Source organism: Staurois parvus, unplaced genomic scaffold, assembly GCF_062004578.1.
Source record: "Staurois parvus isolate SC_StPar_1 unplaced genomic scaffold, SC_StPar_1.0 ptg000090l, whole genome shotgun sequence".
NCBI lineage: Eukaryota > Metazoa > Chordata > Amphibia > Anura > Ranidae > Staurois > Staurois parvus.
In genome coordinates, this window is record NW_028317886.1 from 8,705,987 (window position 1) to 8,778,075 (window position 72,089).

Sequence of the window (72,089 nt, forward strand, 5' to 3'; positions counted from 1 at the left end):
ATGCAATTGCCGGCTTTTTTTTTCTGCACTATAGCTCACAGAATTAGCAGTCACTTTCCCCGGAGCTAAAGGATACTATGTTTCTTTCAACTCTGGGAAATAAACAAAAAGGAAACTTTCGTTCTTTTAGCTGGGGAGATAGTGACAGCTGATTCTCTGAGCTATGGTAGTTATATTTAAAAACCGGCACTGGCCTATAGTGACAGCGACTTTTTTGACCTCCGGAACGGATTAATTGATTTTCAATGCATTCCTATGGGAAACTGCGTTTCGGTTTACAAATTTTTCACAATACCAAACATCCTGGAGAATGCATTAAATTAGTAAACTGAGGTACACCTGTATATGTATATAACTCAAAAAATCAGAATATCGTGCAAAAGTTCATGAGCTGTAAGCCATAATCATCACAATTATGACAAATCACAGCTTCAGCTATCTTACTTTGCATGTAATGAGTCTATCTCATTAATTAGTTTCACCTTTTAAGTTGCATTACTGAAATAAATGAACTTTTGCATGATATTCTAATTTTTTGAGTTTCACCTGTGTGTGTGTATACAGTATATATATATATACACACACATACATACATACATACCACACACACACTTAGACTATCTTGGTTTTTTACAAAAAATAATTTGCACTACAGAATCTCTGTTGCTGCATCTAATGAGACACATAATTTGCCTTATTCAAAAGGTACTTGAATAAAATATCAAGCAAATATGTATCACCAAAAATGCACACACAGTGCCATACAGCAGCATTTTTTAGCATAAATGTCATGTTTTATAAATAAATGCATTGTGTTATTTAAGGCAGGAAATACTTATAAACCTATAATTTGCCCCATTTCAGTTTTTCACTGACCACTGTCAGTTTTATCCACTATTAAAGAGCTCTTTATGGTCACCCGGGTGACAGTGTTGCTGGGGAGATAATGTTTGGCCAAGGGACAAGGAGTCGAGTCCTATTACACCGTTCAGTGACTGCCGTCTGATCAGGCTACAGCCTTCCTTCATTCAGGCCAAGTTACTGTCCCATGTCTTTTAGCTGCCAAGTCCCACATCATGCATCAGAAGCATCATGGCCGGCCTTCCACATCCTACTCCTGCAGACCTCATTATGAATCAGGAAAGAGGATGCTTTATACAGGTAAATTGCAACCAATTGTATAAAGGTGGGAAAAGAATGAATATTAACATCATAGGCTAAAACACAGTATGTGTCCTTTGAGATCCATGTTTACATAGGATCACCATGTTGCATAGCATTGTGAGACACATGTAAAAAACAAACAAACCTTTAAAATCATGCTGTATTTGCAAGTAGTTAGCTGTGGAAAGTCAACGAGTATGGCTGCTTTTATTTAAAAAATGAACCCACCAAATTGGATACATATTTTTGGTAGATTCCGGAACATATACTTTTAGGTGGGCTGGCCCTATAAAATTGCTATTTTGCACAGGAGAGCATATTTTTTGAATCTGCGCGGAGTCAGACTTGAATTACTCTGAACCTGAATACTGCTGTGTGCTTGCATGCTGCAGAGAATTATTCAACATGGCAGCACCCAGAGTGAATTTAATATTAGTTAACCACTTGCCCTCCAGAGGATTTACCCCCCTTCCAGACCAGGCCATTTTCTGCGATACAACACTGCGTTACTTTAACTGACAATTGCGCAGTCAAACAATGCTGCACCCAAATAAAATGTATGTCCTTTTTTTCCCTCAAATGGAGCTTTCTTTTTAGGTATTTGATCACCTCTGCATTTTTATTTTTTGCGTTATAAACAAAAAACCTCAACAATTATGAGAAAAAAAACAATGTTTTTGATTTTTTGCTATAAAATATATCCATTAAAAAATGTAAAAAATCAAATCTCGTCATAAATTTAGGCCAAAATGTATTCTGCTACATGTCTTTGCTAAAAAAAAAAATCCCAATACGTGTAAATTAATTGGTTTACATGAAAGTTATAGCGTCTACAAATGGTGGTATATATACTGGAATTTTTTTTTTTTTTTACTATATATTAAAAATATATATTAAGTCTATATTATAGACTTAGAGCAGGACTGCGGCAAGCATTCTGGCAGGGGGGGAACTGACTGTCACTGACATCCCCAGTGACAAAAAAATACAGTGATCAGTGCTAATAAAAAGCACTAACACTGTACTAATGACACTGGGCAGGAAGGGGTTAACATCTGGGGGCGATGAAAAGGTTAACTGTGTGCTGTGTGTGTTTTACTGTGTGTGCTGTGTTTTACTAGGGAGACATGCTGTTTTGTATTGCTCTGCTAGACAGAGCAATACAAAGCAGCGTGCTGGAGCTGACAGGGGAGCGATCTCTCCCCCGTCAGTAATATTCGGCGATCGCCGGGTGCCGGCGGGGAATCTCCGGTCGGGACCCGGTGATCGATAGCTGTAGCTGCCAAAATTGGTGCGGGGTAGGGTGCGTGCACCCCCTACCCAGAAATACAAAATCATGTATATACTGTATATGTGCTTTTGTACAGCCCTGCTATAGTTCTGCTATAGGGCGGTCAGGAAGCGGTTAACAGTGATCAAAACACTCATAAGTGTGTCAATAAATGTTACTTTGTTTAATTAGCAAATACATATTACTTTTTAAAATGCTACTTTGCCACATTTACCTGTAATTCTTTAGGTAAAATACAGTATGGTTTCAAGGGTTAATTCATCTTTTCAAAAAATCTGCCTATGTAGATAAGGGGTGTTTGGAGATAAAAAAAACAAACAAACAAAGCTGACTAATGTCTTTGCTATAGGAAAAGCTGACTGGAATACTCCCAGGACATTGCTAAGTGAGGCCTAGTCATTACTGTTCAATTTTTACTGTTTTTTGTGTGATTCAACCCCCTCACATGCACTCTCTCTCTCTCCTGATGCAGTAGCTCCAAGCTCAGCATTTGAGAGCTCACCCTGTGATGTTGGAGGTGAGCGATAATGATTAGGCCTCGCATATATAGCTCCTACAAATGTATATATACTGGAATTTTTATTATTATTATTTTTTTTTCATACCCACTTATAGCAAGACTGTGGGACTGTAGCGGGCATTCCGACACTGGGTGGGAACTGATTAACTGCCACTGACATCCCCAGTGACAATAATACAGTGATCAGTGCTAATAAAAAGCACTAACACTGTACTAATGACACTGGGCAGGAATGGGTTAAATCTGGAGCGATCAAAGGGTTAACTGTGTGCTATGTGTGTTTTACATTTTGTGCTGTGGCATGTTTTATTAGGGAGACATTTTGATTTGTATTTCTCTGCTGTGCAGAGAAATACAAAGCAGCATGACTTTGCTGACAGGAGAGGCGCTGGTGTTTACACACCCGCTGATTGACATGACCAGCAGCTAATAGTGGCGCTGGTAGGTCGGCGTGCACACTCCCTATGCGTTTATACAAATCATGTATATTTATGTGACTTTGTGCAGCTCTACCACCCTGTAGCAGTGCTTCTGCTATAGGGTGGCGGGAAAGTGGTTAATGTCTCAGCTGTCAATCCCGCTAACAGCTGCATGTAAAAAAAAAAAAATTGTCGTCACTGACAATTAAAAATGTTCTTAAAAAACGGCATCGGGTCCCCCCCTTCCATCCATACCAAGCCCTTCAAGTCTGGTATGGATTTTGGGGGGGACCATCATGCCAAAATTAAAAAGAAAAAAAAATTGGTGTGGGGTCTCCCCCAAAATGCATTCTAGACACTTGTCCGAGCATGCAGCCCGGCAAGTCAGGAAAGGGGGGGGGGATAAGCAAGCGCCCCCCCCCCCGAACCATACCAGGCCACATGCCCTCTCCCCCCAAAGCACTTTGTCCTCATGTTGATGGGGACAAGGGCCTCTTCTCCACAACCCTATTCACGAAACAAAAGTGTGGTATAAAAATGACAGGAGTCAGTAGATCTAACGTTAATCACGATGCCTGCTGACAGCAGTGCCAGCCTGACAGTTCTTAAATATTGTGATGACATCACAAGGGGGTGGGGTTACCCCCTACCCCCTTGTGATGTCCTCATGTGCTGTGATTGACAAAAACATTGCACCTGACCTGAAGTCAGGTGCATTGCTTTGGCCAATCTCAATGCACCATCAGGGTGCAGTGCATTGTGGGGCGTGGTGGGCAAACAGCCCACCGAACAGAAAAATGGCCAATGTTCGACTCGAACATAAAGCCCATCACTACTTAATAACAATATTTTAAAATTATTTTATGGCAGCAACTTAGACTAGGTTCATATCTACTGTATGTGTTTCCCGTGTGTGCACAGGTACAGCAGCCCATTCATTTGAATGCAAGGGAAAAGTCCCTGGCACTTTTTTAAAAACATGGCTGCAGGGAAACCACGTGGTGCAATAGCATAGTGTGCTTCCACGCACAGGACACCCACACCAGGTTTACCACTGCGTGGGAGGGTCATAAGGAATTATTAGCAACCCTGTGTGTCTGCAAAACAGCTGCGCGTTTGTGCTGCGGCTGCCTGGGGTGTAGGAACTACCCCCCAAATAACTCCTTTTTTAGAAAGTAGACATTCCAAGGTATTTAGTAAGATGCATGGTGAGTTTTTTCAACCTGGGGAGGGTTATTTAAACTCCATCCCGCACCTACAATGTGAACCTAGTCTTAAACGTGTGTTTTGTGCCATTTCTGTTTTAGAATACATTGCCTGTATTTATGTCTGAAGATATTCCATATCTTACCCTGAATGATCTTTACTTCTGCGTATATTATGTAATTGTTATGGTAAGTGTATAAAGTAAGATTGTAAGCTCTAACAAGCAGGGCTCTCTGTTCCCTACTGTATTGAATTGTATTGTAATTGTACTGTCTGCCCTCACGTTGTAAAGCGATACGCTAAATGTTGGCGCTATATAAATCCTGTATAATAATAATATCACAAATAATCATGCACAATATAACACAGATGATAAAGTCATTTTTTGTATGTTTTTTGTTTATTAATTTATTAACTAGTGAGAGTATAACTGGGGGAATCAATGGTGGAGAAGGATCTGGTAGATCACAAGCTTAATAATGGCATGCAATGCTAAGCTGCGGTTTCTAAAGTGAGCAAAATCCTCTCTTGTATTAAAAAGGTATAGACTCCAGAGAGAGAGATATCATTTTACCCCTGTACAAATCATTGGTAACACCTCATCTGGAATATGCAGTTCAGTTTTGGACACCAATTCACAAAAAGAACATTGGGGAACTGGAGAAAGTACAGAGAAGGGCAACCAAACTGATACGAGGCATGGAGGAGATCAGCTATGAGGAAAGATTAGAGGAACTGAATTTCTCTCTTGAGAAGAGGAGATTAAGGGGGAATATGATCAACATGTGTAAATACTAGGGATGCACTGAAATTTCAGTGGCCAAAACATTTCGGCCGAAAAACACCCTTTTGGCCGTCAGCCGATATGAAAAAAAAAGGCACCGATACAGGTGCCAAAAAAACCCCACCCATCGCTGCCACCCGCCTGCCGTCGCCCCTCACCGCCGCCCAATAGTTCTCAGCCTTACTTGAGAAACCATCAAACGATCCCGGCGCTGGGCATAGAGATTAGTGAAGGAAAGATGACCTCCACGCATCTCTATACCCTTGGAGGACCAGAGCGAGCACTTTCAGTTCCGGACATTTTTTTTTTTTTTTTTTAAAGCACTAGATCAATGCTTTTTTTTGATCTAATGCTTTTGCATTGCAGAGGGAAGATGTGGGGTCCTATTGACCCCATATCTCTCCATAAAGAGGACCTGTCACTAATTATTTTGATTACAAGGGATGCATGCATTCCTTGCCATAAGAATAAAAGTGATTAACATTTTTTTTTTAAAAGGGACAGTGCAAAAAAAAAAAATTTAATTTTAAAAAAGTTTAAAGTGCCCCCGTCCCCCCGTGCTCGCACGTAGTGGTGAGCGCATACGTAGGCCATGCCCACATATGTAAATGGTGTTCAAATCACACACGTGAGGTTTCGCCATGAACGTCAGAACAAGAGCAATAATTCTCGCACTAGATCTCCTCTGTAACTTTACACTGCTAACCTGTAGAAATTATTAAAGCATCACTCATGGAGAGTTTTAAGTACTGCAGTTTCTCGCCATTCCACAAGCATGCGCAATTTTAAAGCGTGACATGTTTGGTATCTACTTACTCGCCGTAACATCCTCTTTCATATTTTACAAAAAAATTAGGTATATATTGTGTTTTTTTAAATCAAAGTTTATTTTTTTCCAAAAAAATATATATTCAATTTATAAACTGAGCATTTCGGTTTTCGGCCAAGTGCATTTTGAATTTTCAGCACCAGAATTTTAATTTCAGTGCACCACTAATAAATAGATCAGTGGTTCATATAGTGAACTCGGTGTAGAGCTATTCACTCTGAGGTCATCACACAGGACAAGGGGGCACTCTATGTCTGGAGGAAAAGAGATTTAATCTCCAAACACGGAAAGGTTTCTTCACAGAATGAGCTGTGAAAATGTGGAATAGACTCCCTCGAGAGTTGGTTCTGGCCAGCTCAGAGGATTGCTTTAAACAAAGGCCTGGATTCTTTCTTAGATACACAGAATATAACTGGATACTAACATTTATAGGTAAAGTTGATCCAGGGAAGATCCGATTGCCTCTCGGGGCTGAGGAAGGATTTTTTTTCCCTGCAGGAGCAAATTGTATCATGCTTTGCTGGGTTTTTTTTGCCTTCCTCTGGATCAACTGTGGGTATAGAATTATAACTTTTTTTTTTTTTTTTTTTTTAATGGTTGAACTGGATGGACCTTTCTCTTTTTTCAGCCAGACTAACTATGTAACTAACAATGAGTAAAATGAAAAAATGATTAACAAAACTGATTTAAGCCCTGGTTCACACTAATGAACCTTATCATGCAATTTGCCACTACGAAGTTACATGACAAGTCACACCCAATGTATGTCTATGGCCCCCGTTGTAATAGCTGTGACTCAAAAAAAGGTACACTACTTTTGTGAGACTTGCATTGATCTAAATGCTTGAAGACACCTGATATGGCAGCAGGTCACACAGCATAGTTGGATGTTAAAGCCGCATTGGTGTGAACGAGGGCTAAAGGATACATTCACCTAAATATGGGTGTAATGTGTAACATGCTCAAGCACATATCCTTTTCACCCCCATCCATGACAGCAGGCTGGGGATCCTCTCCCAACACGCACTGTCACATTTTGAAACTAGTGAGACTGTGCAGGGCTCCATCCACACAGCCATGTCATTCATTCACAGTAATCTGTGAATGAGAAACCTACAAGTCCCATCTTCCACTGCAGCAAATGTCTTTTAGTTCTCAATGAACTGCGAGCACACTAATAGTTTATTCACAAGACCTGCTGTCATGATATAAGGTCAGGTTCAGAGACCAGTTGCTACAGCACTTGTAAGGCTTACCTGAAACCAGCAGGATTGGAACACCAGCGGCCCACCCTGGGAATGACGCAGGCTCACCTGAGGTGCGGGGTCTAAGCATCCACCGGTCTTCCCCAGAGCTCCTAATGGTGGAGATGGATTTGGCTGCGTGTGAATGCCAGGTCGCAGATCTCAGGATCACCCCACCAGGGAATGAGTAGGCTGGAAACCAAAAGCAGATCAAACAGTTCAGGGACCAAACAGAAGCGGAGTCAGTCACAAGCCAAGGGTCGGTCAACAATGGTAGTAGATAGGATGAGGCAGAATCATAGTCAGTAGCGAGCCAAAGGTCGGTAACGTAGATGAAGACAGCAGCAGGAACAGTAAGTGGGATATTGGCTGGTAAGGCACAATAATCTGGCAAGGTGGAAGTGCATGGACATGGCTTTTATAAGGAAGTTCATGGGAGGAGCAAGGAGTTCAAGGTTCAAGAGAAATCAAGGCACAAGGCAGGATTATCCAAGAATTGTCAAGGGAGCTGTCCAGCATTCCAGATAGCTCAGTGAGAAGAGACATTGCCTCCCACTGCAGAAGGACCAGGTTTGATCCCAGGCTCTAACACCTGCAGCTTTCAAACTGACAGCCCAAACAAAGGAGCCTGACATTACATTGCATTGCATCAGCGAATCACAGGTGCCATGCTGATACTTGCTCCTGCAGGGAAAAAAAAATAATAAATGCACATTTTGTTTCTGCAAAAATATGTGCATGTATTAATTTTTTTCCAGAAGGTGAACTTAGCTTTTGTGAGTTTCCATTGGTTCACATCACATTTTTGTAGCATATTTTTATTTAAAATTTTAGCCTTTTATGTCAAGATTGTGATTTTTTTGTGTCAAGGGCAGCTATTTATATACACTGCTCAAAAACACTTTTTAATCAGAATATAGCATCAAGTCAATTAAACTCCTGTGATATTGAGAAACACTGGTCTAAATCAGTGTTTCTCAATCTTTTCTTAGTCAAGGCAGCCTGTAAAATGATGCACAATGTTGAGGTACCCCATTCTGAAACATAAAAAAACTAAACAAATAGTTTTACATAATGCATCATTATCCACTCGTGTTGGACACCCAACGTTAGAGGGGATTTATTCCTCCAAAGCCAATACACCTTTGCATACTAGTATGACTAGTATTCCATTGTTACTCTTCCCCTCAGTTTCTCTCTCTCACTCAGCTAATGTGACCCCAGTGCTGATGGACAGGGGCAGGAGAGGGGCAAACAAGGATGCGGTGTGTCTGATGTCCTCCTTATCCACCAATGACGTCTTTGGTTGTTAGTGTGCCAGGGGCTAGAAGGTTGTAGCTGTGCAAAATGAAAACCTGTGGCTTTGTGTAACTAAAAGGTAGGCTTGTGTTCAATTTTGGGCCATTTTTAGGCACCCCTGAAGAAACCCGGAGGTACCCCAGAGGGCCTGGGCCTGGGCACCCTGGCTGAAAAAGGCTGGTTTAGATGATTCAGTCACTTGCATTATTAATCTAGTGTTATAGTTGCAGACTGAATATATGAAATACAACCTTATCTTGGTGGCACAAGGCCTTTAATATAGAGCTAAGCAAGGTAACTCCCTATTAATTAATTCGGACGACGCTCAATATTTACCTGCTTTTATGCACACACAAGAGTAAATATTACATGCAAAAGGATTAAAAGGTTTGACAATCACAGTAACCCAATATAAATAATATTGTATGTTGCTAAAAGCATTTGTGGTGAATCTGCGCAGGCTAAAGTACAGTGTAGAGCCAAGAGGAAACACACCTATTTCCTTTCAAAAGGTTTGATATTTCTGCCCTGAGACAATTATATATAATGAACTGGGAATTAATAATAGTTATATATACAGGAAAGTGACTTACATTCAAATTATATGAATACATTTCTACTTTCGCCTATTGTTGCAAGGCTCATATGCCAGTCAATAATGGTCTCCATGGCTGCCTTTTTTGGTCTCTTTTAAGCCCTTTTTTTTGTTAAACGTTTACAACCCAACTGAACTTTCAGTTTGAATCAGCTAAATATGTTCTGGATGCATAAAATATAAAGTGTAAGAAAAGTCCTACAATTTGTTTGATTTAGAAAGCAGCCACAGCCTAAGCATTCAAACCTGCTCCCTGCCAACATGCTGTAGACCTTTGCTCTCTGTGCAGAAGCTGTGGTCTCTCTGCAGATGTCCAACACACCCTCTGCTGAGTTAGCTCCTTAATGATGGAGAGTGTAAGGGAATTCCCGTGAGACAGCTGGTGAATAGATGTGCGCATGTGCACAGAAATGCACGCACAGTGAAGATTGGCACCAGACGGACTATTTAAAAGGTGCCTCTGCCTGTGCTGAGTGCTGACTGGTCTTCAGCTGTTCCCCATTTCCTGCTCGTTCCTGTGTGATTTCCTTGTTGCTGACCCGGCTTGTTCCTGACCTGACTCTGATAACTCTTCTGCTTGATACTTGTTCCTGACTTCGGCTCTGCTCCTGACTTTGGCTTGCTTATGATTTGGTACCTCGCTGTCCGCCCGTTGATGACCCCGGCTATTCCTATGACATCGCTCCTGTCTCCCATCCCAGCTTCCTGCCTTGCTCTGGTGCACACCTGGCGATCTACCATACCAGCTCTGCATATTACTACTGTGCCTGAATCGGAGGTTCATCAGTCTTCCAAAGTCTCGAACTGCAAGAGCTGCAAACAACATCTGCTGGCGCTCTTGTCCCCCTGGTCCCTAGACACCCTCTGTTCCACTTCCAGTGGGGTCAGAGCTAGTGACACAAGTGAAGCTGACCTCGTCATTTCAGTCTCCAGTCAAGTACGTGACAGAGAGTTCTAACTCTGACTCAGCAGGGGGTATGTGTGACCTCAGCATAGAAACCACTGCTTCCACACTCTCTCTGCAGCTTGCTAGAAGGGGACAGGCTTTTCTACACAGGGTGTGGCTGCACCTGGAATGTATTTAGCACATTTTAAAATAAAACATTTGTTTTGGCTTTAATATATTTGCATTTGTTTAGTCATCCTTTCTGTATCCCAAGGTGCTTGGTCCTCCAAGCTTTTCCTTTCATTTGCACTTTTTAAAAGCTGACATTCCATCTTGGAAATTCATTTGGGTGGCACTACTGTAATATAAAGCAGTTCTGACAACATGCACCCTGTTGGACAGTAAAAAGCTGAAAATGTACATATCATGGTTAGTTTTTATATGTACTGTTTGGAAGGAGTGGACAAAGTTATTAAAGTGACTGGTGTTTGCCCACTTCAGTACTTAACACGCTTTCAGGGTATCTTGGACTTTACACTATGACTGTACATTATACTGTCAGTCTAGCAATGTTCTAGAGATGTAACATTTCCAGAAAATGTTTTTTTCCTGTTTTTTTCTAGGGAAAAAAAATGAAATTTTATGAAAAAAATTTAATTTTAGAGTAGTTTTACAAACTCAAAGTCATTTTGTTAAACAGGGAATATGAAATGCAGTGTATATAAAAGTTTGAATTAAAACTACACCTTATTCGGTAAATAAAATAAATTTGCTTTTTAAAATGTGTGATGATCTAGAAGCAGCAGAAAGAGCTCCTGGAATGAGAACATGGGAAAAGCTACTTGCACTTTAATTATGGTCCTTATTATTATTATACAGGATTTACATAGCGCCAACAGCTTTTGCAATGCTTTACAAAATGAGGTAGACATTACAGTTACAATACAATTTGGTACAAGAGGAAACAGAGGGCCCTGCTCGTTGGAGCTTACAATCTAGGAGATCATTTAATTCCATGAAGTATATGTTAATGTCTTTTTTATGGCACTTCTAGCATGCAAGGATGTGTTTTATGTCTTTGTAGCATGTGGAAAAGAATATTTCTTCTCACAATATTTGCAAATTGCAACTTTGCTCTCAGCAGAAATTGCACTGTGGAAATGTTTCCAAACATTGTTGGTCCCATAATTTTGAGAGGTGAAAAGAAAAAACTATTTATTATTATTATTATTATTATTATTACTACTATTATACGGGCTTTATATAGAGCCAACAGTTTCCTCAACGCTTTACAATATACCGGGAGACAATACAGCAACAATACAGTTCAATACAAGAGGGTTAGTTCCTTGGAGCTTACAATCTAAGAGGGAGGGGCTAGTGGTACAAAAGGTAGTAACTGTGGTGGATGGACTGGTTGGAAGAGTAGAAGATTCCATTATTAGCTGAGGGCAGGATAGGCTTCCCTGAAGAGATAGGTTTTCAGAGATCGCCTAAAATTGAGCAGAGTAGGCGATAGTCTGATAAATTGGGATAGAGAGTTCCAGAGGATGGGGGAAGCTCTGGAGAAGTCCTGGAGACGAGCATGGGAGGAGGAGACAAGGGAGCTAGAGAGCAGAAGGTGGTGCAAGGAGTGGAGAGTATGGTTTGGGTGATATTTGGAGACAAGATTGGTGATGTAATTTAGGGCAGAGTTATAAATGGCTTTATATATTATTGTTAATGTTTTGAATTTTATCCGTTGGGCAATGGAAAGCCAGTGGAGGGATTGGCAGAGAGGGGTGGCAGATACAGAACGGTTAGTAAGGTGGATGAGTCTGGCAGCAGCATTCATGATAGACTGAAGAGGGGATAGCCTGAGATGAGGTAGGCCAAAGAGGAGGGAGTTACAATAGTCAAGGCGAGAGATAACAAGGGAGTGAATAAGTTGCTTAGTAGTTTCCGAGGTTAAGAACGGGCGTATCTTGGAGATGTTGTGGAGGTGAAGTCTACAAGATTTGGGCCTGAAAGGACAGATGGGAGTCTAGGATTCCACCTAGCACCCTGGCATGAGGGGAGGGACTGATGATTGTGTTATTGATCTTGATGGAGAAGTCAGGGGAGGGGGCACGGGCTGGGGGGAATACTAAGAGCTCAGTTTTTGAAAGATTTAGTTTGAGGAAGTGGAGTGACATCCATGCCGATATGTCGCTTAGTAGGTTAGTAATGCAAGAGTAGACTGAAGGGATGAGGTGAGGGGTAGAAAGATAGATTTGTGTGTCATCAGCATAGAGATGGTACTTAAAGCCATGGGAGTTTATCAAGTGACCAAGGGAGGAGGTGTAGATGGAGAAGAGTAGGGGTCCAAGGACAGAACCTTGAGGGACCCCTACAGAAAGAGGGAGTTGAGAGGAGGAGCCAGAGTTATAGGTAACACTGAAGGAGCGCTGCGATAGGTAGGAGGAGAACCAGGAGAGAGCAGAGTCTTGGAGGCCAAGAGAGTGGAGTTTTTTGAGGAGGAGGGGATGGTCAACAGTATCAAATGACCATGATAGTATTTAATGACCAGTCTATAGGTAAACATTATGCTGTGATGGTGGAAAACATTAATATCAATAGTTCATAAAGATAAAATTTATCGGACAAATTTACCCTCTTACCTGTCAATTAAGGCCTGAGAGGTGGACAAAACTTATCTATTGTATCCCAACAATCAACCAAATGTAGGAGGTACAAGATGGAGTGCACAATCAAACTAAACTGGAGCCTTTCCCCTAAAGTGCCCCCTAGTGGCAGAAATGCATAAATCTCTTGTTTGAGAAATGCATTGAAAAGTACGGTGTTACTTTAAGGCTTTGTGTAAAGTCTTAGAAATCTTTCACTAAGGTCTTCTTGTTATATAGTTTGAATACCATGTCATAGATATATTATTTATCATTGAAAAAGAACAATTCCCTACTCCTTTTTCACTTTTTCCAGATAAAAAAAGCAAAAACAGCTTTGGAAAAAAATAAATTAAAAAAACTGTTATTTTTCCACATTTTTTCCCCAAGGCCTTCCCATTTCTAATGTTGACCTGAGTACTGTAATATGTAGTTTTCCTAGTCACAAGCCCCAGGTCTTAGTACCTCTTCGGAGTTCCTAGTACCTGTTCCATCTTCCGTTTATCCCTGTGAACCCTAGATACAGACAGCCTTCCAGCACCAATGTATTCCCCATGCATTCCAGTCACCTCCAGTCTTCCTGCTCTGGCATGTTCCCTGTCTACTCTGTACACTGCTAGTACTCTTGCCTTCTTATGAGATCAGCATTGCACTTTAACGCTTGACTCCCGTGCCTCTCTGAATATGGTCAGCTGTAGCCTGCACAAGTGTGCTTGGGGGCTACAACCTGGGAGCTGTCCAAAAGTGAAATCCATGTCCCAAATCAGGAACTCTGGTGAGAACCAGATGCTCCTGAGACTCTGCACCTCGAGCACAATGCCATCTGGTATGCAGGATGCACAGAAGGTCCACAAGCCCCTAGCCCATGACAACATAGCTTAGGAAGAACTAAAATTCAAATTAATTGTGAAGGCAAATTAGTAGTAAAGGTGATGGGCACCCCCCATGTAAGTAAAAATGATAATGGGTGTATGTAGTTGTGTGACCAGTAATTTAGCAAACACAAACACTCCCCTGGCCTTGTCTAGATACATGTACACTGGTAGTGAAACACTACAACTACTACAATGCTGCCTGAGGCATGTCAACTATTATGTCTACTACAGGTCCAGACTATGTCAGAGATTACAGACCAAAGCTCCCTGATTGTACCCGATGTGTGGGGGAACGAATGCCATCCTGTGAAAGCACTAGTGAAGTGAATTACTTAAGTCGTGCTGCACCAGGCACTCCTGCACCATTGCCTAAAGCACGTTATGTAGGCGGAATAGGCTGGGGAGTGTCCGACTTCACCTACCTCAACAGGAGTCAGCTTTGTAGTAACTACCAGATAAAGGTAATGTGTGTCTTTTGAACTTTTTGAGAGCATTTGTACTGTTATTGTCAAATTTATTTTGCAATGGCTGCCTGCAAAAATGCATGTTAATGAGTAACGTGACATTTCTGCCTGTGTCCAACTGAAACTTCATACAGAGCTGTGTGTATGTCAGGGGTGGAGTGGTATAGATTGTTGAGAAAGCTGAATATCAGGGGTCCACATTAAAATCTATTCACTGTCTAGTAATAAAATGACTCTACAATAAGTGTAAAACATTGCCTTGATTACACCAACATCTTGCTATAAGTAAATGTGAGGTATCCATATGGGGGGTAGAGAGTACAGGGTCTTGAGGAGGACCAGAGGAGGCTGGTGTCAGCTGCCAGAGGCTGCTGAATGCTAAAACATGGGGAGGTGGAGATGAGAGGGTGCTGCAACTGCACAGAGGAGGGCAAGATCTGATATATACACTATATTGCCAAAATATTGGGACACCACTCCAAATAATTGGATTCAGGTGTTCCAATCACCTCCATGGGAGCAGGTGTATAAACTTAGGTACCTAGGCATGCAAACTGCTTCTACAGACATTTGTGAAAGAATGAGTTGCTCTCAGCAGCTCAGTGAATTCAAGCGTGGTACAGTGATAGGTTGCCACTTATGCAATAAGTCCATCCATAAAATTTCCTTGCTACTAAATATTCTACGGTCAATTGTTAGTGGTATTATAACAAAGTGGAAGCAACTGGGAACAACAGCAACTCAGCTTTGAAGTGGTAGGCCACATAAAATGACACGAGCGGGGTAAGCGCATGCTGAAGTGCACAGTGTGCAGATGTCACCAACTGTCTGCAGAATCAATAGCTAAAGACCTCCAAACTTCATGTGGCCTTCAGATTAGTACAACAACAGTACATAGAGAGCTTCATGGAATAGGTTTCCATGGCCGAGCAGCTGCATCCAAGCCTTATATCACTAAGGCAATGCAAAGCGTCAGATGCAATGGTGTAAAGCATGCCGCCACTGGACTCTAGAGCAATGGAGACATGTTATCTGGAGTGACTAATCATGATTCTCTGACTGGCAATTCGATGGACATGTCTGGGTTTGGCGGTTGCCAGGAGAACGGTACTTACCTGACTGCATTGTGCCAAGTGTAAAGTTTGGTGGAGGGAGGATTATGGTGTGTGGTTGTTTCTCAGGGGTTGGGCTTGGCCCCTTAGATACAGTGAAGGGAACTTTTAAGGCATCAGCATACCAAGACATTTTGGACAATTTATGCTCCCAACTTTGCGCACCAGTGCACAAAGCAAGGTCCATAAATACATAGATGAGCGAATTTGGGGTGTAGGAACTTGTCTGGCCTGCGCAGAGTCCTGAACACCTTTGGGATGAATTAGAGCAGAGACTGTAAGCCAGGCCTTCTTGTCCGATATCAGTGTCTAACCTCACAAATGTGCTTCTGGAAAAATGGTCAAACATTCCCATAGACAAACTCTAAACCTTGTGGACAGCCTTCCCAGAAGAGTTGAAGCAGTTATAGCTGCAAAGGGTGGGCCACCTATTGAACCCTATGGACTAAGAGTGGGATGCCATTAAAGTTCATGTAGGTGTAAAGGCAGTCGTTACAATACTTTTGGTAATATAGTGTAAATTAAAGATAAATGGTTTCTTAACTTGGTATACAGTATACAAAATGGGAGAAACAGGTGTATTCACGTTCTCCGGAATAGTGTTATTTCCTGGGACTTTTTTCTAGAAAATTCTATGGTTTATCAATTAAAGCCTAAATTTAGTCTAAACTAAAAACAGAAAAATTGGCACAAGCAGCATAACTTCCAACTTTTAGGAAAACATTTCATTTGTCTAAGTCCACCTCACCCCCTTGCTACAATCGTCAGGTGCAGTGAGGGTTAGTACACTATAGGGCTGTCAGGAGCTGTCATCAAGAGAGCTCAAGTATGCCCACCCTATGTTGGCAGATCAGCCATTCATGGAAGCTGTAGTACAGCTTCTATGAATGACACAGGATCTCTGAATGGAGGGGGAAGAGCTATCAACTACTTGCCCCCTATTCATAGATCCTGTGTCATTCATAGAGGCTGTAGTATGGCTTCTATGAGTGGTGAATCTTGCAGGAAAGGGCAGGCACAGTCAAGCTCTCTTGACGAGATCTCCTTACAGCCCCATAGTGTGTTAACCCCCACTGCACTGAAAGATATCAACAATGGGGGTGTGAGGGAAGACTTGATTGAAATTAAGATTTCTACCATAACAAAATAAATCACTACAAGAGACGCATCATACTAAATGTAAGTTATGTCCACAGTGCTGATTTTATGTTTTTAATTTAGGCTAAACCTGTGCTGTAGGGGCAAAGGCAATGTCTTACCTATCAATGCTTTCTCTTCCCCAGTTCCATTACAACCAACTTTTTATATCTTTTGGTCTTAAAGTATTGTTATGCTGTAGGGGCAAAGGCAATGTTTTACCTATCAATTCTTTCTCTTCCTTAGTTCCATTACAACCAACTTTTTCTGTCTTTTGGTCTTAAAGTGTTGTTAAACCCTCAGTATGAAATGGAATATATAGCATCACACTACAGGACTTACCATGTTTGCTCTCTGCTTTCTGTCTGCAGCCTGCCACTTGCTTGCATACTGCCTGAGATGTTTCTGGCTTCTCCATTTCTGTCTTGAGGGTGACTCCACTGTCTTTCAGGGTCCCTTGGAACTACCCTTATGTGAGCATTTCAGCCTGTGACAGGGTGTGCATGGGCCTTGTTATCATGGCACTAAAGATGAGGTCAGGTGACCATATTGTGATGACTAATGTGCGTGCACTTCAACCTGGTTTAGGACATGCATAGGCTCAAAGACGATGAATGATTACCAAATGACAGTATGTACAGATGACATGGGTGGGCCTGGGAAGGAGGAAGGCATTACATTGTGCTATTAGTGGATGAAGGACAAAGTAATGTGATGTCATTGGTTATGTGACCTCTATAGTGTGCGCTTACCATCCTCTCGAACCGGAAGCTCAATTTAGCAGCAGAGCAAGAAGAATCAGTAAGAAACGATCTACAAATATAAATAAATACATTAGGGATACATTTTCTAAAAACAGTTGACGTTGTAGTTTTCCTTGGTGTAAGCAAATATTATAAAAGAAAAGATAGTAAGGTTTAATGCTACTTTAATCAGGTAATACTGGTGGCACTTATTAGTATGGATGATACTTTTCACCTGGTGATCTTGCCAGTAACACCTCTCCTGTATTTGAGTGCCCCTACTCTGGATGAAGCAGCAGAGAGCAACATTGTTAATCTGGGGGGAGGAGAATGTTAGATGGACTAGCAGTTTTAGACACACTAACAAACTGAAGCCAAACTCCAGCTCACACTGCAGTTAGACAAGTAGTTACAGCAACAGTTTTTTCCTTTTGGAATAAAAGCTTTAAATGAATAAATAAAAGCTTATCAACATAAGCCCAGTCAGCAGTAAATGGTTTGTCTCAATATCTTTAATTGCTACACCTGTAGAAAAGCTTGTTCTGTTTAAAAACAACAGACTTACTGGCTGGATCACCAGGTGAAAATAAAGTAAAGAAATCATAGGTAAATGAATGCAGCCATCACATCTAAGAATTGGTAAGCTTCAATATAATACATTTTTGTTTTTGGGTTTAAAATTGCTTTAAGAAATAGACAGAAACGATAAGGAAAAGTGTGATATAACATCTTATTTTGTTTTACAACTATTTATTTGTGTTATCAATTTATCCTGAAGTAAGATGTATCACATTGAACTCTCTAATCTATTTGTGCTTTTAATTTAAACTCAAACAGCTCAGATGATTCTTGTAGCATGTTTTCTGGTTCAAGAATTCAGTAAATGGGATCACATACTTCTGCACTGGGAAATATTTTTCTGTCATAGAGTATGATGAAACCCGAATGGACACCAATTTGTCAAGCATGGCTTACTAGTTTTAATTGAGAACTAAGTTCTTTATCCTTTAGTGTTTCTAGGTCGGGTCTTGTCACTGGAATTACACATCAGCATTTGTTTCTCTTGGTTTGTTCAATATAAATGAAACGACAAAGTATCATGAGATGAAATCCTCCTCTTGCTGCTTTACGAAGTTTAAAGATCTGTTATGGATGAATTACATCTGGTGTAAATAAAACAATTAATGAATCTTGCTAAATCAATTGATGAATACTGAAGCATAAAATAAAAGGGTTGTATTGAGCTTTGTTAATTATATGTGGATAGCCGTGCACTTAACCTCCTTACTTCCTGCACTCAGAATAGAACCACAGGAATCTATTGTTAATGACTAACCTTTGTGGCATTTCCTACAATGCTATGCTCCATGGGTCACCTCTGAATTCTATAAAACATATTGAAGTCTAGAGCAATTTTTGTGTTCATTTGCTGAAATGTATACATAGTGATTATACGTTTTTCATTTTGAGCATTGGTTACAAAAGCTTACTTCCAAGAGTCCCTATTACTGATTAATAAGTATGGTATTGTGTATTTGCTTGTTTTTTCTACATCCTCAACATTGTTGTATTAATCAGCCCATTTTAGAGTACACAGAACTATTCACATTAGTCCCTGCCTTAGAGGAGCTTGCAACTCAATGTCTTTGTATAAAATATGCTGTATAAATACAGACACTCTAGGGCTATCATCTCAAAAGCCATTGTTTCTAACAAAAAATATAGGAAGCAATGGTATGATCAAATTTTACTTGTAAAAGCAAGCATTTTTTGTGTCTTTCTTAAAGCGGAGCTCCACCCAAAAGGGGAAGTTCCACTTTAAGGCTTCGCCCCCCCACTCCCCGTTAAGGATTGGCACCTTTGGGGAGCAGGTACCTGATTTTGACAGGTACCCGCTTCCACCTCTGCTGCAATTGCCTAGACCTGCGGCTCTCCAGCTGTTGCAGAACTACAAGTTCAATCATGCCTCTGCAGGTCATAGCTGTAACTGTCAGTTTTTCAATGTCTCATGGGACCTGTAGAGTCATGCTTGTAACTTCCAGTCTTTGCAATGCCTCATGGGAAATGTAGTTCCACAACAGCTGGAGAGCCGCTGGCTGCCCACCCCTGGCCTAGGCGATCAGAAGCGGAAGTTGTCCTCCCCCCATAGTTTTCTGGGACATGTGACAGGTCCCAGAAAACTATGGGACCATTCACAAGGCGCAGTGCTTCTCATGCATGCGCAGTGGGCACCCGGCTGTGAAGCCGCAAACGTTCACAGCCAGTGCCCACACTTAAGATGCTGGCACTGGAGAGAGAGGACGGTGGGTGAAACTGGCTATGGCAAGGATGCTGGATCAGGTGACAGGTGAGTGTCTGTTTTTTAAGTCAGCAGTTTTTGTAGCTGCTGACGTATTTTTTTTCGCATTTTGACTGGAGATCCACTTTAGGTGAGACTAACCTAGTCCTTTTTCGCCATCTGACCTAGCCTTTATATGATTTGTTTTTTTTTGCCATGCTAAAATTTGCTCTTGGCACATAAGTCTTATAACAGCTCTACCACAGATAAGGAGCATTAATGAAGCAATAGACATATGTGGCTTATGAGCTACTGGTAGTAGTAGTATCACTTCTCCATGGAAACAGAGATTATTATTAAGATTGATATGTTTTGCACATCGAAGAAATCACAAAACATTTGGGCAAAACCACCTAGTTACAGCAGCTGTGACTATCTACTAATATATTGCAATTTATTTTAAATGTTGTACATATTGGTAAAATCTACACTGGAAAATATTTTTTTTTTTAAAGTGATCTTTTTGCTAATTCTACAGAATAATATTAAAAGAAGCCTGCAAAAGATTCCATCTTCTTTATGGCAGGCTGTATTTTAAAATTTTGCTCCCTTGCTGTACTCTGAGCATCAATGCTATACAACACTTCTGGGTGTGTCTTATAATTTGTCCCCCACTGTGGTTTCTCTTACTGCTCCCTATATCACCACTGTTTTCTGGAGTGACGTAGGCGTCAACAGAAAAAAACACAATATGCAAGGATGGGAACACATTATTGAACACTTTTATCTGTGTCACCTGAAGCTCAACAAGAAAGTGAAGCTTCGGTATACTGCCCAATAGCGTAAGGTGAGCATTTTTCTTCTACTTTTGCTCTCAGTTTTATTCTATGGCACTAAAAGCAGGGTCACTTTAAAGGTGTACTTTAGGCAAGCAATAAACAAACAGAAGGCGCTGCCATCTAAGTGTATCAATTTAATTAAAAACAAGTAAAGGGAAGGGTTAAAATGCACTCACAAGGATGAGAGTAAATGGACATATCATCAGTCCTTATTCGCTGGCATGCCTTGGTGGACAGCAGGTGGATGGATGGATAAGATGTATCCTTAATACAGCTCTGCAGGATAGGTGAAGTAAAGCTTGACTCTGTCAGAATGCAGAATGTTTCAGAGCTCACAATCACTCCATTGTCAAACCATGAGAGCCTCTCATGGTTTGACAAAGGAGCGATTGTGGGCTCTGAAACATGTTACCACCCATCACGCTTTGACGTCAATACGTCCCGGTGTCACTTCTGATTCCGGTCCTAGCCCTGGTTTGCATTCCAGTGTGGCTATATTTGCTGCTGGAGGAAGACACAGCCTGTCATATGGACTTAATCTGCATTCTGAGTCCAGCTTTATGCAGACCATAGACGGGTTGTTTATCGGCCAAATTTTCTTCCGCACGAAAAATCGGACGATACTCACGCCGTTAGTGTGGCCAGCCCGTCGGCCGTTTTTCGCGGATCTCCACATTTATTTTAATCGGTCATGCTGGAAAATCCAATAAACGGCCCGTCTATGGCCTGCCTTATTCCACCTATCCTGCAGAGCTGTTTTAAGGATACATCTTATCCATCCATCCACCCACTGTCCACCAAGGCTTGCCAGCAAATAAGAACTGATGATATGCCCATTTACTCTCATCATTGAGAGTGCATTGTAACCCTTCCCTTTACTTGTTTTTAATTAAGTCGATCCACTTAGATGGCAGCGCCTTGTTTATTTATTGTTTTAGTGCACAGAGACATCCAATACCCTGTTAGAAGAGCTACAGCCATTCTAGAAGTAGATTAACACATCTGGATCTACCATACAGAGACTACGGCTTCTTGCTTGGGACCGAATCACTTTTTCTCTATTTGCACTTTAGAGTTTTTTATGTTTTTATACTTTAGGCCAGCAGCTACATACCTACCCTCTGCAAAACTAGAAACAGTTTTACCTGCTAAAGTACTGTATTTATAATTCTGTGAATCAAGTTTTGTGATCAATACATTCCTACTAGAAAACACAGCCAAATTCTTGAACTCCACTGCAGTAGCACAGCTTGGCCAAAACACTATCACACCCTGCTGAACAGTGATTGAGTAGAAGCACAGAGAAAAGGGTCATTGCTCTTTTCACTCTGCTCTCTTCCTTGCAGCATTTTGACTGCAGAGTCTGATTGGCTGCTGGTGCTAAGTCTCCCACTTCTGGTCTGAGTGCTGCTAAACAGGGGAATACAGAAGGCTGATATCAAGGTAGATTAAAAGGATACGTTCACATTTAAACAAAAAATAATAAATGCACATTTTTTTGCTGGTAAAAAAAAAAGTGCATTCATTATTTAAGTTGCAGGAGCCTATAAAGCATTGCACCAGTGATCAGCAGATGGCTGGTGCCATGCAGGTCTCCTGCAGACTGTCAGTATATCTGCTTGCCTGTACAAGATATATGAGCAAGCAGATATATGGGGCAGCACAGTCGCTAAATGGTTAGCACTTCCACCTGGCAGTACCAGGGTCATTGGTTCAAATCCCAACCACGGCACCACCTGCCTGTAGTTTGCATGCTCTCCCTGTGCCTGTGTGGGTTTCCTCCAGGTACTCCAGTTTCCTTCCACACTCCAAACACATGCTGGTAGGTTAATTGGATCCTGTCTAAATTGTCCCTAGTATGTGTATGTATGAATGTGAGTTAGGGACCTTAGGTTGTACACCCCTTGAGGATTAAGGAATGATGAATGTACAATATATATGTAAAGTGCTGCATAAATTGACAGCGCTATATAAGTACCTGAAATAAATAAATATACTGACAGGAAGAATCAATGAACTACCACAGTGCTCCACAGTACCATGGTAGTTCATTGAGAATTACAAGCCAACAGCCTCTAAGGCTTGTAGTTTCCCATTCACAGAATACCATGAATGAGTGACATGGCCAGGGGGAGAGAAGATCTCCCACTAGCTGTCAAAGGGGGGGAGCAGGGGCATTCATAACATGTTACACCGTAAATATGGGTGCAACATGTTATGAAAGGTGAACATATTATTTAAAGTACTTACAGTAGCTGTATGTAACATTAACATAATGTGTTTATTAAAGTTTTCACAAACTGTGAGCAGGCAGGCTGTTTATTGCAGAAGAAACATGCAATGTCTCTTTTGCAATAAAATAAACCTACCTGCCTGCTCACAGTCTGCTTTGGGGTGTACACTGAGCTGCACAAACACAGCTTAGTTTACAGTAGATTCTGGCACAGCAATTGTCTGCTGGGATGACTGCACTCCTGCATACTAAAGTGACATGATTCCCACACCGGCCACAGAAGAGGGCCACAGAAGATGGCCACAGACAGACACACTCAGAAGAAGACATGTAGAAGATGTGGCACTGACAAGGCATGTTAGACCATTAAAGGAAAGAGAAGTACAGTTTTTGGAGATACTTTTGTAACCCTTTCCAGCTTCATGCAAGTCAACAATTCTTGATTGTAGGTCTTCTGAGAGCTCTTTTCTGCCAGGCATGGTTCACATCAGACAGTGCTTCTTGAAACCAGTAAACCCAAAACAGGTGTGTGTTTTTTAAGGGCAGGACAGCTGTCAGCAACACATCCAATATCATCACACTGATTGGAGTCAAGGTTGGCTCACTCCTGGCTCCAATTAGCTCTGGGAGAAGTCATTAAGCTAGGGCCTCACATACTTTTTCCTCCCTGCACTGTGAATGTTTACATGTTACGTGCAATTAAAATGGTAGTGTGACAAGAACACCCCTACCTGGAAAAAGAAGGTTACTAAGTGATCCACGTGGAGTAATATGAATTCAAAAATATTCCAAACAATACTTTATTTGATCACATAGATCATAAGGAGGTCAAACATGAGCACGGTGTACATATGAAAAAAGTAATAAAATCATGTTAAAAAGCACTAGGCGTCTTCAGTTTCGGGTCATCTTAGCAAATAGAGTACCATAAGGCAGAGTTATATAGTGGTGATATAGTTATCCTGGGTTTCCATAGGTTTTCGTCTTGTATTCAAATGAACCATGTATTCAGCAAATGTGTTCCCAATATATGTCAGGTATCTCCTGGTATGAAAAAGCTAGAACACAGAAATACATAGTATATATATAGAAGTATGAAAACCAAAAAACCAAAACACATCCAAAATTCACAAAGCCTCCCTCTGCAGTAGTCAATGGATACTACTATTACCTTCTCAATAGTGAGATTAACAGGCCAACTTCTCAAATGTAGGGACTTCCTGGATAGCCACCCCAAGTGAAACAGGGTCCACAGTACCAAATGATTCTGAGGATATATATAGAAAAATAGTGATACATATAAAAATCATGGGCATCAGGTCACCCTGAAAACAAGACACACATAGAGTGGGTATATTACCATAAATGAAGATCAAGAAGACTTCTGTCGACTTGAAATAGGATCAGGTCCTTGATGCTTTTCCAAGATACATGTGGGGGTGGGGAGCCAGGTAGTCACAATACATGGATTCCAAACACATCAACTGTGTATATAGCATATAACAGGCCATGCAGGCCTGAGTTTTTATACCCAATAAAGGGTTTCCAAAAATTACTCAAAATGAGAAGATTATTGCTCCATATACTATGTGTATAGCATGTAACAGGCTATACAGGCCTGAATATTAATACCCAATAGAGGGTTTCCAAAAATACTCAAAATGAGAGGGTTATTGCGGTTTCATGAGGATATGGCTATGTCACAGCACAACACCAATAGTGACGTCAATACGCTCGGCGTCTTCACTGGGTGCGGCGCCCACGAGGCGGGAAGGAACGGCGGTGTCACAGCTCTCTGTTAGGAAGGCCCTTGACCCTCTGAAAACTACCATAAGGCTACTATTGCAGCGGTTCGCAAACGACAATCTTTCATGGAAATTTATCTTCCACCGGTGGCAAGTTATTTCAGCTTACGGCTGTTGAGATCTATAGAGCATTTATGGTATTAAAAGGGCATGCTATATGGGCCTAATTTACCCTGTATATTCGGGGAATTTTTTGTAAATCCTCTTTTGAGGACGATCTACATATATTTATATATATACGCTATCCTATCCAGGTGTTGTGCTGTGACATAGCCATATCCTCATGAAACCGCAATAACCCTCTCATTTTGAGTATTTTTGGAAACCCTCTATTGGGTATTAATATTCAGGCCTGTATAGCCTGTTACATGCTATACACATAGTATATGGAGCAATAATCTTCTCATTTTGAGTAATTTATGGAAACCCTTTATTGGGTATAAAAACTCAGGCCTGCATGGCCTGTTATATGCTATATACACAGTTGATGTGTTTGGAATCCATGTATTGTGACTACCTGGCTCCCCACCCCCACATGTATCTTGGAAAAGCATCAAGGACCTGATCCTATTTCAAGTCGACAGAAGTCTTCTTGATCTTCATTTATGGTAATATACCCACTCTATGTGTATCTTGTTTTCAGGGTGACCTGATGCCCATGATTTTTATATGTATCACTATTTTTCTATATATATCCTCAGAATCATTTGGTACTGTGGACCCTGTTTCACTTGGGGTGGCTATCCAGGAAGTCCCTACATTTGAGAAGTTGGCCTGTTAATCTCACTATTGAGAAGGTAATAGTAGTATCCATTGACTACTGCAGAGGGAGGCTTTGTGAATTTTGGATGTGTTTTGGTTTTTTGGTTTTCATACTTCTATATATATACTATGTATTTCTGTGTTCCAGCTTTTTCATACCAGGAGATACCTGACATATATTGGGAACACATTTGCTGAATACATGGTTCATTTGAATACAAGACGAAAACCTATGGAAACCCAGGATAACTATATCACCACTATATAACTCTGCCTTATGGTACTCTATTTGCTAAGATGACCCGAAACTGAAGACGCCTAGTGCTTTTTAACATGATTTTATTACTTTTTTCATATGTACACCGTGCTCATGTTTGACCTCCTTATGATCTATGTGATCAAATAAAGTATTGTTTGGAATATTTTTGAATTCATATTACTCCACGTGGATCACTTAGTAACCTTCTTTTTCCAGGTAGGGGTGTTCTTGTCACACTACCATTTTGCTTAGTATGTACTTTTTGGGTTTATGGATCCACACTTATACAAGTGAGTCGGAGATAAGTCAATGACACCAGCTATACGTGTCATTCTGGGTGGCCAGTTTGTGTTTTATTGTTGTGTTATGTGCAATTAAACCATGGCAACATCTAATGTTTGTGTAGTATTATGTTCAGCAGACTGTGTTCTTCTATTGTTGTGACTTAGATGACGTTCAGAGCACATTTTATGCCCAATTCATGCAAAACTCCACGTAATCCCAAGGGGTTCACACACTTTTTCTTGCAACTGTATTGTGGAGTTTAACTCTGTTTTAATGAATACTCCAGTAATGGATAATTTTTATATTTATTTGAAGTTGAATTTTCATTAGAAACTCATCAGCAGTTATTTTATAAAATAATCTTTTCCATATATGTCTATATTCCTAGCACTTTATTCTGTTCTTGTACTGTTTTTTTTTTCTTTTGTTTTTATACTGTTCTTGTATTACATTTGTTCTAAGGGAGACCTATTATTTACTGTTGACACCCTCGTATTTACCACAGCTATGTCGTGTACAAATGCCACAGTTATCAACAGCAGTATATAATTTTTAGCAGTATATGGCAGCTGTAATATGGAGCTTAGTGTGGATACTGTTGCTGTCTAGTAGCTGTTTGTAAACACAATTGGTGTTCTAAAGGAGACCAATCTTTTATACAACATGTATCACTTGCAGCAAGAGATAATACGTGCCTACACTCACAGTAATAAATGTTAATGTGATTCATTTTCTGTGCAATAGATACAATCTCTTCATACAAAAATATAATGTCCATGAAATTAGACAGCACAGTGTATTAGAATAATAATTAAACAGTTCTATCATTATAAACATTTGCTTTTACATACAGTATATAACCTTACACATCGATTCCCAGCTACTGAGTGGGTATAAGCATATCAAATACAAGAACACTCTCTGATAGGGATGGAAAGAACAACAAACCACATTGAAGTTACTTTTTTTATTGAACTTGAGTCTTATCATGACAGTTACATGAAATGCTTATACAATCAATGAACAAGGATAAAGAGGATCTGGATATCTTTACAAACATGGTCTACATTTCTAAGTCATATCCATTTGCCAGTAATAACCATAGGCACTAATTAAAGTATAGACTGAACATAGCATCTATGTGTATCCGTATTTGGTGGTTATTCATGTATATAGCTATTGACTCAGTAGAGCACCATGTGGGCATTTGCCGTGTTTTGTTGGTGTATTATGGGAATGTGGAGGGAAGACAGAAGGTGGGGGATTCATGGGCGGTTTGTACTAAGACAGAGAGAAGAAAGGTATGGTTGCAAAGAAGGAGAGGAAGGTTAGGCTATAGACAGTGTTATGGTCTATAGAAAATGATGAGAAATGTGGAGGAGGGTTCCCAGCAAAGAATAAAGCTGTCTATCCAATGAGTATCATGAGCTTAACCAAGTATGTCAGTTTGGTTAAAGAGCGAAAGGTATCTCTTGGTGAAATGGAAGGATATCCAGTAGTACCAGATTATTTATTTATTACAGGTACTTATATATCAGCATCAATTTACGCAGCACTTTACATATATGTTGTACATTCACATCAGTCCCTAACCCTCAAGCGTACAATTTAAGGTCTCTAACTCACATTCATACATATACAGTGGGGATCGAAAGTTTGGGCACCCCAGCTAAAAATTTGTATTAATGTGCATAAAGAAGCCAAGGAAAGATGGAAAAATCTCCAAAAGGCCTCAAATTACAGATTAGACATTCTTATAATATGTCAACAAAAGTTAGATTTTATTTCCATCATTTACACTTTCAAAATAACAGAAAACAAAAAAATTCCATTTTTGCATGGACACAAACAGTTGTCTTTTGCATTCCCTGGCAGAAATTGTGAAATGTTGGCATTGACATTGAAAATATGACTGATCATGATAAAAAAAAATGCTCTTTTAGGACATCTGTTTATGTCCTTTTCCATCTTTATAAAGTTCCATTACCTTGTTACGCAGGACTTTAGACAGTTCTTTTCTGACCCCCATGGCTCAGTATCTAGCCTAGTAAACGCTTCCACAGAAGAGCTAACAAACGTATTGATTATTTATACACTGACACTAATTTCAATTTAAAAAGTAACAGATGTGGGACGATCATCAACCTTCAATAAAAGAGCATTTTTTGGCATGATCAGTCTTATTTTCAATATCAATACCAAAATTTCACAATTTCTGCCAGGGTATGCAAACTTTTGAGCACAACTGTAAGCTAACGTGCAGGGGAGTTTAGAGGCAGGATAAATACATCCCCATATGCCCCTAGGAGCAGCTGTAAAAATGTCCAGTGTGCATGAGGCTATACAGGGCTGAATTGCACAGGCTACTGATGAGGGAGAAAGGAGGGTGAATCAAGGAGATAAGATAAGACACTATCCATGTAAGTTTGTGTTTTGTGTCTCCCTGGCAGCAGAGTTTGTCCTGTCACCTCCAGCTTTTCTTTTCTCCTTCCCTATCCTGTGCTCCCTTAGCACTGACAGTGTCAATCCTGTTGCTTTCTTCCTCCTTCAGCAACAGTAAATTGCAAAGCTGGCAGCTGAATGATCTCCGATTGGCTCTGATTTTAGGTACAGTGCCAAGAATAGAGAGCAATTGAACATGTGCAGTGCAGGGTGAGATAGTGCTCTGGATTTTAAAAAGTATAGGCACCTATTTTTAATTTTTACATAGCTTTATCTGCAAAAGGGGCCAGCATGAAGTGATCTATTATGCTTGTCAGCCTGTCAGTACATGGATTGGAATTCAGCTGGTCCATGCTGAACTGGCTAATTTCAATCATGTATGGCTAGCTTTATATATAGAAGTACCCAATATGTCACATTATTTCCCTGTGCTCAGCAAGCATTGTGTTGGTGTTTGATATTTAAATGACACCTGTGAAAGTCTAAAGCCAAGGTAGTCTCCATTAAAACTGCGAAATCCTGGCTTTGCAGGTAGGATCAGGTATTGTGCCCCAATTGTCAATGAATAGGATTATCCATTGAAAGGAATATTAGTGGATGGGTTTGTAAATACAATCTGTATTAGTCAAGCTTTGTAATTTTAGTGAAGCACTGTAATATCTATGTACTGATGTTTCTACATGAAGCCTTTCAACTTATAATATACTACTGCTATAAGGGCAACATTGAACGCTAAAGTAAAACATATCTAATCCAGTTTTTGAGGACAATGTATGTATTAGTAGCTGCTTACCTGTAGCTGACACTCTTTTTGTTTCTTAGGTGGGAGAATTTCGCAGAGCTTGTGAGGATAAAGTAACTCACAGATATCAAAATCCCTGGTAAGTCCTACCTGACTAAAGAGAGAAAAAAATAAAGATTATTCAGAGTATTTTGAAAATAGGTAGCCGTCTTCAGAGTACTAGCTATCCTCAGGAGCTACACTCTGCTTGTAGGAATAAAAAGAAAAAAAGAAATTCAATACCAACCTAATTTTTACTTGCAGTTCTATTTTTAGTTTCTGTTCTGTAACTTCTTATTTTCTGTGAAATACATATCTTAACCACTTGACCTCCAGAAAGTTTTACTCCCTTCATGACCAGCGCATTTGTTGTTATTCAGCACTGCACTACTTTAACTGGCAATTGCTCTGTCATACAGCACTGTACACAAATGAAATTTATATCCATTTTTTCACAGCTTTCTTTTGGTGGTATTTAATCACCACTGGGTTCTTCTGTTCTTTGCTATATAAACAAAAAAAAATGTGTTTTTCTTACTTACTAAAAGTTTGCAGACAGTCTGTGTAAGTTGTAGGTTCTACAAACTAGGGTATACAGTATGTATATAAAAATTGACCACTCCTAATGTACTGATGGCCGATTTCATTTCTTAAGGCCCTAAAATGCCAGGAGAGTAAAAATACTCTCCAAATAACCCCTTTTTGGAAAGTAGACAGTCCAAGGTATTTAATAAGAGGCATGGTGAGTTTTTTTTTGAAATTGTAATTTTTTTGTCACAATTTTTTGGAAAATGAAGAGATTAAATCATTTTTTTCCCCCACAACTTTTGTTTTTTACATACTGTCACAGTGTCATCATATGACTGGTGTGATATGGCGGTGATCATGGATACTGACTGGTGACAGTATAAAAACATTTTGAATAATCTTTACATTTTTCTAAATTTGTCTTCTTTTTTATGATTTTTTTTTTCTTTTTACATACAGTATTTTCATCAGACTAGTTTGGGGTCACCATAGTGACACTGTACTACTCTAGAGGGGGAAGGTGATCAGGGATTTTTTTTACACTGTTATTGCTTATACAGTGATGATCACTGTATAAACTATACTAAACTAATCAAATGCTGCAGGTAGCCATGTACCATGTGATTACTGTAGGCCAATTATAGACCACAACTGTAAGAAAGCTGTTCATGAATGGAAATCCATTCATGACAGTTTGTTTACATTGTTATCATGTGATCTATATGACCAATCATATAGAAAGATGTTACATGTTAAACTGGAGGCGGGGGGGGGGGACTCAGGTGAAGATGGGGGTAGTGCTTAGGAAGACGTTACATGTGAAATCTTAAATACGGGTGTAACATGTCCCTAAAAGTAAACTTAGACTTTAAGTTGAGCCAAAAAAAAAAAAAATCAGCACAAGGGATATTACTTAGATTCAGTGTGATGTGCCCTTTGTAATGCTGGCTGCGGGACTACTTAAAATCTTCCACCTGTAAACTGCCCCTTCTCCCTCCACCATAATCTTCAATTGTGATGGGGATAACAGAGCTGATGGACCTGTGAGGGACACTCTTGATGACTATGCCCACTTCCTCCATCATCAGAAGCTGTACTCTAGCATCTATAACTGAAACATGATCCATAGTGGATAAGGTATACCTTTCATTCACCTGCCCATCCTCCATACATAGATTGTGTTTAATTTAGAGAAATCCCATGGTGCTGGGCTTTCTCTCTGCTAGTCATTTATATTGCAGTAGGGATATAAAAACCTAAGTGGTTTGAAGCTTGGTTAGTTCATGTAAGAGCTAGACTGCAGGCAACAGAAATGTAACCTACTGTGAGTCATGGATTATTTCCCTGAGGACTTCTCCCTCTGTGGGAAGTAAGACTTAGTAAATGCCCTATGCTTGGGGATACCTGGGCTTTATTGCAGTAGGCAAGGTCACAGGTATCTCTAAGCGGGCCCTTTCTCTCTAAAGTCTTTCTTATGATTGTTTGTGCTACATTACTAAGCTACTGTGCCACCACCTAGGAAGTGGTTGAATGTACAGAAGTTTGTTTAACCACGTGTCACCTGCTGGCCCACACATTACTGCGGGTGGGCAGCTCACACAGGCAGAGTCACATACCTGTACATTGAGATGTGAACCTATCCTAGAGTTCCCACACTGTAAAGATGCCACACGTTGTTTCCACATTTAGACCTCAGCTGCCAAATTTCTAATATTTGCTGCAGGGTATATCCTGCCTTGGGCCTGAAAGTTTGTGGCTTGCTCTGGTACAAATATTTGTGGCTATAGTCTCTCAGAAACTACACTGCAATGATTATTAGATGATAAAACTGGCCTCATCTCTCCCTCTTATACTGTGGCCTAACTAATATATAAATATATAAATATTTGTGGCTATTGTCTCTTCAAGTGGTTCTAAAGCCTAAAGATGTTTACCTTAATGCATTCCCTGCATTAAGGTAAAAAATGTTTAGGTAGCAGTATTGCCCCTCACCTCCCCCTTATACTTACATGAGTCCTGACTTGATCCAGCACTGGCCCATCTGTAGTAGCTCTGTCCTCTCTCCCTGCTCTCACAGGCTTAGCTGAGGCAGAAGAAGTCATTGGCTTCTACTGCTGTCAGTTAAATCCTGTGACATGGGAGCGAGGGGCAGGGCAGAGTGTGCTGTCTTTGTCTATGGACGCAGGCAGCACAGCTCGGAATTTAACCCACATGAATGCCGCTATAGCAAGTGGCTTGCTATGGGGGCATTCTGAAAGGAGGAGGAGCCAGAAGTGCCAGTGGGGGACCCGAGAAGAACAGGTTCAAGGTCGACTGAGCAAGTAAGTATAACATGTTTGTTATTTAAAAAAAAAAAAAAGACTTTACAAACACTTTAAATAATACATTCTAATGTGTATGATGCTCAATTGCAGTGTATTAACAGAAGACTCCCCTATATCTTTTTGTTTGTGTCTCTCTATAAGAGAAGACTGTAAAAAAAACTGTTTGAAAAATAATATAAAAAGAAAAAAAAGCTAAATCAATGCTAGATCTAGGTTAGTGTTAGTGGCAGTGTTAGGGATAGGCTTTATATAGAAAGGTTTTATATTAAGTGTCAATGTCTGTGTGTTTTAAAGTGGTTGTAAAGGCTCAAGGTTTTTTACCTTCATGCATTCTATGCATGAAGATAAAAACCCTTCTCTGTGCAGCCCCCCACCAGCCCCCCTAATACTCAGCCTAAGTCCCCTCTAGATCCAGCGATGTGCACTGTAGTCGCAGCTATCCCGGGACACCCTCTCCTCATTGGCTGAGACAGCAGCAGGAGCCATTGGTTCCTGCTGCTATCAATCACAGTCCGTGAGCCAATAAGAAGAGAGAGGGGTTGGGGCTGGGACGAGTTGTGGTTCTGTGTGTGAATGGACACACAGAGCAGTGGCAGGGGAGTGCGCATGCTCTCTGCTTGCTGTGGGGGCACCCGACAGGAGGGAGAGGCCAGAAGCGCCAGCAGGGGGACCCAAAAAGAGGAGGATCTGGGCAGCTTTGTGCAAAACCACTGCACACAGCAGATAAATATAGGCATGTTTGTTATTTAAAAAAAACAAAAACTAAGCCTTCACTTTAAGATAAAAAGAAAAAGGTGCATTATTGTTTCTTGGCCTCACTTCAGATAAATTCATTAATGCACACATGTGGTTTCGCTATGCATGTTAGGTAGGTAATTTTATTTTGGGTTCTCTTTTGGTGGTGGATGATGGCAATGGCAAAAAATATACAGCTACCTTTTTAAAAATAGTAATTTTGTTTTTACTATTTCAAGCTAGTTTTCCCTTGATAATAAATAAACTCACACTATCAATTATTATTTAGGACCAATTTGTCCTTAAAAAACAAGGCTTATTTCATCTGCATGCACTAAGAAGATACAATAATGTACAGTTTTACTAACACAAAACTGGGTTCAGGCATCAGGTTTGTTTTACCATCACCATTAAGGGATTCAATAATATAAGATAATGTTTGCTAAATTGGTAACCCATCAATTTTGGTGGAGAGTATTGCTTCAGCAATAGCTGTTGAGAAAAGTAGCATTCATGGCATTTCTGCCTCTTACACATTACCCAGCACTGTGTTCTGTGAGCCAGCTAATGGGTCCTACAGTATAAAATATTAATACAAACAGTCATGGTTGCAAGCATTTAAAGATTTACAGTATGTGGAAGCAACACTACTCTGTCAAGGCAATATGGGGTTTGTACTGTACAATATATATATATATATACAGTTGTGTTCAAAATAATAGCAGTGTGTTGAAAAAAGTGAATAAAGCTCAAAATCCTTCTAATAGCTTTTATTTCCATACACACAAATGCATTGAGAACACTAAACATTCTATTCCAAATCAAAACATGAAGAAAAATATATCAAATTTGTGTTGTTCCTCTAAAAAAATTGAAGAAAAGTGAATATTAGACTGTTCAAAAAAATAGCAGTGTTTGTATTCTTCTTTACAAACTCAAACATTCACTATATAAACTGAAAAATGTTTGAAGATTTTGCTTTCCTTTGAATCACTTAATTAATATTTAGTTGTATAAGCACTGTTTCTGAGAACTGCTGTACATCTGTGTTGCATGGAGTCAACCAACTTCAGGCACCTGTGAACAGGTATTCCAGCCCAGGATGATTGGACTACATTCCACAGTTCTTCTCTATTTCTTGGTTTTGCCTCAGAAACTTAATTTTTTATGTCACCTCATAAGTTTTCTATTGGATTAAGATCCGGGGATTGGGCTGGCCACTCCATAACGTCAATCTTGTCGTTGTCTTGTTGGAACACCCATTTCAAGGGCAGGGGCGTATCTACCGCGAGGCAAACAAGGCGTTTGCCTAGGGCGGCAATTTTTAGGGGTCACCGCCCCCCGGAAGAAGGGACATTGAGAGCAGCGGCGGACAGAGCCATGCAGGGCCGCCAGCAGAGGGGTACCTTTGGTACTCTTGCAGTGGCCCAGAGGACAGCAGGAGGATCGATGTGGGGGAGGGCAGTTGCAGAGCAATGCTCCTGTACCTCTCCCTCCAGCAGCTGATGAGCTGGGACCAGGGGACAGCCTGGAGCAGGGAGAGGAGAGGATCCGAAGGAGGTGAGCTGTGCTGTGGTCTGTGGGATCTCCCTGTCTCCCTCTCCGCACTGACAGATCGTATGGGACTGCACACACCTCCCCCCCCCTCCTTCCTGCTGCACGGAGATCAGCAGCCCTTGGAGGAGGTGTGTGTGTGCAGCCCCATACGATGTGAGAAACGGAGAGGGAAGAGAGGGGGGGAAGAGAGGGGAGAGAGAGAGAATAAAGAGAGAGAGAGGGGGAGAGAGAAAGGGAGAGAAGAGAGAGGGGAGGGGGGAGAAGAGAGAGAGAGGGAGAGAGGGGGGAGATAAAGGGGGAGAAGAGAGAGGGAAGAGAGAGAGGGGGAGAGAGAAAGGGGGAGAAGAGAGAGGGAAGAGAGAGAGAGGGGGGGGTAGAAAGGGGTGGAAGAGAGAGAGGGGGGAAGGGGAGAGAGAGAGGGGGAGGTAGAAAAGAGAGAGGGAAGGTGAAGAGAGAGAGAAGGGGGAAGAGAGAAGAGAGAGAGACGGGATAGAAGAGAGAGGAGAGAGAGAGGGAAGCGAGAGGGAATGAAGAGAGAGAGGGAACGAAGAGAGAGAGGGAATGAAGAGAGAGAGGGGGAATGGAGAGAGAGGGAATGAAGAGAGAGCGAGTGGGAAGAGAGAGTGAGGGAGGAGAGAGAGGGGGAAGAGAGAGAGGGGGAAGAGAGAGATGGAAGAGAGAGGGGGGAGAGAGGGAGGAGAGAGAGAGGGAGAGAGAAGAGAGAGAGAGGGAAGAGAGAGGGAAAAGAGAGAGAGGGGGGAGAGAGGTAGGGAGGAGAGGGGGGGGAGAGAGAGAGAGAGAGAAGAGAGGGACAAAGAGAGAGGGAAGAGAGAGAAAATCATATATATATATATATATATATATATATATACATACATACACACTTATTGACTCTCTTGCTCTCTCATTGGAGTGGGGGGGGGCGCAAAATTTTTGTGTTGCCTAGGGCAGCACAAAGTCTAAATACATCACTGTTCAAGGGCATTTCCTCTTCAGGCAGCATGACCTCTTCAAGTATTCTGATGTATTCAAACTGATCCATGATCCCTGGTATGCGATAAATAGGCCCAACACTGTAGTATGAGAAACATCCCCATATCATGATGCTTGCGCAACCATGCTTCAATGTCTTCACAGTGTACTGTGGCTTGAATTCAGTGTTTGGGGGTCGTCTGACAAACTGTCTCCGGCCACTAGACCCAAAAAGAACAATCTTACTTTCATCAGTCCACAAAATGTTGCGCCATTTCTCTTTAGGCCAGTCAATGTGCTCTTTGGCAAATTGTAACCTCTTCAGCACGTCTTTTTTTCAACAGTGGGACTTTGCGGGGGCTTCTTGCAGATAGCTTGGCTTCACATAGGCGTCTTCTAATTGTAACAGTACTCACAGGTAACTTTAGACCTTCTTTGATCTTTCTGGAGCTGATTGTTGGCTGAGTCCTTGCCATTTTGGCTATTTTTCTATCCATTCAAATGGTAGTTTTTAGCTTTCTTCCACGTCTTTCAGGTTTTGGCTGCCATTTTAAAGCATTTGCGATCATTTTAGCTGAGCAGCCTATCATTTTCTGCACTTCTTTATATGTTTTCCCCTCTCCACTCAACTTTTTAATCAAGGTACACTGTTCTTCTGAACAATGTCTGGAACGACCCATTTTCCTCAGAATTTCAGAGAGAAATGCACTGTAACCAGCATGTACAACATTTGCTGCCTTCCCTCCTTAAATAAGGGCAATAATTGCCACCTGATTTTCAAAGAATGAATGACCTCACTAATAGAACTCCACACTGCTATTATTTTGAACATGCCCCTTTCAATTAGTGATTCAATTACACAGAATCAGCAGCATGCATGTCATGACTGTTGGGTCTGTTGGATTTCTATTACTCTACTACACCTGCTAGTAAATTATTTGCCATGTAGAAATATAATTTCTACCAAAAACAGTGATTGATCAGGTTAGTGATGTCTGACTGCTATTATTTTGAACACAACTGTGTATATATATATATATATATATATATATATATATATATATATATATATCTCACACATTTTATATACACACCAGTTCTGCTTAACAATATGCCAACACGTGAAGGGTACAAGACATGCACACTATGAACAGTGATTGCTTTAACAGAAAACGTAGTCATCCTGAAGTTACACTGAGGTTACATTATTTCTGATTTACAGGCAGAACTATACTGTAACTATTTATTAAATGAGAAGTATGGACTGTAAAAAAAACAAAAAAAAACATTTATGCTCACCAACGTGGATGCAGCATTGATCTGATGCCTAATGCTGCACCTGTCCCCTGTTGGTTCTGCAGTGAGAACTGAGCGATCAAACACAGCTAATTGCTCAGTTCTCCACCTCCGCTCTGAGCAGAGAGTCGTGACTGTCAGTGTCTGTGCCCTTGCTCTGCCCCTCCAGTGCTCACTGGAGCACTGGGCTGTGGAGGTGGTGGGAGGGACTGGCTCAGGATCGCTGAGAGGCTGAGCCAGGTGCTGGCCTAGGCTTTTGGGTGAATCCTAACCGTATGGTCAGGGTCTTTTCAGAGCCTGCACGGGCTGAGGTCACTCACCTGCTGACAGCTGAAAATGGGTCACAGGAGTGCAGAATGAACTGCACTCCTGTGACCTACAGAAGCTTAGCCAAATAACTTTGGCTAAACTTCTCATTTAAAACTTTCTGCTGACACGAGCCACTCCTTTAAGGAGTGTTTCCTGGGCTTCATGATCATATATCAGAGTGGTTAGGTGATCGGGAACCCATCCTACCAGCTCCTCAATGTAAAGAGTGAGTGGGAGCTGTTGGTAACAGTCACAGTGCTGGAGCATGATTGAGCACACTCTCAGCACAGAACAGGGACTCCATCTGTACACATATATGTAGCAGCATCACGTTAAAGTGCACCGTTGCACTGCCACATACTGTATGGCCAGTGGGAATTGTGTTAAAAGCAATTTGTTTGTTGTCAAACTCCAGCCAAAGCATGTCTAAAATATTGTTTGCCAATGTGGAAAAGGGTTTGAACCTCTGTCTGTTCTGGTGTCCCTCTGTTACCAGCAAAGGGAATGGTTGGAAATCTCCCAGTGGAGTCCCAGATAGCAGGAGAAACTTGACAGATTCTGACCCTTCACCATTCAAATGGAAAAAGTGTTATTATGGCTGTGCACCTCAGAGGCATCCCTCTTTATTTCCTATCCTGCTGACCATCTGTTGGGGACACAGAAAAGAATAGTTTTAATAAATTCTGTCCCTTCCTTACGCTTTCTAAAGAAGAAACATGTACTTCCGCCTGGCAGTACTAGGGTCGTTGGTTCGAATCCCCACCACGGCACCACCTGCCTGGAGTTTGCATGTTCTCCCTGTGCCTGTGTGGGTTTCCTCTGGGTACTCCGGTTTCCTCCCACACTCCAAAGACATGCTGGTAGGTTAATTGGCTCCTGTCTAAATTGTCCCTAGTATGTGTATGTATGAATGTGAGTTAGGGACCTTAGATTGTACGCCCCTTGAGGGTTTGGGACTGATGTCAATGTACAATATATATGTTAAGCGCTGCGTAAATTGACAGCACTATATAAGTACCTGGAATAAATAAAATTAATGTATGGCTGAATTTACACTGAAAACCCCCATTCTGGACTAAAACTATTCTTTTTACCATCTTTCCCACCTAAGTCCCCAATCCAGGTCCCTCCCATGCAGGGGCGGACTGACCATTTGGAAACTCGGGCACTGCCCAAGGGCCCAGGATCAGTAGGGGGCCCCATGAGATGCCCCTGGTACCTTTTTCATAGGCTTTTTTTAGTTTGGGCAAGGACACAGGGGCCCCATGATCCCCTATTGGCGGGGGGCCCCAAGAGTTGTCAGTCCGCCCCTGCTCCCATTTCCAGATGGGGGAGCTGTAGATCCAGAACTGCTATACTGCTATACCCCCGTGAGATTGAAGGTCTCCTAATACCCCCCCGTGATGAGGTCGTGCTCTTCTAGATAGAGAGGACCTCACCGCTGGACATCTAATAGGAAGTGTCCACGTCATGCAGATGCTGGTGTAGACACCTGAAGAAGTATCCACATAGGAAGTAAACAGAAGATGAGAAGACTTGGAACGGCAGCATCAAATGACTACGGGTTAAAGTACGGTAAGTAAAAAAGGCATTTAGATTGGGATTTCCTTTTTCTTTTAATCCAGCCATTACATAGAAGGGGTTCGAGTTGAAGATTATCCAGGAGTGGGGCTTTAATTGAAATAATCACAGCGTAGAATATGCAGCTGTAATGTCTTCTAAACTCTCATGCACAGTAACAGCTTAGCTAAAACTGAAAACCAAGAGTTACATTCTTTCCATTGACTTGGTAATGTAGAAACAGAAATTGATGACTAAGGTTCCGTAAAATTATGCAAACATATCAGGGAGATTAGTTTGCAGAATGGTTTTTGACTTCAGCCTCCCAGTGACTGGAAACTCAAGGAATGCTCTTGTGTGCAAGAAAAATATTTGTCTTTAATTTGACTTGTCTGTGTGGATGAGCAGCCAGATGGGATCTATTAGGAAAGTGCCTATGATGTCACTGAAAGAAAACCGAGCAGTCTAGGCCACGTTAGGTCTTTAGTGCCACCTGCTGCAAGAACAGGAGAGTTACATGAGGAGATGAGCCAAATAGAATTCAACAAAAGTTGTTATACTGCATAGTTAACCCATTCTGTTCTGAATTGCATAGTTGCAAAGAAATGATACACCTTACTCAAACATAAAACAAATTGGGAATTTGGTCCCTTGAATGTGCAAGGGGTGGAAAAAACTTGGTGCGGGATTTTGTTGGTGGATGTGATGATTGTCATTCGTGATCACCTTTACTAACTTTTTCTGGACATATTAACTGGAAATGTCAACTGCCTCTTGTATTGGATAAGGATATGCAATATCAATATCAATCTCTGACACAATGATACTTAACTGAGGATGGATTATTATTAAATTATTATTATACAATAATTTGTGCAGCACTTTACAGAAATGTTACAACAGAATTCAAGACAAAAGGTTCGAGGGGCCTTGCTCGCAAGAGAAGATTGTTTAGGTAGAAGATCATGATATTGCTACTCTGGGTGATAGGCAGGGGCGGACTGACCATTTGGAAACTCGGGCACTGCCCAAGGGCCTGGGGCCAGTAGGGGGCCCCATGAGATGCCCCTGGTACCTTTTTCATAGGCTTTTTTGAGTTTGGGCAAGGTTACAGGGGCCCCATGATCCCCTGTTGCCCAGGGGCCCCATGAGTTGACAGTCTGCCCCTGGTGATAGATTTGGTAATATTTATATTCACCCAGGATTGATCTAAAGACCAAGCTGTTTGTTCATTTTGTAAAGGGTCAGGTGAAAGGTCTCTCATTTTAACAGAATATTATCAAGCGTAAAGCCACCTCTTCTTTGATCCCATGCAGTTCCCTTTCCAGACAGTGGAAAGTACACATACTCAGGTGCTTTTATGATTTTACTACATTGGCTGATCTTAATGAGCGTTTAATGCATTTATCTCCTACATCTTCCTGAGAAAGTGAACCCATGGTTCATGAAACAGGTTTAGAAGTCATTGCCTCCCTATCTTTGAATTGTGCATCAATGTCTCTGATTGATGTGTTGTGAGCATTGTATGGTATAAGAAAATTATTTCAAATATGCAGTATGAGGGACAGATGGGGAGTTTCTATTGATGTATAGAAATTCTGAACCAACTTATTGTATATGTTTTATACACTTGACGACTGTTTTTTTTTTTTTCTTTTTTTTAGAGCTGCCAGTCGCCTCTCTTGTAAAAAGCAATCCTAGCAGCTAACTAGCCACTAGGTTGCTTTTACAAGCAGTGGACCCCCACCACCACCACCACCTTTCCCACCTGCAACTTTATGGGGCTGTCCCCCCAGGACACCCAGTCGACACCTTCACCTGCTGATCATAGAGGCAAACAAAGACCAGAACCGCTCCGTTCGCCTCTATATAGGGAATGGAAGCGATGACCTTACATAATTACCGGTTTCCCCGGTTGGAAGTGGTACCATTTTTTAAAATGAAAAGCATTTGGTCACACCGATCTTGGTGTGATCAAATGCTTTTAATGGCAGAAAAGGGATCTAGGGTCTTATAGACTCCACATATCTTCATAAAGAGTACCTTTCACATGCTTATTGCTGTCACAAGGGATATTAACATTCCTTGTGAAAGCAATAAAAGTGATTTAAAAAAATTAAAGCGACAATGTAAAAATAAAAATATAATTTAAAAAAAAAAAGCATTTTAAAGTGTCCCCATCCCCTCATGCTTGTGTGCAAAAGGGATTGCACGCGCTGGTCCCACACGTGAGGTATCACCGCAAATGTCAGACCATGGGCAGTAATTCTAGCACTAGACCTCCTATGTAAATCTAAAGTGGTTACCTGTAAGGGCTTTTAAAGCGTCGCCTATGGATAGTAAAATTTACATTGTTTGTCGCCGTTGCACGGGCGTGCGCAGCTTTAAAGCATGACATGTTTGGTATTGATTTACTCAGCGTAACATCATCTTTTAGATTTAGGCTGTGGTTTTTTTTGCAATAAAATTCAAAAAAGTGTATTTTTCCCAAAACAAAACTGTGTTTGAAAAACCACTATGAAAATACCATGTGACATAATAAATTGCAACACCCACCAATTTATTATCTAGGGCCTCTGCTTAAAAAATATGTAGTTTGGGGTGTCTAAGAATTTATCTGGCAAAAAATACTTTCCTGTCAGCGTGATGGGTTGGTGGCTGTGTTCAGGCTTTTCTCTGGGCTGGCTCCTTCTCTGCTGCTCAGGATGTCTTCCATAGGAGACGGTGGTACAGTGGAGATCCTCTTCTCCAGCAACTGGCCTGTAGGTAGGCTCCCCTCCATGGGACACTTTCCCAGGCTTCACACTCCAGCCTTCCTCAATCCATCTTCTACACGACACTGTACGCTTCTCCCCAGGCTCTCTGATATTTGAGGGTTGCCCTGGTCACCATGCTCAGCCTCCTGCAAGGGGATTGGCCAAGATGCCTCAAACATGCAGATCTGAGTCTCCTCCCCTTCTCCTCCCCTCTTCCAGAAAGCTCTCAGGTTTCTGGAAAGGTGGGAGAGCCCCAGAAACTGAGACCTGTTAGAGCCTCCTACCCTGTTCTGAGGTAACGTCATTACCTCAGGCTGACTCATCCCCAGGCTGCTACTCAGCCTCTGTCTAAAAAAAAAACTACCTAACTAACCTAGAGGGCGTTACACTTGGTCTTCAAGATGTTGGTCCTATGGGGAAAGCAGTAGAATCCATGCAGATTCATAAGTTATATATACTTAATATTAAAACATTTTCAAAAAAGTAAGTTATTTTGACCTGAGACCAATGAAATTTTTAAATTTCAGACACATGGCTCAAAAGAAATTTCCGTATACGTTAAATCTTTGTGGATTGAGCCTATCACATGCTTTAAATATGTAGTACTAATGTATGCTTTCTGTGTAAGTATTTGAACTGAAAGGACATTTTTTAATAATCTAAAAATATTTTGTTGCTCAATTCGTTTCTGAAACTTTCATTTTCTAATGTGTATAGGTAGCTTTAAGTAGATTTCCTAAGTATAGATAGCTGTTTGAAAGCTAGATTCTAACACACTAAAACACACAAAAATAGCACATGCGTTTTTTAGAAATGCAGTGCATGGTAGTGTGTTATCGTGTATTGTGGTAACCTGCAATGAGATAGTTGCTGTTACCCTTGGAGATCACTGTTCCAAAAGGTGGGCAGAGACTGGACGGGCTATCCCTGAGGTCCCCGGGTTTGTGTTCTCTGCTAGCTCAGGACGTTTGTAGGGTAAGTGAAGGCACCAAAGGGCTTTTTTTTGTATTGTTATTTCTCACTTACTTCTTTGTATAAAAAATGCCTTTTAACTCACTGAGTACTTGCACAGACAGGTTGCAGGTGCTCTGCAAAGTACGTTATGTCAAAGTGTTTGCTGCGTTTTTCTCATTGTACTACAAAAATGTGTATTTTGCAGGCTCTCTGGCAGTCTCAAATATGGGAGATCAATACATACCCATTTTTCTAGAGAGCTGCAGATTATTTTATAGCATGCACAATATATAATCGTATGCAGTATTATAGCATAAGGACATAACAGTGGATCCTATTAAAAAATAAAAAAAAGGTAGCTAATAAAATATTATAACTTGGATTCATTCTGTAATGCAGGCACCCTCTGCCATATATACTTGACACAGAAGGGCCAGCATCAAGAGCTACATTGGCATGGACCCAGGAAAAATATGATGATTACTGTTACACTAATGGTTATTGGTCATCACTGCGAGAGAGAAGCAAAACACCGACCCCTATTCCAGACTACTTCCAGCAGGTATGTTAAAACACATGCTCATGCAGGTAAAGATGACCACATGCTTGTGTAGACGTATTCAACCAGGTGCTTACCAGGAAACCCTCTACTTAAATCAATGTTCTGTTGGAGTTAATCCCTAGCTCTGTTTTTCACTTTGGCATTTTATATTTAAATAGCAATTTCTAGTAATTAAGGATTTTTTAATTCTCTGTAAAAATCCTTTTCTTGGGGTACAATGCAAGACACAGGCTCTATTAAATCTTTACCATGGGTTATATGCTGTCAATTTCAGGTGAAGACACTGACAAACAAAGCTGTTAGCTGGCAGCCCATATAATCCCTCTCACTCACAGCAATTCTCAGTTTTTTAAGAAGCAATAAGAGAAAAATATACTGGGACAAAGGGGAGGCTGACCTGTGTCCTGTACTGTACTCCTAGAAAAGAACTTTACAACTATAACATCCCTATTTGGTAATCATAGAATACAAGATACAGGCTTCATGAAATCTTGACCATGGGACACCCCCAAACAAATATAATTGAGGGGGAAGAATACAGCAAACAAAGCTAACAGGCCCAAGACAATGAACCGGGTTCCCAGCAAATAGAGAGGCTAAGCACCATATGGCTGAAGATGACCGTGAGCTGTACTTGGTAAACTTTTTCAAATGTGTTAACAGAAGACTAGGTTGCAGCCTTTCAAACCTAAGAAAGATGTCTGGTACTGAAAAGCCCAAGAGGTACCAGCTGAATGGAGGCAAGTGAGCCTTAACAGGGCAAGGAGGAATCCTATCCTTCAAGGCATAATCCTTAGTGATAGCCTGCTTAATCCACCTGGAGAAGGAGGAACAAGATTCAGAACAGCCCTTGTAAATGCCAGCAGGCAGGCCAAACAGAGAATCTGAGATTTGAAAGGATGCAGTGACTGAGAGATAAACTAATACTGTGTTTACTACATCTAAAACAGCATAGATGCATTTCTTTGACTTGCTTTGAACCAGGACAAAGAGAAGGAAAGATAAAGTTCTGATTAAGGTGGCAGCCCATAGGCAGTCTCTGTCGACCTGAATTCTCAGTTGCACATTGAAGACAAGCCCCTAACCCTAGCTGCAAGGCAAATAAAATCTTGCAGGGGGCCAAACTCCCTGGTCTAGGCTGAAACTTTTGCCACTGGCACCAAGTGAACACTTTCAAGTGCATTGATAAACCTACCAGTAGGTTGACTTTCTAGCTTTAAGCATTATAGGAATAAAGTCAGATAGACAGCAATCTTTCAGGACTTGGCTTTCTGCAGACAAGCTATCAAAGCCAGCAAAAATGAAGCAGTATGGTAGACCGGTCCTTGAGACAGCAGTTTTGATTAGTCTGGAAGTGCCCTAGGAGTGTCTCCTTGGAGTCAGAAAAAGCAAGAGTACCCAGTTCTTCTGGGCCAATGTAGTGTCAACAAGAACACCGGAATGCCCTCCATCTCGATCCTATGAAGCAGTCGAGAAAGAATCCATAGAAGGAAGCCATATATCAGTAGGAATTGATCCCACAGGGCCACCAATGCATCTGCTGCAAAGGCCTTTGGATCCCTGATCCTGGTTACAAACCTGTCCATCTTGTTGTTGAACCGGGATGCCAACAGATCTACGTTCAGCAATGACAGATATGCCGGAACACGGTATTAGTTATGGAAGAAGAGCCCTGACTCTCATATCCAGGCTCTGGTAGCTGATAAAGTCCGCCTGTTAATTGTCTATTCCAGGAATGTAGACTGTGGACAAGGCTGGAATGTACCTTTTTATCCCAGACAGAATTTTGTCTGCTTCTTTGAGGGCATTACTACTCCTGGTGCCACCCTGATGATTGTTGTGAGCCACAGCTGTGGCTTGTCTGGCTGGAGAAGCCCCTTGAGAGGACAAACGGGGGATTTGTTTATGTAATGGAAGCAAATTTTAGGTACACTCTAATGGCTCTGACAACATCCAGGCTATGTAGAAAGACTTTCTTTGAATGCTCAGAAGCAGGTTACAAGTATAGCAGATCAATGTCCTCATTGAGATGGAATGCTGAAACCAGCTTTGGAAGGAAGGATGGTCTAGGGCAGGGGTAGGCAACCTGCGGCTCTCTAGCTGTTGTGGAACTACATTTCCCATGAGGCATTGCAACATTACAAAACTGACAGTTACAGCTATGACTTGCAGAGGCATGATGGAACTTGTAGTCCTACAACAGCTGGAGAGCCACAGGTTGCCTACCCCTGGTCTAGGGCTTAATGTAAAGAGGAAAGAGACACTAGTTCTGAGATAAGTCTGACATGATGGCCACCATAAATGCTACTTTTTCGGTAAGAGACTGCAAAGGAATATCCCTGATGAGTTCAAATGGTGTTTTATACAAAGCAGAAAAAAAAATTAAGTTAAGGTAAGGTCCCAGGAGAAAGAGAAACACATTGAATAAAAATTTTTATGAGGGAAAGTGAAGTTAGAGGCATTTGGAAAAGGATGGCTAAGGCCGAAACTTGCCCTTTTAGGGTGCTGAGAGTGAAATTCTGGTCAAGACCTGTTTGTAGGAAGGCCAGAACATGGGATACAGAGTAATCTCTGAACTTACACCAGGTGAAGTACAATTTCCAAAAATGATAATAAATCTTCCTGGGTGTGGCTTTTCTTCTTGTCAAGCAATGACAGACTCAGAGACCCCTATATCCTTTAGAACCTGGGTATGCTGTGAAAGCCAGAGACTGTGAATAAAATAAAAACACAGGGTGGAATAGAAGGCCTTGAAATAGTAGATTTAGTCTGTTGGGAAGAGGTCTGGGGTCTTCTGCAAGAAGCTTGAGTATGTTTGTGTACATGGTTTGTCTGGACTAGTTTAGTGCCAGAAGAATCACAGTCTTTATCTCTTGCTTTGTTTAGTGGAGCAGGCAAGGTACAATGTTCAGTGAAGGGAAAACATAAACTACCCTGACCTAAGCCTAAGAGATAAATAGAGCATATGAGGACAAAGCTAGAAGATCCCTGGTTCTGGATACAAACAGTTGGAGCTTGATGTTCTATCTGGAGACTAGGGCTCCATGTCCAGAGTCCTCCATTTTAGGCATATCAGACTGAACACATCTGGATGAAAGACTATTTCCCTTGGTCCATGTGGTGATGGCTGAGAAAGTCTGCCTGAGATATGGATTGCAAAAATCACTGCACAGTGAGTTTTTGTTTGCAAGATAATCTGGTTTACTTCCTTCAAGGCAGCCATGCTCCTCATGCCCCCTTGATAGTTGATATATGCCACTGTAGTGGCATTGTCTGACTGTACCTGAATTGGGTGTCCCCCAGAGAGCTCTGAGCTCCAAGATGTTGATGGGGCATTTGACCTCCTCCTTTGACCATGTTCCTTGAACCCTCAAGGATCGGATGACTTCTCCCTAGCCTGACAGACTTGCACCTGTTGTAAGAACCTTCCTATTGTAGAAGAGGAGGAATTTTTCCCATTGTCAGAGTTTAAGTGGTGATCCACCAGGACAAGAAATTTCTTGTTAGAAGAGGTAAAAGCATAGGTAGATCCAGGGAAAGACCCTGCTTTTTACATGCTGATAGAAAGTTTAGCTGGAGAATTCTTGAATGGAATTAGACAAAATGTACTGCCTCAAACTGCCATTGGGCCCAAAACTCTCATGGCGACCTTTGCTTGAGGCATATATAGAATTAGGCCCAGATACTCTAGGTGCGTGGAGGGCTGGAATGTAGATGGTAGGTTCTGTTGGACTTCTTCAAGCAATAAACCAAAAAAAGTGATTCTAAATGTTCCTTTTTTTCTTTACAATAACAAACATGTTCTACTTACCTGTTCTCTGCAATGGTTTTGCATAGAACAGCCGTGATCCTCTTCTCAGGTACCAAACTGGGGCTTCTGGCTCCTCCCCTCACTGAGTACCCCCCTGGTAAGACACTTGCTGTGGGGGCACTGGCATGGGCTTGCTCCTGAGCCTCCCTGGCTGCATCTATTGATACTGATAATGGGACTTGGCCCTGCTCCCTCGTCACAGGCTGTGAAAATGGCCTCTGCTTTTGTCTCTGAGCCAATGAGGAGTGAGAGAGCAGAGAGGACCTCTGATCTTGTGTGCATTGCTGGATCGTGATTGGGCTCAGGTAAGTTGCCTTTTAACCACTTTAAAAAGAAAACATCCCCTAGACTGTTTATTGGAGCCAGTGTGAATGGACTGTTGCTTGAGTGAATAAGCAGCCTCTGTATTTATTGGGAACTGGTTAAAATCGGCAGCCCTTGGGGGGACAGTGCTACACAGGGTTGCCAACTGTCCATAAATTTACAGTTTAAAAATATCGGGTGATTTACAAATTGTCTGTAATCAGACAGCAGCGGCCTGTAAAAAAAAATATGGCAGCAGGAACTGTGCATGCGTGGTGATGTAATGGTTCTGCTTGGTGCCTTTTTACGAATTTAGAGCAGGGAGAAAGGCCAGGGGAGCCAGAAGTGGACTCAGGAGTGGGAGCACTGCCACATGGATTTATGTGTTAGCAAATCTATTCATAGTTAACCATTGTCCTCACTTCAGTTTTCTATAGTCATATGAATTACTTTGTTTACTTTCAAACCCATTCTTTCACAAGGAATGGGTGTGAAGGTATTCAAAGCCAATTGTACCCTTGGTCACCAGAGGCTGTTGTCAGACAGTAGACAGTGCTGCTGGTTTATTAGTACAATTGCAGTAACAGATGTGGACTTGCAGGGTTTGCTTACCCTGTCTTTACCCACAATTTCTGCTACCAGGACAAGAGCAGTGTGGGGAGAAGGTGGCCAGTGCGACAAACACAACATATGTGAGTAAGGAGCACATAAGCAAATCCTTCAAAGTCCTGAGCTGACAGCACTCCTGTATTAAGCTTTGTGTATAGGAAGACAGGAATGGTGCTGGCAGGAAGGAGCTGGGGATGAGAGAGATCTCTGTCCGCCTCCCTCCGTCTTTCCTCTGTCCTGGCCCTTTGCAGAACTTGGCTGTGAAGGCTGTGCTCTCCCCCTCCAGATCCTCCTTGCTTTAAGAGTTGTGTTACTGTATTTTTGTGATCATTGCTACAGGATTGTTAATGCAGGAGACCTGCACTAACAGGAAGAGGGAGGAGGTAAAGAGAGAACACAGCCAACACCTCCTCCCAGCACTCTCCTCACATCTTCCAGTGCTGGACTGACAGGAGTAGTGATTCTCTTGGTTCAAGCAGGGATGGCTGAAGCAATCTGTTTCCATTTGTTTGCTTCTAGGATGTCTTTTAGACCATGAGATATAGCTTGCTTCCTTTAAAGGCTGTAGGACTCCTGATGCCCCCTTGGAGGTTGATGTAGGGCACAGCTGGCATTGTCCGATTGCACCCTACTTTGGTATCCTTACAGAAGAAGGGTTTAGTGTTACAGAGCCATCCTATATTGATGGGGAACCCAGCTTTCATCCATCATCATGCTCCCTGAGCTGTAAAGCACTGGAACAGCCTGCTGCAGCCAGAGGAAATGGCATCTGTTATCCCCCCCCCCCACATTCCTTCTGTACTGAAATGTATTGTAATTGTACTGTCTCCCTTATATTGTAAAACGCTGCGCAAACTGTTGGCGCTATATAAATCCTATATAATAATAATTACCACCTTCCAGTGATGAGCAAGAAAACACTTCCCTATTGTTAAAGTGTTTCTAAGGACTTGATTTTTTTTTTTATTTAAAATAATAAACACATCATACTTACCTGCTCTGTGCAATGGTTTTTCACTTAGCAGCCCCAATCCACCTCTTCTTGGGTCCCCTGCTGGTGCTTCTGGCTCCTCCCCCTTGCCAAGTGCCCCCAGCTGTATATCTGGGGGCACTTGTGTGTGCTCACTCCCAAACCAGCTCTGTGTCTCCATAGGACACATCATGGCTCAGCCCCACCCCCTGCCCCCTCACTGGCTGTGTAACGTACCTGATTGGACAGTGAAATGACGAGGTCGGCCAGCAGATGTTGTTTGCAGCACTTGCAGCTGGAGTCCTTAAAAGACTGATGAACCACCGATTCAGGAACAGCAGCAATATGCAGAGCTGGTATGGTAGATCGCCAGGCGTGCACCAGAGCAAGGCAGGAAGCTGGGATGGGAGACAGGAGCAATATCATAGGAATAGCCGGGGTCATCAACAGGCGGACAGCGAGGTACCAAATCATAAGCAAGCCAGAGTCAGGAGCAGAGCCAAGGTCAGGAACAAGTATCAAGCAGGAGAGTAATCAAGAGTCAGGTCAGGAACAAGCTGGGTCAGCAACAAGGGAATCACACAGGAATGAGCAGGAAACGGGGAACAGCTGAAGACCAGTCAGAACTCAGCACAGGCAGAGGCACCCTTTAAATAGTCCGTCTGGCACCAATCTTTGCCGTGCGTGTGCACGTGCGTTTGCGCGAGCGCGCATTTCTTTGTGCATGCGCACGTCTATTTGTGTCTCATGGGAATTCCCTTACATTGTGGTTCAGCCATTGACTCCCGCTGCTGTGTCTCAACCAATGAAGAGAAAGACCCAGGAGAGCTGCTGCTCTCATGCACATAGCTGGCTCAAGGGAGCGCTGAGGGGGCAGCTGCACATTGAAGGTTTTTTTTTACCTTCATGCATTGAATTCACGAAAAAAAAAACCTTCATCCTTTAGAACAACTTTAAGGCTGAGCTGGAAATGCACCATGCTAGGGAATTCCTTGTTTGGCTGGACAGTAGCATGAATAGGTCAAAAGAAAGAGCATGCCTGTTCCATGCCAACAAGATGCTGAGCTGGACAGGCCTCAAATTAAATTTGCCCTGAAGAAGGCTGCGATGAAATGCAGAACTCTCATGTACAATCTCACCGAGGGATGTCTCTTTGACCTCAATTTCCAAGAGTGAGGTCTGGGATAAAGCAGTTTCTTCTCTTGGAATGGTAGAATGTTGGAGAGAATATTTTTGGAAGCTGATCACCTATCCAAAAGCCTTAAGCATCTAAATTGTCCTGTGGACATTTGTAGATAGCTGGAAGGGGCAGGAGTCTTTCAGGAAAAGGTTGTCAAGAAAATCTGTGTCATTACTTGTTCTCGCACATCCACACAATAGAGCAAGGCAGAAGGTATTTGCTATAAATGCTCAATGTAAATATGGCACTGGAAAACAGATCTTGTTGGTTGTTTATTGCTCTAGTCCAGTTAGCTGCAGTTTGACAGACAGAAATTGCAGCAATAGCTGTGGCAAGACTGGGCCTGCAAGTGTAAAATGAGCCTTTAAGAGCATCACAAACTTCATATTTGCAGAATTTTTTGAATGAACATCTTCAGTTGGTACAATGTTATGTTTTTGTAAGACTGAGACAGCAGGATCTTCTGTTAGAACAGACCACTTTTTTGTGGTCTTTTTCAACTGGATAAGGCTCACCAAAGATTTTCAGAGGGGTCAAAAACTTTTCTGGAGTTACCCAATCATCATAGATTGCGCATTCTATTTGGGTATGATTGGGGAATGTCTTTTTAGATTGATTAGGTTTCTTTGCACCCAAAGGGTCATAATGAGATGGGCAAGAGTCAAGTGCGAAAATGCTAAGGCTTTTGTGCAACGCTGCAATATCAAGTGTATAGGAGTCAGGGAAGTGAGAAATCTTCCACAGCCTCCTCTAACACTGCATCAGGGTTCACTTCATTCCCTTTTACGTCCACCTCTTGGGACTGGACAGTGGAGTTTTAGAGCCTTGGACAGTAATGACTGGATTAAAGTTGTCTGAGGAATTGTTACATAGTTGAATAAATATCTGCCTTAGTCAGGGAGGCCGCTTGTTGCATACCTGAAAGAGCTAGAATCGTAAGCAGAGACCATTGTTAAATCAGATCTTGCTCCAGTGCAAAAGAATCATCATCACTGAGGTTGAGAGGGTTGAGGGTTGTGTGGGTCTTTGGCAGAGCAAATGTTCACCTAAATTTTTACCGTGAGTAGGGTGCGGAATATAGGTTAAAAGTGTCTGAGAAGAGTACTCCGCAATCTGAGTGTAGGCCATCCTGTAGTTCCTGTAGTTCATAGTTTCTATGAAAAAAAAGGCAGGATGAAGTGCCTGAGTACCTTAGAGGGCTCTAGGAAGAAGTGGCAATAAAGTGTGAGAGCTGTGGTATAATTTAACACCTGGTCATCCACCTAAAACAGGGAACAAAAAAAACTGAGTGGCCGAGTTTTAAAACTAAAGTTTGAAGCGGTTACACTGTAAAGTGAATGCTTTCAACAGTCCCAAGTTTGTACAGCAATGTATAGTGATCCAGGTTTACCCTATTACCTGTCTGGCTCACTCCTATGTTTATAGGGTACAGGATTTGCCCATCATGGTGGTTATACTAGTGGATGGGTTTTCAAGGTCTGGATTCCACAGGGAAGCACCGCAACCCTGGACCTGTATAGCACCCTGCAGCTAACTACATGCATTGCACAAGGTGCAAAGATGAACAACCATGTAAGGCCCAGTAGCTGAAGCAATATTACAGGCCGTCTGCAATAGGAAGAAAGTCAGCCGCACACCGGAAGATAGATGAATATAGTGTATATTTATTGATCCATAGGCACACAAAACACCATGACATGAATACAGGACCTGTTAACGCATTAGCACGAGATCGAGTTAACAGGTCCTGTATTCATGTCATGGTGTTTTGTGTGTCCTATGGATCAATAAATATACACTATATTCATCTGCCCTCCGGTGTGCGGCTGACCCTTCTTCCTATTGCATCAATTGTGGTGGTGAATCAGAGCCTGCACCTGTTGTGGATTGATCTGGATTGTTTGCCTGAGCGGTATACCTCTGTTCCTTGGTTACAGGCCGAATGCACAGTATGGGACCTGGGTAGAGTTCCCAAGGTTTTACCACAGTTGCACCAATCCAGATGCATGGTTTCTACTGTTGTATTAGAAGACAGGGAAGTTTATTGAAGAATCCAAAAGATGAAATAAATTAGTTTAGCTAAGAGTGATTTTTCCATAAGGGAGAAGAGGACACTAGCAAAAAGACTGAACAGGAGCCAGGCGCTGTGTAGTTTTATGATAAAAGTAATACACTTTATATGGAGGTGTGCCTTTAATAATTCATATGGTAAAAAAATAGATAGATAACCAGCCTGTGGCTTTAAGAAGCCAGGTTCCAAGATGGATGGCCCATCCGCTCAGAGGGAAGCAGTGGAGGGTAGAATGCCTGTCAGTGCAGGGACCACGTGTATCCGACGTCCCAGCGTCCCGGATGTCGTCACCACGATGTGGAGAGACGGAGGGGGGGGGGGGGGAACTCCTTTGATTATCCCCTGGTTGGTAAGCCGGCCACTTCTGCCATGCAGGTCTCCTATAAAATGGCCGATTGCTGGATTTTTCACAGACTTGATATAGCGCATGCGCGCAAAACATGTTGTCCCGACGACCGGCCTCTTCCTTCTAAAGCTGCGGCTCCAGCGAGAGTTCCCCCTCCGTCTCTCCACATCATGGTGATGGCATCCGGGAAGCTGGGACGTTGGATACACGTGGTCCCTGCACTGACAGGCATTCTACCCTCCACTGCTTCCCTCTGAGCGGACGGGCCGTCCATCTTGGAACCTGGCTTCTTAAAGCCACAGGCTGGTTATCTATTTTTTACCATATGACTTATTAAAGGCACACCTCCATATAAGGTGTATTACTTTTATCATAAAACTACACAGCGCCTGGCTCCTGTTCATACTTTCTACAAAGCGATGTGTTTTTACCATGGCAGCAGTGAGTTTTTTTCCCCACCAATCACAGTTGACAAATACCATTCACTTATTTCCTTTGGGACTCATCTGTGCGCTTTTATCCAGACTGTTCTAGTAGAAAGACTGAAGATTCACAGAGTGTTGTATAATTATAGGGGGGTGCCCAGGGATTGTGTCCTCAATAGCTTGCCATTGTCCAAGCACCCGAAAGTACCAGCCTATAAAGCCAGGACCTATGGATACTCAGCCTGTGCTCTATATAGTACAATTAAGATAATCTTCATTCATAGATCTCACATGACCATACATTAAGATGTAATATTAGGGTGTGGGCTGACCTATTGGTAAGAACACCGTAAAATACTACCTGCACACGCATAAATACAAAAATTAGTAAATATGTAAGAAGATTCTTGAGCATACTGAGCATACTGATGCACCAGTGTATTTAGAGATATTATGATGTGGGATCCCATTACAACCAGGGCTTTCAGTAAAGTGAATTACTGGCTGCTGTAGGGCACCTGTTTACTTAAGAGCTGCATTGTGTTATGTTTATGGATGTATTGTGCTCTGACAATTACATAACAATGTGATTTTTTTTTTTTTTTTTCTGTAGGATACAAATGTTGGCAGCACAGAAAATGGCAATCAGAGTAATGGTTTGTAAGCAGACTTGCTCCTGGAGCCAACTTGGACATGTCTTTGTGTTTGTATTCACATAATACTCCTTACAGAAGAATAAAGACCAAGGTTTTGGCTGGAGATGGGTGTTAATGAACGATCGTGTTACTGTCAAATTTCATATGTTGGGACAGTCTTTGTGTGGGTTTTAATTATGTTATTAAAGTTGCATTCCAAGTATGGAAATTTTGGTCCAACTTGCACCAAAGTATGTATGTGCCATACTTTTGGGATCCCTGCAGAAGCTGGAAAAATCATTAATGTAGTTAATTGTGGTAGTGGTGCCTTTTTTTCCCTTTTTCATATGGTACAGAGAGATTAAGGTGTGGAAAGCAGCAATGTAACAAAATAAGCCTCTTGAGCAAAAATAGTACACATCACACAAAACTGTATTCCCTAGCAGTCATCTGCAAGAAGCATTTGTTAAAGTGTTCTCCATAAGCATACCTCCCAACTGTCCCCGATTTGAAACAAAGTCCCTCCCCTTCCCTCCTCATTTGGGTCTGTTGTATATAAAAATGCTCAATTTAGCTTTCCAAAATAGTTTTATAATGCCAAGCTTTTCATCCAATTTCGAAATTGATGCATTTGCAAATTTCAAACGCCAGTATAATAGAATAGTAGTGGGGTAAAAAAAAAAAAAAAAAAAAAAAGCACTTGTGGGTTTACTTTAACTTATTTTTTTTTCTGTTTAATTCTCCTTTAAGGGGGCATGGCAGGGAGTATGTTGTATGCCTACATACACTTGCTAAAAGGTGTCCCTCATTCCGATCTCAAAAGGTTGGGAGGTGTGCATTAGTGTTCTAGCAACAATGTCCAGAGTATATTCTCCTTCATCCAGAGCTCAATGAGGTTACACAATTTCAAAATACATGTGCTATAACACACAGCCCCATTTACCTTCACTATTCTGGGCAATCTTCAGACACTCTTACCAGTTCTTAGCTGAAAAGTTTAGTACTGCAGATAACCATAACACAGGGTTATGAGAATACAATTTTCCTTAAAGTGGAGCTCCAGTCACCCTCCAAAAAATTAAATGTCAACAGCTACAAATACTGTAGCTGCTGACTTTTAATATAAGGACACTTACCTATCCAGGGATCCAGCGATGTGCTCACCCGAGCCAATTCCTCAATCGGCTTCAGATTCAGGAGCCAGCATCTTGGGTATGGGAAACTGGCAGCGAAGCCTTCTGGCTTCATAGCTGGTTTTCTGCTGCACGGTGTGTCTGGTCCTTCAGTCTTCTGGGACCTGTGTGTGCCCCAGAAGGCTTTTGGGGGGGGGGGTAAGGAGGAGGGGGCGATCTTACCCAGAAGTGGAAGCGGGTACCTATCAAAACCAGATACCTGCTCCCCACCCCCCCAAAAAATGTGGCAAATGTGCCAGTGGAGGGGGAGGGAGAGGCAAACAAGCAGAACTTCCCCTTTTGGGTGCAGTTCTGCTTTATGTGCATTGGCTAGTGAACATACAAGATAATAAAAAACACACAAAGATGTATTCAAAGGTTTATTGCACCAAATTCCACATAAAATATTTTTAAAAATGATACAACATTAGATACAAGGGATATATCCCCGAGATTCAACTGACAACTTTTCAGTACTATACAGTGCAGATTATATCTACCTAGGAGACAATCACATAACAAGGTCTCCTGTTATGTGGACAGCATATTCATACATACACAGTAAGACTGTCTGCCATCAACAGCCAATTCTTCAGCTGACCAGATGGTGTTATGTGCACTCTGTACCAAAAATATACTTCTAAATTAAGCAGCAACACGAAAAAAATAAAATAAAATCCAGAATTCAGTGTTATCTGGCCTCAACATGGTGACATCAGCTCATTCTAACAATATGCTAACATTTAGTAACGTTAGGCCCCTTGCAAATACAATAAGCTTAAAAGCTGTACATTTCCTCCATAGAGACTCTGAAATTGATTAAAATACAAACTTGTTGAAGCATTTTCCACTTTAATACTGCTTAAAAAAAATCTAAAGCAAGAGCAAAAAACAAAAACAAAAACAAAAAAAAAAACAGAAAACTCCTTACTGGATTATTTTTAAACAAAATATCTAGCATCCATGTCTGTGTAGTGCATTTCTAGCCAACACAGTAAAGCTAATAGTGACACGTTTGAACGCAGTCTGGTCTATCACTCCACTAATAATTATACAATGTGTTCATGAGTTTGTTTCCCCTCATTTTAATGAAACGTAAAACTTACGAAGAGTCACAGTCCTAATAATTGAGGTAGTAATGTGAAGAAAAGACAGTGACTAAGGTCTGATAATGAGTGTTATATGAATAGATTTACTATTGACGTAAGCGGATTTATTCACCCTTAAGGAATATAACCTGAAATTAGTTGCTACTATAGTTTACTGATTGGTTGTGATGACCTAGCATACAGCTTCATTTTATGGCATGGCTGAATTATTGCGATAGTGTAAAGGTCAGCAAGCTTATATAAAATGTACTGCAACTTGAAATATTCTGATAAAAAAATTACCAGTGCTGAATATCTGATTCCCCAAGGGCTGGTTACAGGACATTTCATAAATCATTAAATGGCTACTCTCATTAAAAGCAGAAATCCAGCAAAAACACATTGCCAGGAATAATCTTGCCCAGTATAATTGGAATGGATAGTGTTCTTTGTATAAGCAGCCTATGTACTGAGCAATAATAGTACCTTTGTACAGACCAGCTGTCCTTTTCCTGTAGGAAGCTCCAGCTAGGTGACAGGGTTTGTCTCATGGAGCCTGTTGGGGACTGGAGAAATAGAACCAGCTTCTGAGGGACACCATCATTTGACACTCCTCCATTGCTGCATACAACATTTGTAGGAGCCAATTTTTAACAGTTACAAAAAGGTATTTAGAATTACACTTTTATACAAGTATCTTCTTCTCACAATTCATTCCATTCAGGTAATTTCCTCTAAGCTTTAGTGTGTGCCTGATGTTCAGTTTCAAAATTCAGGCTGAAATAGCATGCATCATTCACACTTTACAAGCCGTCCAAAACAGACTATGGATTCAGAAAGCAAATGAACGTTTCTGCGATCATTTGTTTTTCCTTATATAGTTTTTTGTGTAGTGTTGTATATAAAAAGAATATGTATTGCACATCGAACCCAAGCAGAAGGCAGCCATCAGTTTCCCTGTGCTGTGCATAAAAGTGAAAGGAGAATTCAACTTGTTGCTATGAACAATGCAGCCCCAGCACATTTAGGGCACACACACGCTTTTAAACACTGCTTTTAGGGGCACCTGGCTTTCTCTGCCTCTAAACGCTCCTCCATGTCGGTCCAAGGCTGATTTCACACGGATCCATTTTTCTTCTATTTTTGCATTAACAAAAAAAAAAATAAAAAAACCGCATGACCATTAAATCCTATGGAATGCTTCACACTGGTCAGTTGTGGGTGTGTTGCATTTTTTAAAGTTCTGCTTGCTGCATTTTTGGTACGGTAAACAAAAAAAAAGGAAAAGTAATGCACCAAAAAACACACTTCCCCATTGAAGTGAATAAAACTCACTTCAAAGACATATAAAAAATGCACCTCCCCACTGAAATGAATGGAAAAAAGCACCAAAAAACTAATCAAAAATGCACCCACAGTTGTATGTTTGGTGCATCTGAGTCACGTCAGCTGAAAAAACACCGAAAATGCACATGAGCTTTTACCGCATTTTTGCAACTGAGCGGTGTGAAAGTAGCTAAAATGTCCATGCACTCATAGGCGTTTAGAAGCAGAAAAAAAAAACCACTGCCAGTGCATCCAGGAGCAGCTATGTTTTGAAAGAAAAAATGCTTGATGCATGTAAACGTGTTAAAATGTGCATCAACTCTCAGGCAGCTGATGCATTCAAGCACATTTACAGTGTTGCAGCTGAGAGAAGGAAAGGCATTTAGGAGAGGTTAGCAAACGCCCTGTGTGCATTGGGCCTTTGCACATGATTCTTCCAGAAATGGCTAAGGAACAGTCTCTCAGACAGACAGTAGCTTTTATACTAGGTAGGGTTTTAGCATTAGGGTCTCTTTCCTGAGCAAGAAATGGGACTGCGCAGACTTTAAGACATGTCCTGACCGATTTCAATTTTAAGGCAAGCAGGATGTCACTTCCCCCGAAAGTTAAGAAAACTTTGGGGAGTTCCAATGACTAACCACCTCCTTGAAAGATTACTGGACTGGTAGTTATGCTAAAGCACTAGCTTTAATATCATTTGATCACAAATCCAGTCAACAATAGCATCTGATCACAGACTCAGTCAGTGTTCTTAACTGTATTTGTGCTCCATTAAGGATCCTGAGGAGACCACTTACATGTCTACAAATAGGCTACTGTCCTTAACTTCCCATATATCCCTATGAAAAACTAATTTGAGGATTCATAGCACTGAAATATTACATCATGCACCCTCTTGTAGTCTCTCCATAGGAGCTCATAAAGAACAGGCTGATGACCCAATTAACTTCCAGTCATGCTGGGGATAATGCGAGATCTCCTTGCCAGGATCCCAGACAGGACTAGTTTAGGTGGAGATGGTATTTTTCCATAGTTTACAAGTTCTACTCTAATATTTTAAAAGACGTGCAAGACAGCAAGAGCAAAACAGCAACAGACTCTCAAAAAAAAGGTCTCTCACTGGGAATTTCCAGCTACTGAGACGTAATTTCAGAGCTTCCACATTTCATTAATAAGGATTTGTAATGATACATCTACGTGAAAGGGTTCATAAAAGAAAAAGTAAAACATACAGAAATCAAAAGCGGCCCTAAAATATGCTCATGAAACATGGGGCTGCGTCCTCAAGAAATGTCTTCCAGCTAATGTAAGATCACAGCATGATGAGAAGAACAGCAACAAAGAGGTGGTGAAGAACAACCATAAGCTACAAAGTGGAGCAGCCCAGAGCAACCAACCATATCTCAGATTACTGTAGCCAGACAAGAAATGATGTAGGGTTTGTTGCTAGATATTAAAGCATTGTGTACCATCAATGCTCTTTGCACTGCCTTACTGAAGCATTTAGATTAACTGGGGTTCAGAATGGTCATTTACCTCTCACCATGGCACAACCTGCAGATGTCTGTTATGTTTGCAGAAATCATGATATCCCTATTGCTCTTATCCATTTCTGATAAACCTGAATGTAGCACTGTTTCTTTGAGTGCAAAGAAAATAAAGAGTATTGCAAATCACTACGCTTTTAAATTTGCTTCCAAGTGTACCTCAAGATCAAAAAAAAAAAACAAAATAAAAAAAAATGGATGATGGTACTTGTAGTTCTCTCCTTCACAGAACTCTGAATGAGGCAGCCATGTGGGCTTGGCCCCACTCTTTGTGAATTATGGCAGTGGGTGCAGTGAGAAGATCCTTGGTCCACTTTAACAGGGGAGGAATCGGGAAAGAGCAGGCAGATGCTGAACATGTTACACCCATAATATAGGTGTAACAGCTTCACAAAAGGTGAACTTATCCTTTAAGAGCAAGTAAACCAATAGGCAACATCAAATTACTGCCCCCTTAAAACTTAGAGATCCAAAGTGGTACCACTGATATTATTAAATGTGAAAAAGTCATTACATCTTGATGAATAAATCTCACTCTACTCCAAGTCCATTGTGCAAAGTTTTTCCATACACCACGTGGAAAGGTCCTTCAATACCAACACAGCTGTACTCCTGTGCTCTGACCCCTTATTAACGAAGGTCTCTTAGTGTTTAAACTGGCTCAAATGGCTAACAGGGCACTTGCTTTAGAATGGCCTTGCTAGTATCAATCTTTACGTTTCCCAGTGACTGGAGATCCAAGGGAGAAGAAACCCCAAGAGGCTCTAATTGAGACTGTGAAGACCTGGACAGCAATAATATTGTGCATCATATTCAAAGTCAAGCAGAGAGTTAATGTGCTCCAGCGGTGTCCAGACACAGTGTGTTTCTCAAGTTGTTTATTGGAATACTTGGAGATTGAAACTAGTGAGACCATTTTGAAGCAAGTGCCCTGTGAGCCATTTGAGCAGGTTTAGGCACTAAGAGACCTTCATTGATAAGGGGTCAAACCACATGGTAAGGAGAACGGCTATATGTTGGTGTCGGTGAAGAACCTTTCCACGCAGTGTAATGACACTTTTGGGAAAACTTTTTGCACAATGGGCTTGGATGGGACTTGATTCTGTATGATTTGTTCATAAATTGAATGATAACATTAATATTTAAAGTTGTAACACTGTAGATCTATTTGTTGACATATTAAGGGGATAGTAACTGATGCTGCATATGTTTTGTTATGGTTTATTAGTTTTATTGCACTTAAAGTAACAGGGTTATACATGTTTGATATATAATATCATTTCCACCAATGTACTGCATGGTTTAATTACTGAACTGTACTTCCCATTTACTTGCATCATACTTCATAAATGTGCCTTCGTTTATTGGCCTTTCATATGCTTACTGAAAAAAAACAGGAGAACTACAAGTAAACTAGCTTAAATCCATGTACACAAGCATGAGTTGTGCCTTGCCCTGTCCCTTGTAGCACAGTCCCAGTTTTGGTAAGGCTGAAAGGGTTGGTTTTGAGAAAACATGCATAAATATTCGGATTGTGTCATATATGAAATGATAATATTGTATTAAATACCTGAAGCATCATGCCTCTTAATTACATGAAAATGAAGGTGTCAGGCAAATTTTGCCTGCAGGCGCCAGGTTTAAAATTTTCATTAAATTGACCACAGCTTGCTCCTTTTCATAGATGATTAGGACCCTGCTGCACAGACGTTTAGCTCAGGATTAATGTTCATGGGATTAAAACTTGCTTGTGTATAGGAGGAGTATGTGAAAAGAGGTTTTGGCAGCCAGACTACTTCCAAACATTTTGGCTGCCACTAGTGGTGGCACCCCATTGTGCTTTTCACTGCTAGGATTTTTGAATCACAGAATATCTGGGGAATACACAATACAGAAATCTCAGATGCACTAGTCAAAGTTAAGGATCCAGGTAAGTCACCAACTCTGCAAAGTAATATGAGCACAACAGAACTGCTGGTGCTGCCACTGCAGGCTGAAGGTGAACCATCAAAAACCATTATTATCCTACACAGCCACAGTAATGCTAGTTCTGGGGAGAGCACACAACAAATGATATTGTGCCCAGTAACTAACAGCTACTGGGAGCCTCAACTGTGTTAGAATATTTTAAACAGCTCGTTCCCTGGATTTCATGTTCCTCCTATGGCTCCACTACTTGAAATCAGAACTCCTTGTTTGTCTGCATGCTTGCTCTAGCCTAATAACTCACTAAATGAAGCTGAACAACCAGGAAAATCTCTCTAATATTATATATTTATCTATCAATCATACACACGCTTTCTTTATATCATCCCACTTTTGTTAGCTAAACGGATAACAAGAGTTGTCAAGAGTCAACTGGTAAACGTATGGCCCTGAATTAAGAGAACTTGGTGGTGAATGAATACAGTAGGTTCCCATTTCTTTGCTGTAAAGCATGTCCTATAGCACAATTGTAGCATAGTATAATCCATACAGTTCCTATTAAAACCACTTTGCCATAAACGTACAATAGGTAATGCTTCAAGTGAGAGCAAAAACAGTAAAAAACAGAAATATTATATATACATATCGTCCATAGAAGAATATCCTAACAAGCATGCGGTGTAAAAAAAAAAAAAAAAAATTGCTGTAGTGTTTGAGAATTTCGGCCTTCTTCTTAATTCTTCCCTGTGAAATGACAGAAGGCCACGGGGGGGGGGGAGGGAACACCATAATGCCTCATACTTTTTGTAAACTTTAAAATATGTGTCCCCTAAAGGTTCGAGGGGCAAAGGAGTTTATACTAGGAAGAAATGGCAGCACAATTCACTGGCCCCTCTTCTGATTGGCTGATTCTTCTTTGCAGCTTATGGAATGACCATTTGTAGAATGCAGCTTATAAAAGGATTTGTGCAACGTGGGGTGAATGAGTACTCGCCACAGCTGCCAGCAGAGGTAAGTCACTGGATTCAATCCTAAAATTTGTACAGAAAAAAAAAAAAAAAAAGTTAGAAAAACTCTTGACAGCATAAAAAGTAATATTTTGTTTCATTTGGGTCATGTTAGCCCACACAGATTTTTCATAGGAATATTTTTTGACTTTAGGACACAGGTTAGCTCTATCCCTTCTATAACTTGACAAATGGAAGAACATTGTTGTGTGTGAATCGTCACAATGACAAATACATAGTAGGTGAAGTTGTGCCGTCTACCCATCTGCATTCTCTTAGGCAACAAGGAGCCAATATGCCATTAAACTGAGTCCTTTGCACAGTGGGAGTCAGTCATCTTCTTTTTCAATTTAACGTTCTACAGATTTTGAGATTTCTTAGTATAGATTAAATCAGACAATGCAATATTCATTTATAATGTCCAGGTCCTCTCGCTGGATCACCAGTCTTGACATCACTGGATCGCTGGGAATAGCTTCAGCTTCCTTTAGTAAGATTCCAGGGGAATGTAGCTCAAAAACAAGGCAACAATCTACTCCAGTCCATTTCTTTTTTGTGGGACCTTGGTTGCTCTGGATTCCCCAGGATTCTGCCAGATTTGTCACTCTTATCAATGTGCTGCAGACTGAAGACTGGGATAGGGCAAGTATAAAATCTACCTTTTTTCTTTACAGATACATTTGTCACATACTTTCAGTAGTTGATATTTACAGGGGTAAGGGTCCCAAATACAATCGAACCATGCACTTTAATGCACAGTCTGCTTTAAGAGCCTCCTCATTCTATATATGGAACATATCACATGTTAACCACTTGCCCTCCAGAGGATTTACCCCTCTTACTGACCAGGTCATTTCTTGCGATATGGCGCTGTTTTACTTTAACTGACAATTGTGCGGTCTTGCAACGCTGTACATAAATTAAATTTATGGCATTTTTTCCCCCACAAATAGAGCTTTCTCTTGGTGGTATTTGATCACCTGTGCATTTATTTTTTGCGCAACAAAAAAAGACCGCCAATTTGTAAAAAAAAAAAAAAAACCCAAAACAATGTTTTTGACATTTTGCTATAAAACATATCTAGTGAAAAAAAATATAAAATTTCTTCATAAATTTAGGTAAGAATTTATTCTGCTACATGTCTTTCCAAAAAAAAAATCCCAGTGCATGTAAATTAATTGGTTTACATGAAAGTTATAGTCTACAAATGGTGGTATATATACCTGGAATTTTTTTTTCCCCAATACTAGTAACGGTGGCGATTGACTTAGCGGGACTGCAGCACGCATTCTGACACTGGGGGGGACTAACTACCACTGACATCCTTAGTGACATGGATACAGTGATCAGTGCTAATAAAAAGCACTGACACTGGGAAGGAAGGGGTTAACATCTGGGGCAATCAAAGGGTTAACCATGTGCTGTTTTACCAAGTGTGCTGTGTGTGTTTTAAGAAGGAAACATACTGCTGGCAGGAGACAGACCTGTGTATAACACAGGTCTCTCCCCTGTCAGTGATACTAGGCAATAACTGGGTGGCAAGCACACGGGGAATAGTGGGTGGCAACACAGGAGGGCAGCGTGTGCACGTGCCCCCTACCTGGAAACACAAAATATATATATTTATTACACACACCACAATTTTGCATAGCCCTGCCGCCCTGTAGCAGTAGTTCTGCTATGGGGAAGGGGGACAGTTAAATATCCTCACAAAAACAAAGAGCAGTCTATAGGTTATAAAAAAACAAAAAAAAAGAAAAAAAACAAAAACAGAAAAAACAAAAAAAACAAACAAAAAAAACCCACACTTTACATTTAACAGAAGCATGAAATATACTGTAAAACACCAGATAATGTTCTCATCAGCTAACAGTTTTTTTTATATATCCCTTCAAACAACCCAATCATTGGAACACCAAATATACCATAACATAATCTGGCTCTTTTAATCCAAGAATAAATAAGACTACATTGCATTTGATTTGATAAAAGAAATAAAACCACCCTAAAAAATATTTTCTATCGATTACTTACCCCAATACCAAACCAAGCTCTTTTACATGGACTCTCTTGTGTCCCCTTAAATACTCTGACAACATTTTACTCTTGAAATACAGCTCTTGTAATTTGTCTTCTAGATACATCACACACTAAGGGCAAACATTTAAGAGAAATTATTATATGCATATATACACACACAAATATTATATAAATACATATTTAATACACACACATGCACAAACACAATATCTGCAGCTTCAGGATCCATATATACATACATCTATATTTATTTTATCTGTGATACTGAATTCCATTTTACTTGCGGTGGTTAAGTTAGTTATTCACGTACCGATAACACATTTGTGTGTTCTTACTATCTATATGCATAGAGTATGAATATGAGGCCGTGTCCCCTTTAAAAGAACTTCCTCCAGGCCCCCTGATAGTAGGTGGGCTGTGGGCTCCACACATGTTATTTAAGGAGTTTGAGTTCTGGGGACTTCAGCCTTTGCTCTGAAGAAGGGGACAGGGTCCCCGAAATGCTAAAGGCAGCTAACACCATCTTGTCTCCAGTTGGAGGTGGAGAGAGGTCCACATTGTGTGCTTATGCAATTACATGCCAATAGCTCACGTGGTTTGTGAGTATAACCTTTAACTCTTATTTCTCAATAAATTGTTTTAAGGTAACACGGCAGGTGTTTGCGCCCTCTTTGTTTTTATGTTTTTTGTGTGCTGCACCACTATCCAGTCCCACTGTGAAAGATCCATGGGATCACAACTAGAGTGGCACTGTCAATTTCTGAGCGCCGAGTGTCAAGTTTAACCACTTCTTCACATACATTGAGCACTTTGTTAAAACAGACCTTTCCTCAGTGTCACAAAAAGTAAAAGGTTGCAAACATGTCGCAAACCAAAAATACAAAAAACAAACAGACACTACTTTGAAGGCTTTTCTTGCCCAAGAAGTTTCTCACTTTGTCTCTCCAGCACTCTTTCCTGGTGGCCAATTTAAGAAAGGGCAGAGGTTTCAATTACCTTATGCTTCTTAGAGTTCTAACCCACCCCCATTGCCCTGGTGACACAAGACACCATCTCAGGAAACAAAACAAAAACACTGTCACAAATCTTGCAAGATCTCGCACTACATACAGTCAGGTCCATAAATATTGGGACATGGACACAATTCTAACATTTTTGGCTCTATACACCACCACAATGGCACTGAAATGAAACGAACAAGATGTGCTTTAACTGCAAACTGTCAGCTTTAATTTGAGGGTATTTACATCCAAATCAGGTGAACGGTGTAGGAAATACAACAGTTTGCATATGTGCCTCCCACTTGTTAAGGGACCAAAAGTAATGGGACAATTGGCTTCTCAGCTGTTCCATGGCCAGGTGTGTGTTATTCCCTCATTATCCCAATTACAATGAGCAGATAAAAGGTCCAGAGTTCATTTCAAGTGTGCTATTTGCATTTGGAATCTGTTGCTGTCAACTCTTAAGATGAGATCCAAAGAGCTGTCACTATCAGTGAAGCAAGCCATCATTAGGCTGAAAAAACAAAACAAACCCATCAGAGAGATAGCAAAAACATTAGGCGTGGCCAAAACAACTGTTTGGAACATTCTTAAAAAGATGGAACACCGGTGAGCTCAGCAACACCAAAAGACCCGGAAGACTACGGAAAACAACTGTGGTGGATGACCGAAGTATTCTTTCCCTGGTGAAGAAAACACCCTTCACAACAGTTGGTCAGATCAAGAACACTCTCCAGGAGGTAAGTGTATGTGTGTCAAAGTCAACAATCAAGAGAAGACTTCACCAGAGTGAATACAGAGGGTTCACCACAAGATGTAAACCATTGGTGAGCCTCAAAAACAGGAAGGCCAGATTAGAGTTTGCCAAACGACATCTAAAAAAGCCTTCACAGTTCTGGAACAACATCCTATGGACAGATGAGACCAAGATCAACTTGTACCAGAGTGATGGGAAGAGAAGAGTATGGAGAAGGAAAGGAACTGCTCATGATCCTAAGCATACCACCTCATCAGTGAAGCATGGTGGTGGTAGTGTCATGGCGTGGGCATGTATGGCTGCCAATGGAACTGGTTCTCTTGATGATTGACTGCTGACAAAAGCAGCAGGATGAATTCTAAAGTGTTTCGGGCAATATTATCTGCTCATATTCAGACAAATGCTTCAGAACTCATTGGACGCCGCTTCACAGTGCAGATAAACAATGACCCAAAGCATACTGCAAAAGCAACCAAAGAGTTTTTTTAAGGGAAAGGAGTGGAATGTTATGCAATGGCCAAGTCAATCACCTGACCTGAATCCGACTGAGCATGCATTTCACTTGCTGAAGACAAAACTGAAGGGAAAATGCCCCAAGAACAAGCAGGAACTGAGGACAGTTGCAGTAGAGGCCTGGCAGAGCATCACCAGGGATGAAACCCAGCGTCTGGTGATGTCTATGCGTTCCAGACTTCAGGCTGTAATTGACTGCAAAGGATTTGCAACCAAGTATTAAAAAGTGAAAGTTTTATTTATGATTATTATTCTGTCCCATTACTTTTGGTCCCTTAACAAGTGGGAGGCACATATGCAAACTGTTGTAATTCCTACACCGTTCACCTGATTTGGATGTAAATACCCTCAAATTAAAGCTGACAGTCTGCAGTTAAAGCACATCTTGTTTGTTTCATTTCAAATCCATTGTGGTGGTGTATAGAGCCAAAAATGTTAGAATTGTGTCAATGTCCCAATATTTATGGACCTGTTTGTACATAAGGTGGTAGGTAGGAAAGTGTGGCAGCCTTCACAGGATGCATCTGTGAGGCCCTGCCTACATTATCAGTGCCTCTAAAGACCAGGGACAGCAATGTAGTTAAAAGTAAAAGCCACAAGCCTTTTTTTCCACCATGGGGATGATTTGACATCTCTATGTAACACTGAAAGATCAAGATCAACTGCAGGCCACAGCAGGACCATATATATATATATATATATATATATATATATATATATATATATATACACACACACACACACACACACACACACACACACACACACACACATACATATATACACACACACACACACACACACACACATATATACACATACATACATACATACACTTTTTACAAAACCCTTACGAAAAACAGAAAACGGAGCTAACAAGTGCTTGGGGGAGCAAACAACTTTCATGGTACTTCTAATCTCTATAGAAGATTGGTTGGAAATGCAAGTGCAAAAGGAACATCTTCGTGAACTTGGTAGTATTAAATGAGCTAAGACTGGGAACAGTGCTGGGAGAAACAAAAGTCTTGAATTTCAGTGTGGTGAAAGTCCTTTAAGAAAAGCTAGTGTTGGGCTTTATGTACCACTTTAAAGATGTTCCCTCCCCCTCCTTCTGCCTTTCCTGCATGGAAAAGATATGTATACTTCCCTTTTTTTTTTCTGGGCTGGTCAAGTGATTCCACAGTTCCAACTTCCCTGTGTAAGTGCTCAACGGCTGTAAATTTCAGGAGCCATGGCATCACCAATAGGCTCCCAAGGTCCAGCTATTGTTGGTGCTCCCTCCTCTTCCCCCCGCAGCAGCTGCTTACGGACACTGATCTGCAGGATCACATGACTGGTGTGGAATAAAAGTACACATACCTGCATGCAGGATAGGTAGGAGGAGGGTGGAGGGAACATTTAAGAATAGTTAGATATAGAAATGGGAGAGAGTGAGCAAATAACTGTAATCTGGGTCAAAGCCTTGCATGACCGTGGTAAAAACCTTAGCTGAAAGGGCAGAGCACCCAGGTTTGAAACAAAGATAATAATAAAAACAGCAAATAAAGAAATCATATGATTCTGAAAGACACTGCAAGGGGGGAGGTATACAGCTGCCACTGTGCTGCATGCTGCTAATGAAATTGTTGCATACTTACAAATACAGGTGGGGTTTTGAGTTTATATAGGTGTAAAATGGTCTGAAGTAAGTTGCACACTTGACTAGACACCAAGACATCTGTGCCAAGTTTGGTGTTGTCCACAGTGGTCTTCTGGCTGCTGACAACCTGGACACTCCATCGATCGGTATCTGCCACAATACACACAGCTTCTGCAAGAGGTTCATCCAACACAGGGTGCTAAAACCAATAAAAACAAACAAAAATAAAACACCACACACATTACACTTTATTGGTTATAGGTTAGTGTTTCAGGCAACCACAAACACAAATTGGGAAAAAAACAAAACAAAAAACACCAAATATACAATTATGCCAAGCACTCATTTAACCCACATCTTGAAGTACAGTGGAGAACACAGGCAGAATATGCATACGCCAGTGGTCATGAGGAACTCAGTGCCAGACCTCAGCCCTTCTCACCAATTCCTAACAAAAGACCAGCCAATCTCACACAGCACTGTCACTTGCATAACAATGCCACTCTCAGCTGCACCCTGCACAAAGACTTTCCAGCTCGTGGGACCACAATCTATGTGCTAGCAGCCTGAGAGCGATTGTCACTGGGTTAGGTTAATTACGCTATAAACCCTTCAAACTCCAAACTGCCACCAGATTGTGAATGGTTGATAGGCCCAAAACTATGTTAGCAAGAACAAATTTGAACAATAAAACGTCTGTAACACACACTGTCACCAGAGACTAGTATATGCAGAGGATTCTTTAGTTTGCATTAAAAGCCTCAGAAATAATTTTAACACTTTTCAAAATAGGGTATATTAATGAACAGGTCAAATGGTACAATTAAAATAATTTACAGCCCACTTTCCTTGTTTGGTAGAATCCACTCTATTAAAATGACTTTTTTTTACCACGCCTGTTGTACTACTTTAGGACGTTACCGATCATAGTTCCCAAATGGGTACTGTTACTATTACAGGCTGCAGTCTCTACATTTATCTGGAGGGGAAGCGTCCTAGGGTCAACAGGTCAACTCTCTTTTCCCTAAAGAAGCATGGCGGTTTGGGACTTCCTAATCTCATAGCTTATTTTCATGCGGCTCAGATAGCACAGTTAACTTGTACTACAGCCAGGGGTTATGTCCCCCAGTGGGTTGGCATTGAGGCCTTATCCTGCCATCCTTATGCTATTGGTGCTCTTATGTGGCTCCCCAGTCGCTTACGTCCTCCTATTTTGTGTCATACGCTGTCCTATTTGTTGATGGTTTGGGACAGATGGTGGGCTCGCAAACCTTTCTTCTCCCTACATACTCCATTAGCTCCAGTTTTTTATAATCCTGAGTTTATTCCCGGTGTGTCACCATCAGTATTTCAATGGTGGATGAATAAGGGTCTGCTGCGTATTGGAGACTTCCTGGATGGACTTTGTCAGAAAATACTGGATAGAGTGAGAACACAGTACCAGATGCCTCCCGGAGAATGGTTTCGCTATTATCAAATTATCTCATTTATCTCTAGCAAACTTAAATTAATCACGGAACCTTGTACCCTTACTCCTTTAGAAGTCTCCTTTGGGGCAACTGGGTTGATGAGGGGTCATTTGTCCATTGTCTATGCTTCCCTTGTTGATCCTCTCACTAAATTATCCTATATGACTCAATGGGAAAGGGACTTGAATAGCTCCTTAGATCTGGAAACTTGGCAGGCTGCAGCCCATTCTCTATCAAAGATATCGATTAATACTGCTCTTATCGAATCCAATTACAAAACGCTACTTCCTTGGTACTTGGTTCCTACACGCCTCGCTAAAATATGCCCCTCAGTATCACCTACTTGCTTCCGGCACTGCAGACAAGAGGGATCTATGTTCCATATTTGGTGGAAATGTCCAGTAGTGAATAGATTTTGGATCCGAATGTTTAATTTTATCTACTTGGTTACGGGAATTAATATTCATAGAACACCGGAAGTGACCTTATTTCATCTGCTACCGTTCTTAAAAAAAAAATCAACTAAACTAATTCATTACCTCTTACTGGCAGCATGTATTACCATAGCTAGAAATTGGAGACAATCATTGATTCCGCTAGACGGGGTTAAAAAAAAAACTTAATTGGATAATGTTAAATAAGTTAACTAGCATTGTCAATAATGATGAATTCAGATTTGAGGGGACGTGGGAACCATGGATCAGATCTATCTCCAATGCTTAATAACACCGCAGCTGACTTTTTTTTGTCTTTTCTTCTCTCCTCCTTGTCTTATTCTAGATCTTTTCTTTTGATCTCCCTATTCTTAACTTTTGTTCTTTTGAATTGGGGTTTTATATTGGTGGTTAATTTCTCTGGCAATGCCCTTGTCCATCGTCTGTTGGAACGTTTGCTACCTGGTGAGCATGCTGTTTTTTATATATATGCTTATATGTTCTATGACTTTGTTTATGCTCACCATTTCGCCATGTGGGCGGAAATGTTATTGTTCCTATGCATACCACTGTAAACCAATTCTCAATAAAAATATTGAAGTATAAAATAATTTACAGAAAGGGATGTTACAAAAACATAAAGAGAACAATAAAAGCAACAGAGAAATAAAAAGAAAGGTGTTAAGGAGGTAGAATATTTGAAAATTCCTGGTTTTAGAAGAGTCCAATTGTCCAAGCAAAAATGTTGCTGTGGCTCTCAAGTCCATTAAGGTGTTCCTTGGTTGATGTTAAATGAGAGCCCCCCTACTAGATTCGATCAGTCCCTTTCTATGATATCAAAGTGGTGTCACCCGAGAATAACTGACCAATCATCCGGTTTAGGGCATGGGTGCTGGGAAGTTCACCAAATTTATGATGAAGTCCCAACTACAGTTTCATACTAATATTAATAACTTCCAATACATGCAAGTGGTATTATAGAATAATATTTTGAACCCAGGGATACCAAACAGTGTACCTTTGTAACCCAGGAGGGAAGAGACTGCTTTATCTCCTTTCCTGTGTAGTAACATAGTCATGTAAGACCTTGATTTGTTCGGTATGATATTCCCTATTCAAATATATACCTAATATTATTGTGCCCTGTTTCTGTTGAATTCTATGAGGAATGGTTACATGTGGAATAGACGTTTTATGGCACGCTCTGCATTTCTAGAGCCTTAATGGCCTTACAGGTGATGTGTGACGGCTTGACGGAGTTATAATTGTTTTACAATAGAGCAGAGGAACGTTTTCCATGGTTCGTGGAAACAGACATCCTGTCAAGACTAATAAGCCGTTTACAGCCCTGGACAGGTCTGGACGCTGGCGTCTACTTGTGTTTTAATTAAGAGGTTCTTTTGAAGTTTTCCTGAAAGCTATGGAATTTGTAGCTGTAGCTTTTAACAGAGGGAGGGGAGGAAGATCACGGCTCATGAAAAACAAAAATGCTGAGACCTTAACAAGATGGCATGTTGTGTACAACTCCATGTCTCCACTGCGCGCAATCGTTACAGGGGTCTCCAAACCTTTTAAACAAAAGGGCCGGACTGTAGCCAGTAGGAGTAGAAACATCCCCGGCATCAGTGTCAGTAAACTATGTCCCATCATTGATTTCAGAGGGAGGAAAAGTGCCCCATCATTAGTGTACGTTGGAGAAATACAGCCCCACTGATAGTGTCAATGGGAGCAATGGTATCCCAACACTGGTGTCAGTTGGAGCCACAGTGCCCCATGAGGTCAGTGGGAGGAATGGTGCTCCACCATTGGTGTCAGTGGAAGGAATGGTGCTCCACCATTGGTGTCAGTGGGAGGAATGGTGCGCCATCATTGGTGTCAGTGGGAGGAATGGTGCGCCATCATTGGTGTCAGTGGGGAGGAATGGTGCGCCATCATTGGTGTCAGTGGGGAGGAATGGTGCGCCATCATTGGTGTCAGTGGGGAGGAATGGTGCGCCATCATTGGTGTCAGTGGGGAGGAATGGTGCGCCATCATTGGTGTCAGTGGGGAGGAATGGTGCGCCATCATTGGTGTCAGTGGGAAGAATGGTGCGCCATCATTGGTGTCAGTGGGAGGAATGGTGCGCCATCATTGGTGTCAGTGGGAAGAATGGTGCGCCATCATTGGTGTCAGTGGGAGGAATGGTGCGCCATCATTGGTGTCAGTGGGGAGGAATGGTGCGCCATCATTGGTGCCAGTGGGGAGGAATGGTGTGCCATCATTGGTGTCAGTGGGGAGGAATGGTGCGCCATCATTGGTGTCAGTGGGAAGAATGGTGCGCCATCATTGGTGTCAGGGGGACGTCACTTAGATTGGGTGCTCCTTCAGAATGCAATGTCCAGTGCTGCAGGGCCAACTTGACTGTTCTGCCATCCAAGCTGCTGATGGGAAGCTTGACTTCTCTCAATGAGTGCTCCTTGGACCATTAGGGACTGGAACACTCATCTGCAACCCGAGAGACTTGTGTCTGTGCGATTTCCCTTAGGAGCACTTAGGAGTGAGGGTGCCCCTTCATTGTGAGGAGGGCTTTGTGGAAGAATAGGTGGCCTTGGTGGGCCAAGCCATGTGCTGAAAGGAATGGCTAAGCTTAGATTGTGAAGTTAAAGTCGGGTTAAAACAGACAGGTGCTCTGCATTTTGATGAGCTAGGGGCTCCTGGAAAAGGAGGTTTTGGGACATTCCGCTGTGAAATAAAACCTCCCCACCTGTAACCTCTCAGATAAAATCTTTTACTGAACAGACGTCTTCCTTGGAAAGGCATACATGTGAGGTGCCTTTTGCAGGAAGTGTCAACTGTCCAAACTTTTACAAGATTCTGTGCAGATGAATGAAGATTAGAGCCATTCTGGAAATTTACCTTCTGCTCTGCATATAAAAGTAAACCAGAAGGCAACTGTTGTAATAACTGTAATAGCACAATCCTGAAATAAAGGATCATGTTAGTTGTTTATCCTAGTCCAGCTAGCTACAGTTATCCTGAAATTGCAGCAAGAGTTGTTTATAGTACTGGGCCTGAAAGATTAAAGAGAGCTTTTAGAAGAGTCTCAAACTATCTATATGCAGAATTTTTGCAAGAAAAAACATATATAATAGGTACAATCAGATGTTTGTTTAGGATAGAGACAACAGGATCAACTACAGAAACAGCCCACTTTGTGAGCTCTTTCTACACCGGAGTTCAGTAAAGATTTTGGGAGCAGAACCCCCCCATCATTTTACTAAATCAACACTTGGAGGTCCGATTTATTCAGATTGCCATTATCCTCTACCTAGACAAAATTAATGTCTGAACTGCTCATCTCTTGTGATGTTGATACCTACTCTAGTGAGACTTA

The 72,089-nt window shown here is 41.4% G+C and overlaps 2 protein-coding genes and 2 long non-coding RNA genes across 5 annotated transcripts in view; 2 read left to right on the top strand and 2 right to left on the bottom strand.

Annotated features, from left to right (window-relative positions):
* Positions 1-997: 997 nt before the first annotated feature.
* On the top strand, positions 998-52,921 carry SPMIP2 (sperm microtubule inner protein 2). The gene is made up of 5 exons (XM_089670396.1): positions 998-1,161; positions 13,986-14,215; positions 28,936-28,994; positions 42,285-42,447; positions 52,776-52,921. The coding sequence occupies exons 1-5, from the start codon at positions 1,077-1,079 to the stop codon at positions 52,824-52,826; spliced, it is 588 nt and encodes a 195-aa protein (XP_089526522.1). The 5' UTR covers positions 998-1,076; the 3' UTR covers positions 52,827-52,921.
* LOC149468239 (uncharacterized) lies at positions 23,409-24,161 on the bottom strand. The gene is made up of 3 exons (XR_016311768.1): positions 23,921-24,161; positions 23,732-23,827; positions 23,409-23,618 (listed from the first exon to the last, which is right to left on the bottom strand). It is a non-coding gene; the product is annotated as an uncharacterized LOC149468239 (long non-coding RNA).
* Positions 24,818-25,549, top strand: LOC149468240 (uncharacterized). Its single transcript, XR_016311769.1, has 3 exons — positions 24,818-24,973; positions 25,067-25,162; positions 25,276-25,549. It is a non-coding gene; the product is annotated as an uncharacterized LOC149468240 (long non-coding RNA).
* Positions 52,922-60,186: 7,265 nt separating the features above from the next.
* The window catches only part of FNIP2 (folliculin interacting protein 2), a 133,910-nt gene continuing 122,007 nt past the window's right edge, over positions 60,187-72,089 (bottom strand). For both annotated transcript variants that reach the window (XM_089670394.1, XM_089670395.1), the window contains 3 exons: positions 66,812-67,012; positions 62,898-63,013; positions 60,187-60,887 (listed from right to left, as the gene is read on the bottom strand). In XM_089670394.1, coding sequence (XP_089526520.1) covers positions 60,809-60,887; positions 62,898-63,013; positions 66,812-67,012 — 396 coding nt within the window. In that variant the 3' untranslated portion in view covers positions 60,187-60,808. The remainder of the gene's footprint in view (positions 60,888-62,897; positions 63,014-66,811; positions 67,013-72,089) is intronic.

What these genes read in the sequence shown, in the direction of transcription:
- SPMIP2 (XM_089670396.1), top strand. Translation starts at nt 1,077, where the DNA reads ATGCATCAGAAGCATCATGGCCGGCCTTCCACATCCTACTCCTGCAGA. An exon ending in GTAGTAACTACCAGATAAAG is followed by an intron (nt 14,216 to 28,935) that starts GTAATGTGTGTC and finishes TTTGTTTCTTAG; the next exon opens with GTGGGAGAATTTCGCAGAGC. An exon ending in TTCCAGACTACTTCCAGCAG is followed by an intron (nt 42,448 to 52,775) that starts GTATGTTAAAAC and finishes TTTTTTCTGTAG; the next exon opens with GATACAAATGTTGGCAGCAC.